The following is a 67850-nucleotide window of genomic DNA, read 5'->3' on the forward strand; positions in this document are numbered from 1 at the left end:
CAAGATCCTTCCTTACAGCTCTTGCCAACAAATTTTGGTAAAGGCTTGTCTGTGAAATGTAAGAATTCTGAGGCAACAATTAAGCACCAAACATCTTTTCGAATACCACCCTCACTGTAAGTCAAAATATTGCTAACAAATCCTGCAGGTGTCATAGCAGAACTTTTTTGTAATTGTCTTTTATAAATTTTTGGAGACCAGTCTAAAATATACCCACTATCTTTAGATACCTTATGTTGTACTGGAAAAGTATTTACACAATCTATCCATCTAGGAAAGGTGCCAATCTCAATTGTAGAACTATTAGGACAATGAGGTATTCATGGAGGTTTTGCAGAAATGACTGGTTTGATATGGGAAAGTCCCATTTTGATCACTGATCTAGTATAAGGTATTAAGTCTCCATAAATAGTATGATTAATCAGTCTAGGTCTCCCAGTCACTGTATTTTCCTCAAATGATACTCTCAGACAGCCAGCATGTTTATTGTGGGACTAACACAAAGGTAATTGGGCACTGTAGCCAGAATAATTAAATCTAGTCTCATGATTGGGAGTAATATGAGTATCTGTAAATCCTCCCATCATGAATGAGTCATTAATAAACACTGGAATAGATTCTCCAGTCCACACAGCTGGATGTACCAGGGGTGGATCTGGAAAATATGTCCAGTAAGTGTCTTCTCAAATCATCAATTGGGTCTTATTCCTTCCTAGGAGTTGAATTATTCATGAAGCGTGTGTTGTCAGCTTCTTCACATCTTCCCATGAGATCAGCTTTACAGCTAGGTCATGTTGGTTTCTCTTCATTCTTCTTCAATATCTCTTCCTTTTGAGTGGAGGCTTCTCCGGGTTGATTTTCAGTCACTTGAATCTCGGCTCTATCTCTTCCATGTCTGATTGCGCATTCAGGCACTCAGATAGGATGGAAAGCACCTTCTGGAAAAATACAAGCATGACCTCTGCCCCACATAATCACTGTATCTGGGCCTTTCCATTGTCCAGTCTGCCTAAAGAGCCTGTTGTTGTGGAAGATATATGTCTCTCAGATGCAGTGTGACCTTCTGTGTCAAAATTTAAAAATTTTAAAACAATCAAGGCATGGTTGAGGCTATTTTGGGGAGTCATAAACCTATTCCCCCTTTTTAATTTTGTAATTTCAACTTAATAGATAAATGAGCTCATTCCACAATGGCTTGATCTTGGGAGTTATAAGGAATTCCTGTTTTATGGTCAATTTGAAACTCTTGTCAAAATTGTTTTAAAGAAGAGCTTGCATTTTCTGTTCTAATCTGTAAAGGGCATCCTAACACAACAAAGGCATCTAGGCAATGAGAAATTACATGTTGAGTATTTTCCTTAGTACATGCTGTGGCAAAAATAAATCTGGAATATGTATTAACTATTACATGTACATAACATTGGTTACCAAATTGAGGAATATGAGTAACATCCATTTGCCATACTTGATTGGGTTTTAATCCATGGGAATTTACTCCTGATGGCAGAGATGGAATGTGAATAACACACTTAGGGCAGTGACTTACAATTTGATGAGCTTGTTCTCTGGTAATATTAATTTTTTTACATAAACTAGAAGCATTTTGATGATGTATAGAATGTGAGGCTTGTGCACACTCATATGGAGACATCTATTGACAAACAGCTACCAATTTATAAATTGTGTCATTACCTGATGTTAAAGATCCTGGAAGATTAGTGTGAGCTCATATGTGTCCTATGAAACATGGGTATTTTCACATTTGCACCACCTTTTGTAGATTATGAAATAATTTAAATAGCTCTTGTGATGAGGTATATCCAATAACTGAAGTTTCAATATTTTTGGTAACTCCAAGTGTATATAAGCTGTCAGAATAAATATTAATAGGTTCATTTGTAAAGTAATTTAAGGCACAAATGAGATACCTCTGTGTGAACATGGCTGTAAAAAACTGCTTTACCTGAACTTGAACCATCGGTGAACACCGATAGGAGTCCATCTATGAGCTGGCCATGTATAATCATTGGAAAAATAAGTGGTGTTATTGACTCAAATTAAATAATTTTATCATGAGGGTAATGACTTTTTATCTGAGCAGGAAAATCATCAAAGACTATTTGCCATAAACTAGAAGCTTGAAAAAGCCAATTATTTTGTTGAATAGAAAATGGAATAATTATAATATCAGGTTCAGATCCAATTAATTGTAAAACTCTCATTCTACCTTTAATTACTAATTGAGCAATAGAGTCATGAAAAGGAATTAATGTCTTTTGGGGAGAGTGGGCTAAATGAATCCACTCAATGACTCCCAATCTTTTCCATATGGCTCTTGTAGGGGCATGAGCAGTTGGAAATAATAAATATACCAGCTCTTGAGGATTAATTCTGGTAAGCTGTGCATTTTTAATTACACTTTCAACCTATTTTAAAGCTGCTCTAGCCTCTATTGTCAGCTGATGAGGAGAGGTTGGAGAAGGATCTCCTCATAATATCTGGAATAAAGGACTTAAATCAGAAGTAGTTAGTTTTAAAGATGGCCTCAGCCAATTGATATCTCCTAATAGCTTTTGAAAATCATTAAGGGTACATAACTCCTTAACTTTTATCTGTAGATTTTGAAGACAGATTGTACATCCTTGAATTATTTGACCCAAATATTGAAAGGGAGGCATCTTTTGTATCTTTTCAGGAGCAATGCACAAACCCATTGCTGTAAGTGAAGCCTCTGAGTAAAATTTTCTGAAAGTACTTCTGGATTAGCATGAGCCAATAATATATCATCCACAAAATGAATAATATATGCACCAGGAAAGTTATTTCTTATAGAGCTATCACTTGACCCACTTTTTTTTACATAAAGTAGGACTATTACGCATCCCTTGAGGCAAAACCTTCCAGCAATATCTTTTAACAGGTTCTTTAAAATTAATTGCTGGGACACTGAAAGTAAATTTTTCACAATCCTCATGATGTAACCTTATTGTGAAAAAAATAATCTTTTAGATGTATTACCATTAACCCATAATTTAAAGAAATTGCTCTGGAGGAAGGAAGTCCAGGCTGCAATGATCCCATAGGCTGAATTGCATGGTTCATTGCTCTTAAATCCTGTAGTAATCTCCAATTACCTGACTTTTTCTTAATAACAAAAATGGGGGTGTTCCACAGATTGATTCTATATGACCAGCCTGAAGTTGTTCCTCATCTAACATGGAATTATCGTAAGTTTTTCCCCTGAGATGGGCCACTGAGAAATCCATATAGGCTGGTAATAAAGATCCAGGTGATCTTTTCTGATGTTTTTTGGATGGGGGAGACACCCAGGGCCCCTAGTAAAAATTTTGGTTTGGAGTATTTACTAATCACTGTCAAGGAGACTGGTTTATAATCAGGTACTCTCCCTTATAATTTCCCTCATTATCTCCAGGAAGAAGCCCTTGATTAATTTCCTCAAATGATCTCATGGAATTTGGAGTTACTAATAATAATCCTATTTTGCTTAATATGTCTCTTCCCCATAGGTTTACTGTTAAGGACTCTAACACATAAGGTTTAAAAACTCCTCTGTTCCTATTAGGATCCACCCAACAGAGATAATTAGCACTTTGAGCAGGCTGTGAGATTTGTCCAGTTCCCTCTAAGTTAGCTGGTGCTATATGTAAGGGCCAATTTTTAGGCCAGAAGTGACTGGACAGGACTGATTTATCTGCTCCAGTGTCCACTATGCCTTTGAACTTTTTATGATTAATTTTAATTTCCAGTAGGGGGTGCTCCTGCTGAACTTATTAGACCAGTACACTCTGTCTAGTAGTTTGGAAACTGAATTTACTTTTGGATGTCCACCCGAATTACAGGGTAATAAAATTAATTGAGCAATAGTATTTTTTGGAGAAAGCCGAAGGGGATAATTTGACTTTACAGTAACATTTAATTCTCCCACAAAACAAAAATCTACCACTCCAGGTATCACCTCGTTAGCCTCTTTTAAATTGTTACGTCCCAAAATTAACACTATGCTTTCTCTAGGGAGTGGCCTGAAAATCCCAGTAGGGATTTGTTGTGGCCCTAATTCAGGATTTAATTCAATTATCATTGAGGGTGGTAAAAAAAAACTGTCTGTGAGATCTGCTCTGGTAGAAATGGTAGCTCCCCATGGTCAGCTCTGATGATGTTAAATTGTGCAACCTTTCTTCTTGTTCCCCTGTTTTTCTGGCACAGGGATGGGTCAATCAGAAGTTTTTTGACTCCCTACTAGGCGGAAGTGAAGGCCAGAATGCGGGTTGATGAGCACCATCTTGGCCTACCATGTGGTCTTCAACTCTGTAAATCTATTACCAGCAGCAGAGGGAGCCCTGGGCTTAAATTTGTGGGCATTACAATTTCGCACATAATGGCCATTCCTCCCACAATGAAAGCACCTCCCGTGGGGTCTACGTACTAATTCTTGGGGCTGGAGAGTTTGGTTTAATGCCACTGCCAGTGTAATTGTATGTAAATGGGGTGGGTTGATATCAGAACACAAACAAATAAACTCTGAAACCATACCCTTCTTTCTATGGGGTCTGAGAACATCTTGACAATATTTATTTGCATTTTCAAATGCCAACTGTTTAACAGTAAACTCACAAGCACCTAGATCTCCAATGGAGCAGTTTGCGGTCTGGTAGAGCCACCTACAAAATCAGAATAAAGTTCATTGACACCTTGCTTAACTTTAGTCAGAACTAAGCTAGATTGGACCCTGGAGGCAATTTGTCTCCAGGCACATTTAGCACATGCTGTAATCTTATGATACACCACAAATTCATAATTTAGTTGCCTTTCCAAATCAATAAATTCACCCATTCCTAAAAACATGTCCATGGGTGTTTGAAGAGCCAGCATCCAATTATTTCTGCCTGCTTGGAACAAAAGTCTGTCCAATATGACCACCAGGGTAAAAAATCCCCCCACTCAAGCAAGCTCTAGCGATAGAAATCCAATCACTAGGTGGGAGTGGCTGAGAACAAATAGTCTCAAGCAAGCTTTGCATGAATGATGAATTTGGACCGCAGGTGTTGTTTAACTCTTTAATAGTTTTAAAAGGAATTACTGCATGGACTCAAACAAGCTGGTCCTGATCATTAACCTGCTCAAAAACCGGAAAGAGTTGAAAGTCACTAGTGTCCTCCCCAGCTTCCTGGGCCTTTCTAATTCCCCGCTGGAATGGAGTAAGGAAAGTCATCGCCAGCTCAGAATATCTGTTAAAATTTGTCCTTCTAACAGAGAGCAGCCAAATTCGAATGACTGGGGCAGGTGCCATTAAACACAATCTGTTAAAAACCCTGGCAAATCCTGGACTTCATTGTATGACTCCTCTCCCTCAGACTGTGATTCCTCCATGGACTCTTCCCTGTCACCATGTTGAATCTGAGCTTGTAAGTCTTGTGAAGGAGAAGGACTTTATGTTTCTCTATGAATCTCCTCTGGATTCTCCTCTCTGGGAGAAAGACCTTCTATCCCCCTGGAGGCCTCCTTTTATGATTCTCCTCTCTATGGTCTTCCTCCAGACTACTCTGGTTTGATTCAGGCAAGACTAAGTTTTTTACTTTCAGTCTTGCCCCAAGATTTTTTTTTTTGAATATAATTTGTTTTTATTTTTAGGCAGCTTAGAGGAAAAGAGATTTCCTTAGCCTCAGGCAATTTTTCCATTTGAATAGACTTAATGGCTCTCTGAATACCATTCAATAGATCTTTAGGGGGCCACAGACTATGGCCCATGTAATCAAAAAGACAAATCTCTGATGCAGTCCAAACCTTTTGAATATTCACAAAATTCCAGGTAATTCATTAAAAAGGTAAATTTTATGTAATTTCCTTCCTAATTTGTCCAATGTATGTAAATTTGGTGAATCTTAGTCAGAAAACCAAGGGCAAAATTCACCTACAATCTCCAATAATTGCAGCAAATAGGTCTTTTTGACCTGCTTTCACTTCTGAGTAATTATTGTCTCTAAAATAGTCAAATACATGTCTTTATTGGTAGAAGTTGAATTCCCCATCATTAAAGATTTTTTAACGTCCATTTGCTCCAAAAGTGCCTGGTACTTTCGTGACCCTAAAAATAGTCAGAAATTCTGCATTTCTATAGTGTGCTTTCTAACTCAACCTAGTCGATTTAACTCATGAACCTCAATTCAGGGCGCCACTTCTGCCAAGCGACCAGCACTGGCTTCATTAAAGATGGTTCAATTCATGAGTAAAATGCTAGGGAGTTTTAAATTAAAGAGACAAGACTCTAATTACCTTTAAAACCAGCTCCAGGATGGCTTCTCCTAGCTCCTGCCTCCAGCCACCATGCAGTAGGGAGGTTTACTGAAGAGGCTGGTGAGAGAAAGGGAACACGCCAGGGAGTGGGCTTTTATTTGGGTTACAAAAAATTCCAGGGAAAATCCTATCCAATGAAGGTTAAGGGGGGCAGCATCCCAAGGTCAAGGGCAGCAACTGGGACTTCCAGGCAGTGGCCAGACATGCCTCTGCACAGACAAGCCCTCCAACCTGGAATAGGGTGGGGAAAGCTCTCACACAGCTGTGTCTAAGAACCTCCCACCCAGCCAGGGTGCAAGGATGGCCTCCCACAGTGAATTAATCCCCTGATTGGATTAACTAAATGGAAACTGAAGGTGGGTGGGTTGTGGCTGGAGGAAGTGGGACACTGGGGTCCTGTCTTGTTGGTATATATTTTATATCTGGCAAGTGGAATCTCTCTCTGCTTCTTGATTATCATGTGTGGAGCTTCTCTCCACTACACTCTTACACCATGAGGTTGTGCCTCACCTTGAGCTCTAAGGAATAGAACTTGCTGTATTTGGATTGAAACCTCTGAAACTGTGAGCCCCAGACAAGCTTTTTCTCTTCCAAAATTGTTCCTATCAGACCTTTTAGTCACAGCAGCAAAAAAAGCTAACTGAGAAGTGGGGCCTTGGCTATGACAATGTTGTTTGGAAGCATTGGGGGATTTTTGGAATTTGGGGGAGGAATTTGAGCTGTTTAGTAGTGCAGGCTGGAAATGTTTTCGATTGTTGTAAGCAGAGCTTAATGACTCATTCTGATGTGAGCTCAGAATACGAGAATGCCAATAGAACCATGGATTGTAAAGACAGGGCTCAAGAGGGTTCAGAGAAAGAGAACCATATTGGAATTTGTAGTAGAGACAATTTGTGTTATGTTCTGTCTGAGAAATTGTCTGTATTTTGCCCAAAGTCTGTGAGGCTGATTTAAAAGTTCTGGTGAAAGAAGTATCTAGAAAGCATAGAATTTCAGTGGTGGCATACATGTTGCTGGTGACTGTTAACCACATTTATGGTGATAATCAAGAGAAGAAAGCAGAGCAGAAAGATTTGAAAAACTTTGACTTGAAAGGTGGGAGTAAAACTGAGTCTATGGAAGTTGCAGTTGAGAAACACATTACCTAACTAACATGCTAAAACCTTTTCCCAGAGACAATAAGAAAGATGGCTATAGAGCATCTCGACTCAAGAAAATAAGAGTAAAAATTCTCTTGAGAAGAGACCAGTGGGGACCCCTTCTTGCAGAAGGGGACCTAGGAGTTTTTTCAACAGAGTAATATACCCAGGCACTCAGAGGCTGCCACAGCCAGGGTCCTTGGATGCTTAGCTAATGTTCAAGTTGGTGGCAGACCTTGCTGTCAACCACCTGGTTCTGCAGCAATGTAACATGGTGGAGTGTGGAGGTCAGGGAAGCCTTCATCAAGATTTCAAATTAAGGTGTGGGAGTCCAGAAAAAGTGCAGCAGCAGCATAGTTCCTGCAAGCAAGGAGGGCAATGCATAAAGATGTGAGGAAGAAGCAAAAGCTGCCAAGGCAACCCTCCAGAATAAGAAATTCCAGTACCATGGAACATCCATTGAGAAAACTGCAGCAACCGAAGTGAGTCAAACCAACAGAAAGGCCACGTGGGCTACAATCAAGAAGGCCACAGATTGGAGTTAAACAAGCCCTTTGGACAGAACATCATGCTATGTGCCCCAGATGCCAGATGTGGAACTACAGGACTTGTTTTCCTAGCTGGATTTAGACTTCCTGAACTCCCTGTACATTTATATTTTGGATGCATGTTCATTGCTTTTGAATTTTTACAGGAGCTCATGATATGAGCTTACCCTGAGTCTCAGAGGATATTTTTTTAATATAAACTTTTGGGCAGCTTGAACTGTTCAGCCTATGGGAACTCTTGGAAATGGACTAAATGTATTTTCCATAATGAGATGAACATGAGCTTTTGTGGGTCAAGTGTGGAATGTTATTGTTTAAATATTAATTGTCCCCCAGAAGCTCATGTGTAAGACACTGCAAGCATGTTTAGAGGAAAAATGATTAAGGTATGAGAGCCTCAACCCAGTTAGTGGGTTAATCCCCTGAAGTGACTATCTGAGTGAAAATGGAAACAGGTAGGGTGTGGCTTGAGGAGGTGGGTCATTGGGGGTATGCCTTTGGGGTATATATTTTGCCTGGCAAATGGAGTCTCTCTCTGCTTACTGATTATCATGTGAACTGCTTCCCTCCATAACACTCTTTCACCATGATGTTCTGCTTCACATGGAGCCCTGAGAACCAGACCTTGCTGTCTATGGATTGAGACCTCTAAAACTATGAGTCCTAAATAAACTTTTCCTCTTCTACAATTGATCTTGTCAAGTCTTTTATTCACAGCAGCAAAAAAGTAACTAAAACATCAATAGAACAGAATAGAAGATATAAAGACAAAACCGCATAGATATATAGCGATCTGATACTCAAAAAGGTGCTAAAAACACAGGTTGGAGAAATGATGATCTTTTTAATAAATGTTGCTAATGAAAACTGTATATTCATATGTACAAGAATGAAAGTAGATGCTGATTTTTCACCCTGACAAAAGTCAACTCAAAGCGGATCTGATACCTAGGAATTAGACCAGAAAATGCAACTGTTGGAGGAAAACATAAAGTCACCACTCCAATGTATTGGAGCAGGCACCAACTTCCTTAGCAAAACCCTAAAGCTCAAAAAATCCAAGAATGAATAAGTGGGATGGCATCAAATTAAAAATCGTATGCACAATAAAGGGAACAATTAAGCGAATGAAAAGAAAGCCTATAGAAATCTTTGCCAGCTACTCCTCATAGAGGGATTAATGTCCAGAATATATTTAAAAAAACTCAAAATACTTAACAAAAAGGAAAAACACAGTCTTCAAGTGGGAAGAAGAACTAAACAGATATTTCTCAAAAGAAAAAATATAAAAATCAACAAATACATGAAAAAATACTCAATATTTCTAGCAATCACAGAAATGGACATCAAAGTAATACTGAGACTTTATCTCACTCAATTTAGAATGTCAATCATGGAGAATGCAAAGAAAAATAAATGCTGGCAAGAATGGTACACTCAAACATTTTTGGTGGCACTGAAAACTAGTACAACCATTTTGGAATGTAGTTTGTAGATTTCTTCAAAGCCCAGGAATGGATCAACCCTATGACCCAGCTATCCTGTTTCTTGTTGGACATGAAAAATAAATAAATAAATAGATAGATAGATAAATAAATAAATAAATAAGGCCATTACAGTGAAACAAGAACATCACATCAATATTTATAGCAGTGCCATTCACTAATAACCAAGTTATGGGACCAGCCCAGATACTCATTAATAAATGAATGAAAAAATAGGATATGCCATATATACACAATGGAGTTTTACTGAACCATGAAGAAGACTGAGATAATGGCATTTGCTGGGAAATGAATTGAACTGGAGAACATAACACTAAATGAAATAAGTTAGACTCATAAAGTCAAAGGTTGAATATTTTCCTTCACATGCAGAAGCTAAAGCAAAATAAGAGAAAAAGATAGGTGGAGGGCAGTTACTTGAAAATAAAAAGCAAGAGAGTGGAGTAGTATAAAAGGATAGAAGTGAAAGGAAAAGAGAGAAAAAGTAAGAGACTGTGGAATAAAATTGACCACATTATTCTATGTATCTAAATTTGAATACAACACAGTGGCTGATCATGGTGGCACACCCCTGTAATCCCAGAAACTCAGGAAGCTGAAGAAAAAGGGTTGAGTGTCCAAAGCCAACTCAGTGATACTCTGTCTCTAAATAAAATATTTTAGAAAGGGCTGGAATTGTGGCTCAGTGTTTAAATACCTCTGGGTCCAATCCTCAGTACCCCCCCCCAAAAAAAATTAATACAACACAGTAGAGTTTTCTTTTATTATATCTATAAAACATCCATTAAGAACAATAAATTAATCAAAGAAAGACCAGTAGAACAAAGAAAGGGGAATATGGGACAGTGGAAAAAAAGAAAAGAGGTGGTAGTAGGGACTGAAAAGGAGCAAATTATTTTCTATGCATCTATGGTTGTGTGAAAATGAATTCCACTATTATATGTAAGTATAATGCACTAATAAAAACATTTTTATTAATTGAAAAGAGAAGCCATATGATCCAGCAATTCTATTACTGAGAATATACCCAAAGAACATGAAGTCAGTGTGGAATAAGATACCTGGGTGCTCATGTTCATTGCAGCCCTATTCACAATAGCTAAGAAGTGTAAACAAGCTAGGACTTCATAGATGAATGAATATATAAAGAAAATATATATTCATATATATACATATATATTCATAAAGAAGAATGAGAAGGAGGAGGAGTTGCAAGGTGGGGGAGGGGAGGCAATGGAATGTGGAGTAATGGGGATTGAAATGGAGCAAATTACATTTCATGCATGTATGAATATGTCACAATAAACTCCACTACAATGTATAAGTATAAGGCACTTAAAATTTTGAATTTTTTAAATGAAAGAGCCTAGAAGCTAGTGGAATGAAAAAAAAACAGAAACAAAATCCTGTCATTTGCAACAACATGGATGGATCTGGAGGTCTATATGTCAAGTGAAATAAAACAGTCTCAAGTATTGCATATCATACCAATGTAGAATCTTAGAAATTCAGAGTATAATTATGTTGCCAAAAGGTTGGGAGAATATAGTGGACAGATGGCAAAAGTTTGATCAATGTGTATAAAATGACAGTTGGGTGGGAGCATAAAATATTGGTGTGCTATTTTACAGTGAGGAGACTATAGCTCACAATAATGTACTGTACATTTTTAAAAGTTATAATAATAATTTTGATAGTTTTCACCATGAAAGAAATGATAAGGGATGGAGCTCTGGCTTAGTGGTAGAGCACATGTCTAGCAAGTGTGAGGCACTGGGGTTGATTCCCAGTACCACATTAAAAAAACCTACATAAACAAAAAGTATTGTGTCCACCACAACTAAAAATATTTTATTTTTTTTTAATTTTTATTATTAGTTGTTCAAAACATTACACAGTTCTTGACATATCATATTTCATACATTCGATTCAAGTGGGTTATGAACTCCCATTTTTACCCCATATACAGATTGCAAAATCACATCAGTTACACATCCACTTTTTTACATATTGCCATACTAGTGTCTGTTGTGTTCTGTTGCCTATCCTATCCTCTATTATCCCCCCTCCACTCCCCTCCCCTCCCATCTTCTCTCTCTACCCCATCTACTGTAATACATTTCTCTCCCTTGTTTTTTTTTTACCTTTCCCCTCACTTTCTCTTATATGTAATTTTGTATAACAATGAGGGTCTCCTTCCATTTCCACGCAATTTCCCTTCTCTCTCCCTTTCCCTTCCATCTCTTGTCCCTGTTTAATGTTAATCCTCTTCTCATGCTCTTCCTCCCTGCTCTGTTCTTAGTTGCTCTCCTTATATCAAAGAAGACATTTGGCATTTGTTTTTTAGGGATTGGCTAGCTTTACTTAGCACAATCTGCTCTAATGCCATCCATTTCCCTCCTCCAGTTGGGGTGGTCTGTCTACTGCACAGGCTGGCGCTGGGCTCCTCCTCCAGTTGGGATGGTCTGTCTACCATGCAGGTGGGCCACTGGGCCCCTCCTCCAGTTGGGGTGGTCTAACTACTGTGCAGGTGGGCCACTTGGCCCCTTCTCTGGGTCGCGTGGTCTGCCTACCTCGCAGGCGGCAGCTGGGTCCCTCCTCCAGTTGGGGTGTTCTGTCTACTGCGCAGGCGGGCTGCTGGGCCCCTTCTCCAGGTCGGGCAGGCATCTGCTGGGCCCCTCTTCCTGTTGGGGTGGTCTGTCTACCAAGCAGGTTGGCCGCTGGGCCTAAAAATATTCTAAATTAAATAAATGGTAAATGTTTAAGAAAACTGATGTTTGGCCATATTAAAATAATATACAATGTATAATGTGTCAAAACATAAAAGGGTACCCAAAATATGTACATTTTAATGCTTTTATGTATGACTTAAAAACATTTCATTTAAATTCTCAAAAAGTCTTTTCCTGAAAAAAATTGTGCATCCTGGACAGAAATCTGCATTTTAAGATGTTGCACAGGTGATGGGTTTAAAGTTAAAGAATAAAAACCCTCTAGTTTGCATAATTAATTCCAGATATTCTGTTTGGTTGCTTGTTTTGGTTTTGTTCAACCAGTCCAACTTCTTTCATTATTACTCTGCATGTTCTTTGGAATATTCTGCAAATATAGGTATGTCAAACCTTTTTATATAATTAGTTACTTATAATTATGTACTTTCTTGTTCAGAAACTGTCCTTTTAATCATTTATTGACTCAGGAATTCTTCTTCACAAGTTCAAAGTTCTACTTCTAGAGGGATGACTCTCCTGTCCCATTCTACCAAGGAATAATTAAACATTTTCTGTAAAATAGTTTATGTGTCTATCTCTCACTAACCAGAACATAAGACAATATAACAGCAAACTCATATACTATTTCCAAATTTGTAATTAAGTACACAAATATATTGATATAAAAGGCCAAAATGCTATTTGAATAAATTAATAAATCTAATAAAATAAACTATGGCATAAAAGTTCTGTTTCCTTTCTCCCTGTTCCTAATACTTGTTTCCATATTTCAAAAACTTTAAAATCACTGTCACTATTTAAACTGAAACAGAATTTCAGTTACCAACAGTCAGAGTTTACATTCAATATCTCATTTTCCTTTATTTTAACCAAGAATATTTATCAGTAACTTCTAGTGAAAATTCAGTCCTAACAAAGAAAAGCCATGCTCTGTTCTTTACACAGTAATATCAGAAAGCTTTTTACTTTTGAGGTTCCAACATTCCTTTTCTAAAAAGGACAGATCATTGAAAGGTATATTTCGGGTCATGTGGAGATTACACCCGCTGAAAGTCCACTGTTGACTTCTCAGAAAGCTCAAAGGTCAGAATCATTCACAGAGTAATCTTTTAAGCAGGCTCAGTTGTCAGCAAGTAGAAGTCTTTTTGACAAATATTTCTGTAACTTTATTGAAATTATCTGCCTGTCTAAACCCATTATTCTGCAGCAGTGAGTCACAGCCCATCAAGGAGAAAGTTGAATGAGGATCAACATATTACAGGCCTTGGAAAAGAAAGCATTTTCTCTTTCTGAATTTGCCTTCATAAAGTGATTCCTTCAGGTGATCCCCTGTTCAGCCTCAATGTCTTTTGATGAGCTCCTGGATCAAGCTGGAGGCCTGGGGAGATTCCAAATATTTCAGCTAGTTCTCTTTTGTGTCATCAACATCCTAACATACCCACATATTGTACTGGAGAACTTCACTGCTGCAATTCCTGATCATCGCTGCTGGGTCCAGATTCTGGACAATGACACTGTCTCTGGTAATGTCACCAGAACTCTCAGCCAAGATGCCCTCCTGAGGATCTCCATTCCCCTGGACTCAAACCTAAAACCAGAGAAGTGTCATCGCTTCATCCATCCCCAGTGGCATCTTCTTCACCTGAATGAAACTGTTGCCAACAAAACTGAGCCAGACACAGAGCCCTGTGTGGATGGCTGGGTATATGACAGAAGCTACTTCCCCTCCACCATCATAACTGAGGTAAGGTGCCTCATCCAAATATACTGTTTGTATGATCAAAGAGTTTGGAGGTAATACCAAGAAGGGTCTTCCTTTAAACATTTAGTCCTTCTGCAGGTAGCAATTGCTTATCTACTTACTCTATGATGCTGGGGAGAATTACAGTATTGGAGTTAATGAACTGAACAAACAAAACATATACCTATAATTATCATTTAATTTAGTGAGAAAAAATCTTTAATTTTAAAAGTGATCAAATGTTATACTAAGTCAGTGGTTCTCAGTGCTGAAAAACTGACCCTGAGAGCAAATAAATCTGAATCTCTGGGCATAGAATACAAACACTAGTGTTTTTGATGTCCTTTAAGTGATTCAATGTGTGGCCAAGGATGAGAGATACTGTAGTAGTTGAAGTATGGACTGCTAAGAAAAGTCAAAGGCAGGGTCCTTATACCACTTACATGATGAGAAAAAAAGTTATAGTTTTAAAATTTTTGGTAACTGTGTTTTTATATGTTTTAATTGTAGTAGCTAAAGAATCTGTATAAGTTAATGGAATAAAGAGAGTTGGTGACCTGAAGGTAAAAATGAATAAAGTCATGCAGACTATAGGTGAAGCTGGAGATTGGGGCAGGATCCACAAAGCAGAGATCATATGTGGGAGTTTGCACTCTGTTTTCACTGACTGAAAAGATGTTAAAGGCTCAAAATCTTCTAAAACTCCACTGTGCTTTTTTTATTTTCCTCCAGTGGGACCTGGTTTGTGAATCCCAGTCATTAAAATCAGTGGTTCAAACTCTGTTTATGACTGGGTCACTGTTGGGAAGTCTGATATATAGCCTTCTTTCAGACAGGTGAGTGTCACCTCACTTTCTTTTGGACTGTTGGTAAAATTAAGTATTCAGCACATACTTATTTCTTTATTTAAGAAATCTTGACAAGGTCTCTGTGCTTTGCACTGAACTGTGTACTGGACTCACTTTCTGACTCTAGGAAACTAAGTATTAGCACTTAATACATATACTCTGGAAGTTAAAACTTGTTGTGAAAAATTCATTGTTCTGCATTAAGGAGGACAGAAAAGGGTATGTCAATCATTAGTTTCAGGGAGCAATTTGCAGAGCAAATCCAGAATGTGAGGTGTATGAGTAACAGTTCAACAAAGGGAAAGAAAGGAGAGTTGAGGGAGAAGGCACTTCCATGATTAAAAGTATGTTCCTGGTCTTGGCAATATTCTGAACCATCTAGACCCTGTAAGATAAATGAGCATAGATAATTTTATACTGGTCATCATTTCACACATGCAGTGTAGGCACACATACAGAGGTAATCATCATTATAAAATCTGAATCTGAGGATTGAGTAGCACTGTGTCCCTGATGGGATGGTAAGTCACTGGACCTGTAACCTTGATGCTGGTCCTTGTGAAATGACTTTAATAGGTAACATTTGTAACCAGAAAAGGTAATTATTAAGAAGTTAGAAGGATGAAACTTGGAGGTGAGAAGTTTGTAGCTTCTAGCACCCTGGCAGAGCTACAGAAGGCAGTCAACCATGGCTCTCATCCACACATGTCTCCCACAAGAACACTAATGGGAGTGCTGATTCTGAAAGCCACCTAGTATTCTCAGTTCAAAATTGTGACTTTGAGCATACAACAGATAATTGGTGCCTATATGGATTTCTAGATCAGAGAGTTCATTTCCCTCTAGTTTTCAGGTCTCTATACTACCAATTTGTACTGGAGAATGAATTATCAAAACAGTTAAATGAAAATATGAATAATTAAGTTTTCTTTGAGCATAGATTCAGGTTACTATCCATAAATACTAGAATAAAAATGTATTATATTCATATAAATTTCTATTGAGCCACAAGAAAGAACAAACTACTGCCACATGCAATAACAGGGGCAACATTACATAACCCAGGACTATATAATACATGATTTCTAGTTCCATGAAGATTAAAGCATACTGGCTAATATATGGTATTAAAATTCATGATCTTAGATATCTTTGGTGAGAATGGTGTCCAGGAGAATGTCTGAGAACAACTTCTTCATGAGACTGATGTTCTATTGATTTAGAACTGGTTAAATAGAGTGGTCTTGTGAAAATAATTAAACTTGTAAATGAAATGCTTAATAAGGGATGTAACAATGGTAGGGATGTGTCTATTGAATTAGGAGTATAATTTGATAGAAGGCAATATTAGCAGCTAGGAGATCAGTCGTAAAAAGATTAACTACAATACTCATGACAGAGATTTGTAAGATGGCCCTTTCAGATCTAAAGTAGTAAATGATTGAAAGCAGTAAAGAAACTTACTTTAGTAATTATTTTATTTCACATATTTATGGAGTACATTAATTTGGTGTATTTATATACATTAAATACGTACAAACAGTGTGTAATTACCAAGACAATGTGGTTAATATTTCCATCACCTTAAACATTTAAAAATGTCTATAAACACATAATAATTGTATTATGAAATACTATGTGATATTTCATTTTATGTATACCTTATATAGCAATAAAATCTGGGTAATAAGCATTTCTGTCTCCTTATGATTATTTTGGTTTGCAGCTTTGAAGCTCCTCTCTTCTAGTGATTCATAAAATATTCTATAGGTTATGTGAACTATAGTTGCCTGCTTTGCTGTAGAACTTAGAATTTATTACTGCCATCCACTTGTGCTTTGGTGCCAATAATTCAACTTTCTTCTACTCCCCCCTCACCTCCCCCTGCTTCTAGTACCAGAAGTTATGGAGTTCAACCCCCCTATCAAATGAAGGGACCTCTGCATTCCTGACAAATAACCACCCAGTTTCTTAGAACACTTTAGAGTATGTGTAGCTCACATTTGCAGCTAGAATTTGACATGCATTAATAATCCATATTTCATCCACACACTATGTTGACCTGTGTCTTCTCAAGCTTGAAAATTTTCTGCCTTTCTTATCCAGGTAATAGCCAGCGATTTTCTGTCATACATAGAATAAAACTCTGAGTTTCTTATCAAGTCTTGCCATTCTGTCATATGGCCCCAGCCTCCCTTCCTCACTTTATCTACCCACTTCTCCATTCTCTGCTAGTCTTCAGAACATCTAGCTGGATTCTACCACATGGCATTTGCATTTTCTATTTATTCTGCCTATAATGCTTTTCCCTGTACACTGTTCAGCCCAACTTCTAGGTTCTCAGATTCAAACCTTACCTTCTGAAAAGTCTCTTCCCTGATTCCCTATTTAGTGGTACCTCTATCCAAGTTATTCTTGTGGCAATTCGTAGCCTTTAAATTTAATGGGTGTGTGGGCTCTCTCTTGTCCAGCAAGGAGGTCCACAAAAGGGGGAAAAGGAGTGTGTGGCTGTGGTGTCACTAAACAAGATCTCCAGAGACCAAGCAGGAAGCAGGTCTGATTTTATTGCACAGTTACCATGTATTTATACTCGGGCAATAGCTAAGCAGATCACAGGTAGCCACCAATGCAATTTCTGATAACTGTCCTTACAGCAACCAATTGAGGAGTGGGCCGTGGAGCAAGCACAGGCCTCACAACCATGGCCTCACACCCAGAGCTGTGCTTACAGGGTAAGCAGTCTGCCACTCACATGCCTAGCACGAGGGGAGTGGCCTGCCACTCAGATGCCCTTAATTTATGCCATATATGCAGTACTCCATGCACTTGTCCCCACAAATGGGAATTTTATAACTTTGCCTTTTAAATGCCTTATTTCTGCACTGAGTGGTAACAAAGACCATCTGTCAGCCTATTGAAGTAGCCCAGAAGAAAAATGATAGGAGTCTAAAGGAAGTAGATATCATGGAGATGGAAAGATGGAGCTAGATTTGGGGAATGTTTTAGAAGTAGAGACATCAAGACCTTCTGGAGATTAAGATTATTTTCCACTATTGTAGAGCTGCTAGTAAGATAAATGGAAGTATCAAAGAGGATATAAGCTTCTGGCCTGAGAAAATGACTAGACTCTAGACTTAATGCCACTATAGAAGATGGAAGAGAATTAGAGAAGTTGAGAAATGTTGGTGGAGAAAATCAAGAAATCTGTTTGGACTTGCTGAGTGGGAGCTATTTGGCATTGTTTCAGTCCGCTTTTTTGGTACTGTGACTAAAAGAGCCAACAAAAGTGAGTTTAGAGGATAAATGTTTAACTTGGGGCTCACAGTTTCAGAAGTCTCAGTGCATAGGTGGCTGACTCTATTCCTTGAAGTATCATGGTCAAATAATATGGTGGAGGAAAGTATTAGCCAGGAACATGGCACAAAAGGGTTGGAGAGATAAAAAGAGAGAGAGAGAGAGAGAGAGAGAGAGAGAGAGAGAGAGAGAGAGAGATCTCCTTATCAAGACAAAATATAAAAAGGCATACCACCAGTGACCTACCTCTTCTAACCACATGCCTCAACTATAGTTACCACTCAGTTAATCCATTCAACTGGATTTATGCACTAATTGGTCAATACTCTCATAATCCAATCACTTCACCTCTGAACTTTCTTGAATTGTCTCACACAAATCAACTTTTTGGGAACAGCTCACATCTGTTCACATCTAAACCACAATGGACATATATATATGGAGATTCAGGTATCTAATTGTACACATACATTTGGGCCATAGAAAAGTTCAAGGCTGTGAATATCTTGAAATTTGCTATCATACAAATATTTGTATAATTAGAGGAGTGAGGATAGGAAAAAAACATCAGTAAGCACAGTGATACAAAGTAGTTTAAACCTGCCTAAAGCAATAACTCCCCATGTGCACCATTCTACTTCACTGTAACTTAACAGGTGTTGTTGCCTCACATGATCAGGAGAGTTTTCCAGTCATGGCATCTTTCTTCTTCAGATTTCAAATGCACACAAATTTATTTATTATGTACAATTCAGTATCCATCTATACCTTTCTTCCTTTTACTTGAGGATAATGTCATTCTTCTCATTTACAATGTTCTTATTGGTTTCGGCAAAAATCATTTTCCTTGTGTATTCCCATTCATGTCCATGAATTCCCATTAATCTCAATTCCCATCCATCACAACAGAGAAATGTCTCACATGCTTACTATTTCTCTTTCTACATGCTATGAAATATGTGATGTTTTTTAGTATGATAGTTTTCAAATCTATATAAGATGTATCTTTTTGTCTAATCTCTTTATTACATTTATCATTCAACACTAAGTTCTTTTAGGTCTACTTATATTTTCATGTATGTAGTCTTTTGTTTCAAAGTAACCCAGAGCTCTCATGATAAGCCCCCAACACTTTCCCTATTATATTTTCCAGTGTTGGTTTCTTTGATTCCCACAGCATCCCTAAAACCACACCTATCTATTGAAACAGGGTTTTCTTCAGGTGAGGCTGACCTTAAACTTGTGATTCTACCTCAGCCTCCTGAATCACCACCATGCCTGGCAATAAGCTTTAAATTTTTGCATCAGTTTTAGGTTTACAGAAATATTGTGTCCAACGTACAGAGAGTTCCCAATACCCCCTCCCACAAACAACCTCACATATTCTTAGCAACCTACATTAGTGTAATGAGTTTATTATATGTCATAGACCAATATTTATATGGTATTGACTAAAGACCATGGTTTACAACAGGACACAATCTTGGTGTTACATGGTTTTAGGGGTTTTGGCAAAAGTATAAAGCCATGTAGCCACCAACAGAGTTTTAAAATATCCTGTCCTCTACCTATTCATCCCTTCCACTCAAGCTCTGTATCCATTATCACAAGAATTTATTTGTTGTACTGATTTTATTTTCATTTCTCAATTTTCCAGGGATTGTTTCATCCTCAATCATGGCTCATAAAAAGACAGTTCTATCTTGAATTCTCTCATTCAAGTTTAGTAACACAATGTATGTGGCAAGAATCTACATTTTGTTACAGAAGGTAACATAATTCATAAGACTTTTAATGACTTAGTCTGCTAAAGTAACAAAAGTTACAGGTAAAATGTTCAAAACTAAAATTTTGTCCAGACAGTAATGTCCTAGTCAGCTTTTTCACTGCTGGGAGTAAAGGACCCAATCAGAACAACTGTAGAGGAAGAAAAGTTTATTTGAGAGCTCATCGTTTTAGAGGTCCTTAGACCATAGAAAGACAGCTCCATTCCTTGAAGCTGGAGACAAGGCAGAATATGATGGTGGAAGAGTGTGGCAGAGGGAAGCATCTCTCATGGTAACCAGGAAGCAGAGAGAGACTGCTGTCACCAGATGCAAATATATTCATCATAACTGTGTCTCCAATAAACCACTTCCTCCAGCCACACTCCACCTGCCTCCATTTACCACTCAGTTAATCCCACCATGGATTAACTCACTGATCAGTTTAATTAGGTCATTTCTTCTCCAAACCTTCTTGCATTGTTTCACATGTGAGATTTTGGAAGACACCACATCTAAACAATAAAAATTAACATTACTGAAAACTTTGTATCAGCTCATGGAACTTTGTCCAAGTTGAATGAGACAAGTTGAACTTTGTCCAGAATGAGACCCTTCCCTGGAGCTCCATGACACAAATATTTCCCTGTTCTTTTTTGTGTGATATGTCCTTCTGCTTCTTATTCTCTGTCTCTCCTCTGTGGACCTCCTATGAGTTCCTGTGCTAAAGGGAACAGTTGCCAGGTCATCTTCTAAAACAAACTTCCCAAAGCCCTTGAACACTGACATGGTCCAGAGTATTGATTATGTCATCTATCTGCAACTTTGATGTATTGTCTTCCCACACTTCCTTTTGAATCCTTCAGCATTTACCTATAGATTGCAAACATCCAACTATGGATCTCTTGATTTCACTCCTCAGCACTCTGAACATGACACACAAATCCACTTTCCTAAATGAACGTTTTTAAAACAAACATTTGTTATGACCTCCCCTATTTCTTCCTCTTGATATGGCTCCACATGGCATCAAGATCTTCTTACGCCATGTGCTTTTCTGTGCATTCTGGCATCATTCTAAGATTAGCAGGGATGCTTACATCTGTGATTTTCTTTGTTGACTAGTATTATGATTCCACTAGACCACAAGTACAATGTCCTACTTGTTAAACATTTTACCCTAAATCTCAAGTTATTTATCTTTTCTTGTTTTCCACATATTATTTTTTTCTGAAATAAGCTTACCTGTTCCAATCTTTCTTAGGTTTGGGCGGAAGGTGGTCTACCTGTGGTGCTTACTCCAGCTGGGCATCGTTGACACCGCAGCAGCCTTCGCCCCCACCTTCCTCATTTACTGCATATTACGCTTCTGGGCTGGGTTGAGTGTCATGACTATTATGATAAATGCTTTTTGTCTCAGTAAGTCAATAATTTGAGACTTTCATTTTCTCCATGCCTGAATTGACTGTGAAATTATCCTTTGCCCGGAATGACAATTATGTACATATTTTATCCCAGTGTCAGAATGGACAACATCCAAAAGGAAGTCTGTGGGAATAGTCCTGATGATGTCTTCCTACAGTATTGGGCAGATGTTCCTTGGAGGACTGGCTTTTGCCATTAGAAGCTGGCACACACTGCATCTGGCTATGTCTGTACCCTTGCTTATCCTCCTCTTGCCTTCCAGGTATGAAAAATATACATGTTATTTACAAGAGAGGCCTAGGTGATAACAGAAGAGCTATGTCACTGGGTATGTTTTGGGATCCAATATTGGTCCCTATTAACACCCTTTGTGCCATCCAAGGTGCAAGAGATGAAATAGGATGGCAATTTGAATGGTGGTTGGCACTATGCATCACCATTTTTGTATAATAGGAAGAAAATTGTCATGAAATAATTGTAATACCAAAAATAAAACATTTTATTATACTTTTATGAGTGCAGTATAATAATACATAATAGTGGAGTTCATTGTGACATACTCATAAATGCACATAATATAATTTCCTATATCTCATTTTCCCTTACCTCCCTTTTCTCTGCCCTCTCACTCCCTCTGATTGTCTTCCTTATGGTCTCTCTTCTACATGTTTATTTTCTTAATTGGCTCACTATTATCATATATAAACATGGAGCTCATTGTGATTTGTTTATACATGCACATATCACACTTTGATTGATTTCAATGTCCAGCATCTCTCCTTGGCATCCCTCATCCTTGCCTGTCTTACTCTGCTATACTGTTCTCCCTTCTATTCTCATGAGCTCCTTTTATTTTTCCCTTTTTTTCCTCTTTACCTCTCACCTATGAAAGGAAACATTCAATCTTTGGCTTTCTGAGTCTGGCTTATTTCACTTAGCATTATGCTTTTCAGTTCCATTTATTTACCAGCAAATAACATAATTTCATTCTTCTTTATGGCTGAATAAAAGTCTATGTGTGTATATACCATATTTTCTTTATCTGTTCATCTGTTGATGGACACTAGCAATGGTTTTATAACTTGGCTGTTGTGAATTGCACTCCTACAAACATTGAAATTCATGTATCACTAGAGTATACTGACTTGGGGGTTTTGGCATAAATTTCCTAAGTGTGGAACAGCTGAGTCATGTGGTGGTCCCATTCCTAGTCTTTTGAGAAATCTCCAACTGGTTTCTAAAGTAATTTTACCAATTTGCAGTCCTACCAATGATAAATGTTATTTTATTCAGTTTTTTTTGCCACTGTGATTTAAAGACCAACCAACAATTGTAATTATCTTTTCACATTGTTCATTATTAGTGTATATGAATACAACTGACCTTCTATGTTGACTTTGTATTATGTTATTTGGCTGCATTTTCTATTCATTAGCTAAAATATCTTTTTTTCTGGAATCTTCAGGAGTTTTTACACGGAAGACCATATCATCTGAAAATAGATAATTTTACTTTCTCCTTTTTCATATAGATGGCTTTTATTTCTTTTTCTTGCCTAATTAATCCATCTATAATTTTTAGTTCTATGTTGAAAATAAGTGGTGAAAGTGGGCATGCTTGCCTTATTTCTGATCTCTGAGAAAAATCTTTTAGTCTTTCACCATTGAGTATGATGTTCACTGACTTGGGTCCTACAAAAACATTATGATATGTGAATTATAGATAAAAATTATATATCAAAAAATTGGAATGCAAATGGATGATTTATACCATTTGATCTTTGTTTACTGATCTCTATAATTATTTTCACACATTAATGGACAGATATGTCCCTGATCTTAGTGAAAGACAATTCCAGTGGAAAAGGAAGATTTGGTTAAAAATTACACAGCCACAATAATAAAGTATGTATAAATGGAAAGGCAAATGAATCTCAAGGTTGTGTGAAAATTAAGTAGTTGAATATTTACTGTACCTTTCTTGTCTTCTTTAATCAGGAAGCTGGTGGAGTCCTTCCGGTGGCTGATTGTCACAAATCAGCTAGAAAAGGGTGTAAAGGAACTTAGAAGAGTTGCACACATAAATGGAAAAAAGAATGCTGAAGAGACCCTGACCATAGAGGTGATCTGGAAGGGGGACTGGGATGAAATGACATGACCTCATAATCACACTAGGCTATGTTCCTGGGTCTCTGGGGGTGACTAAAGGGTCTGAATGAGAATGATGAATGAGCTCTTACATCCCTGTCCTGGTTCTCCATGGATTCATTGTAGAGAGGGGACCTTGAAAAAATGTATCAGGTATTTGGACATAGATGTTGCAATTCATTCATGGAAGTACACAAATTGTACCCTAATTCATTTCTCACTATTTAAATAAATCATAGTCCCTTATAAAGAAAATCAGAAAGCTAGTAAGACAAAGAGTAATTGACCATGAAAAAAGATAGCATTAAAATTATTTTTAATTCTATCCATTTATTTATCAATTCAACAAATATTTATTGTGCAACAAATGAATCACATACTCTTCTACACAATATAAACATGACAGTAAAATATATAAAATTCCTTTCCTACTTCTTTTGACATTTAACATTGTTCTCACTAGAGAGTAATAAAATTGAACCTCTGTGAAAAATCTTTGGACAAATCTTTTTTTCTTTTTTTCTCCCTGAAGTTCCCTCCTCATGGGAGCCAGATTCTGATGTGGCTTATTCCAAAAATACTCTCATTAACACATTTAAAAATACTTATGCATCTACTGTGTGCCAGCAGGTTAATATATATTAATAAGCAAATAAATCAGATTCTATGCTTTTAAGGAACTTACATTTTAATTTGGGACAAAAATTAAGAGACAATTACAAAAAGAGTGATATGACAAGTCACGTGAAAATAATTTTTGAGAGAACACATCTTTAATGGACCAAAAAGTATTGGGGGTTAACTGATAAAAAGGAAGCTAAAATGCACTTCAGGCATCACACAAAGTGCTTGGTGGAGGGACAACTAATAGACTTCCCCACATTAACCCTGAAAGAGAGCAAATGCCCTAGACTAGAAAATGTTAATAAAGGAAAACACAAAGGATAGATTCTATGGCTACAAAATTATTCTATCCTTCTGACTCATTAAATAAATTGACACATTCTCAATTTCCCCCAAAGTCTTATTTTTATAGCATGTTCTTGAAGTCCAGAATATTTTTTAATTGCCATCACTTGAACTAAAGACTTCACTCTTGATAGAAGAGCACTCTAACACTGAGATACACCCTGACCCCCAGAACCAAAACACTTCAATGAGGTCCAAATGTGGATAAGACTTCTTATGTGTTGTTCTTTAATCATAAACCTGTATTTGTAAATCCACGAAACTAAAGAGACAAAACACATGTCTGAAACATATCCAACATATACTGATGATATAAGTTTAGAATAACTACTGGAGACATTCCCATTCAAAAAGGAGATTTGAGATACAGAGTCTATAGCAATTATGAAATTAAGAAAGGCAAAGTTTAGAAATTTTGCGAGTAGGTTTAAAGGTTTGGAAAATTGAAGCAATTTGGCTCTCACAACCTCTTGTCCCTTGGCTCCAACTTCTGAATTTCTTCCCTCTCATAAAATGCATAAACATATTTTCATCTAAAAGGTGTTTTAAGTTAGCTTATCAGTGTAGCATTTTGGGGAGCCTTTCTCATTTGGTACTATTTCTGTTCCCTTCAGTCAAGTTGAAAATGTTTATTGTGACAAATATTTCTCAAAAACATTGTGGAGCTCCTATGAACTTTCTTGGGGTTTACAAAAAATTGTAACACTCTACCAAATATCTTCTCAGCTTTGGGTGCCTGAAATGGCTGAAAGAAAACACATCTAATTATCTAATAAGTTCTATTGTTTGTTTGAGATCTGATCCCCCTGAGATCTTGAGAAACATTGTACAGGAGGTGATGTATATGCTAATTACATATTGATTCGTGAATGTTAAGACATCCTTGCAAGATTGGCATAAAAATCAACTTGGTATTGGTGTGTAATCTTCTCAATATATGATTGAATATGATTAGCTAATATTTTATTAAGAATTTTTCCATCTTAGTTCATCAGGGTAATTGGCCTGTAATTTTCTTTCCTTGATATGTCTTTATCTGGTTGTAGTATGAGGATGATAGTGGCTTTATAGAATAAATTTGGAACTGTTCCATCCCTTTCTATTTTGTGGAGTAATTTGAGGACCATTAACATTATTTCTTCTTTGAAATTCTGGTAGAATTCAGATAAGAATCCATCTGACTCTGGGCTATTCTTTGTTTGAAGACTTTTCATTACTTCTTCTATCTCATTGGTAGTTATTATTCTGTTCAGGCTGTCATTCAAAGCTGTGAACAATTATTTCCATATGAAAAATAAACTCCCCCTTTATTCAAGTTTATATTCTGGCCATCTTGATCGTTTTTCTTTTTCTTTTATTGGTTCTGTTTTAGATATGCAAGACAGTAGAATTTACTTTGGTATATTTATACAAGCATGGTTTTTATCTCTTTCTAATTAGGATCTCAGTCTTGCAGATGTACACAATTGTGAGTTTCACTGTGTTCTATACATATGTGAACATATGAAATAATGCCAGATTCATTCCACTGTCTTTTCTATTTCTATCCCCCTCCAATCCCTTCATTCCTCTTTGTCTAATGCACTGAACTTCTATTCTTCTCCTCCTCCCACCTTATTTTGTATTAACATCCATGTAACAGATAAAAATCTAACCTTTCGTCTTTTGGGATTGGTTTATTTCCCTTATCATGACAGTCTCCATATCCATTCACTTTCTGGAAAATATCATAAATTCATTCGTTTTATAGTTGATTCATATTCCATTGAGTATAGTATATATGCCACAGGTTCTTTATCCATTCATCTGTTGATAGGCATCTAGTTTTGTTCCATAAGTCTGCTACTGTGAATTGTTCTGTTGTAAACATTGATGTGGCTGCATCACTATAGTATGCTGATTTTAAATCCTTTGGATATATACTGAGGAGTGGAATAACTGGTGTTTCCATTCCAATTTTTGAGGAATCTTCATACCACTTTCCAGAGTGGTTGCACTATTTTGCAGTCCCACCAGCAATGTCTGAGTGTTTCCTTTTCCCTACATCCTCATTAACACTTGTTGTTCCTTGTATTCTTGATAATTGCTATTCAGACTGAAATCAAATGAAATATCATTGTAGTTTTAACATGCATTTCTCTAATTTCTACAGATATTGAACCTTTTTTCATATATTTGTTGGCCATTCCTATTTCTTTTTTTGATATGTGTCTTTTTAGTTTCTTGTCCCATTTATTGACTGGTTTTGGGTGAAGGTGATTATTGTAGTGGTGGTGGTTGTGGTATTGTTGTTAAGCTTTTTGAGTTCTTTTTATATCTTGGAAATTAATCCCCTATCTGAAGTGTGGGTAGCAAAGATCTTCTCCCATTCTGAAAGCTCTCTCTTCACACTCTTGATTGTTTCCTCTTCTGGAAATAAGCTTTTTAGTTTTATACCAACCAGTCTGTTGATTTTTTTTTTATTTTACTTCTTGTACTTTAGGAATTTTGTTAAAGAAGTCTGATCTTAAGCCAACATGGAGTGTTGTGCCTAAATTTTTTTTTCTATCAGGTGCAGTGTTTCTATCTAATATCTAGCTGACCACCTTAATCTTAGAATCTTTTCTTTCATAGGGAGAGTTAATATTGATAAAATCACCATATGACCCAACATGATCTACACATTCAATGCAATACCCATCAACATATCAATGACACTCTTCACAGATCTAAAAAAAAAAAAAAAGAAAAGAAAAGAAAAGGAGTCCTAGAATTCAAATGGAAAGACAGAAGACCCATAGTAGCCAAAACAATTTTTAACAAAGAAAATATATCACTGGAAATATCACAATATCTGATTTAGAATTATACAACAGAGTTGCATTAAGAAAAATTACAATAAATACTGGTGAAGATGCTGGGGGATTGGAACTCTGATATTTAAACTCTGTAAGAATGTAAATTACTACAGTCACTATGGAAATCAGAATAGAGATTCCTTAAAACTAGAAATAGAACCACCATATGACCAGGTATAAGAGTGAGTAATTTAGTATTTATCCAAAAGACTTAATATCATCATACTCTAGAGAGCCATTCACACAAATGTCTATGGCAGAACAAATCACAAGAGCCAACTTATGGAGCAGGTATTCATCAACAGATTAAGGGATAAAGACAGTGCTATATTTATACACAACAGTGTTGTATTCAGCCATAAAGAAGAATGAAATTTTGTCATTTGCCAAAAAATAGATGGAATGTGAGATCATTATGTTAAGTGAAATAATCCAGACTCATAAATTCAAGGTCATATGTTTTCTCTCATATGTGGAAGCTGGATAGAAAAAAGGAAAAAATGAGAATCTCATGAAAATTGAATAATACTGTCAGAGTAAAGAAAATTATCAGGGGGACAAAATAGAGTTTAATGGGGTGTTACTTGGAAAAGAAATTAACCAAATTATGTTATGTGCATATAGGAATCAGCCACAATGAAACCCACTATTTTGTGTAATTGATATTTGCACCAATAAAATTTTGAAATCAAAAAATTATTCCCCATATGTGCTCTCAAGCTGATGGTTTCAGCCTGCTACTTGAGCACTTTGAGCATACAGGCACATCTCCCAAGCAGAGTATATTTTTCTTTTCATCATCTGGTAGGAGGAAAATAGTAACAAATTATGACAGGGAAATTATGCATTTTCTTGCAATCATAAACCTCTGCACTATCTTTAAACCAGACAGTAGCACTAGATTTTAGCAGGGAGGAGGGGTCAATATTTTTCCATGCCAAGTAGTACTAGGGAATGAAGGGATTCAAAAGGATCAAATGCCTCAACTCAGGTATAACCATCCCCAAATAAGTCCTATTTCTCAATTAAGGCCAGGTCCTTCCACAAAGAAACAATAAAAGGTTCATATCTTCAAGTTTTATTGACATTATTTTTAAAATTGAGTCCTGGGACTTGGACTTCAGATTTTTCTGCCCTCTACCTGTGGAAGATGAGGGTCTCCTTACACTCTGATCTTTACATACATCTTCTGATTTTCACATTCCACTTTAGATTGGTAGCCAATCACTACTAGTCTTCCATTGTCTTTTTTAAATGCATTCGTAGTACTTTACAAGAGTTATAAATATCAGCATACTCTAGAGATACATTCTAAAGTCCTAACAATTATTCCTTTTTTAAAAAACTTTTGAAATTCTGGGATTATAACCAACCCATCCCAGTTTACCACCAGTGAAAATTTTAATACCTGAATTACAACTGCATGCACCAGCTAACACCACTATGGGATATTCATTGGATAATCTAGTTCTCGATTCTTATTATAGCATTAATTTATTTGACTACTACCATACAATTACAAGTATTATAGATCTATTTTCCTAGAAACTGGAAAATCTGAGATTTGTGTGCAGAAGGTTTATTGAGGTGTTCTTTCAAAACATTATCTGTGAGGAAAAAATGGAATTATGCAGAAATAAGTGTCAGAGTATAATGTAGTTCTAACAGAGGACACAGCACATCTTGCAAGAAACACTGGACCTAGGATTGCCCACAAGAATTCCTCTGCCTTGAAGCAAGGAAACATGATTCTAATATGCTTGAATTCTTCAGTTATTGGATAAGGACAAGGGTCTGGCATTGGTTGAGGAGATTTTCTTTATCTAAGTGCAATGCCCAGTGGGGGCCACAACAACCAGCCATCAACACTCACAGAAGCTGGAGAAGTGAATAAAACATGTGAGTAGGATACAACAGCATCCACTAACCAGAGATTAGGAAACTCTTTCCAGAATAACGCCTGTTTTTGTAAATAAAATATTATTGAAACATAGCCAAACCCAGTTGATTTTGCATTATGAATGACTGTTTCGTGCTACAGCATCATAATTAAGCAGTTGCAATAAAAATCATTGCCTGTATGGCCTAAAATATTTATTTACTGGAGCTCAGGGGAAAAAAATTGTCTGTGGCGTCCTGTGCTAAGTCACTATAGGTTTTTGTTGTTGTTGTTGTTGTTGTTGTTGTGGGGTGGTGATTGTTTTGTTTGTTTGATTGTTTTTGTTTTGTTTTGTTTTGGTCTGCTTTGGGAGAGTTGATTTGTTTGTTCTGCACCAGAGATTGAAGCCAGGGTGCTTAACCACTGAGCCACATTCCAGGCCCTTTATATATTTTATTTTGAGAAAGAGTCTAGATAAGTTGCTTATTGTCTCACTAAGTTGCTGAGGCTGACATTGAACTTGCAATTCTCCTGCCATACCCTCTTGATCTGCTGGGATTACAGGCATGTGCCACCATGCACAGCTCACTGTATTTTTATTATCAGAAATAACTTATTACTATTTTGAAAATTATTAAGTGCCTTCTCTTGTGCTGAATACATATGATATTTATATCATGATACTGAGTATCTTGAAAGAGTTATATTTAATAACTCCAGTAAGAATGTGAGGGGCTACTTTCACTTTTTAACTGATGCATGATAAATTTACATACTTGGTGATATTATGTGACATTCTGATGCATGGATACATTGTGTAATGTTCAACTTGGAGTAAGGATATCTATCATCTCGAATATTTATTATTTGTACTGAGAACATTCAAAATTCTTTATTCTAGCATTTCTTGAAATGCAGAATATGTTATCATTATCAATATACACCCTGTTGTACCATAGAACACCAGAACAGAACACTTATGTACCTATTGACCAACCTTCTCAAAATATAAAGTAACAGTAGTGTCAGGCCTAAAAGTTCTAACCCTGAAACCAAATGTTTTTGCTCACTTGGAATTTAACCAAATTTCATCTGCTATAACATCTGGCCTGAGTGCAAATCATACTCTAACAATAGATACCCTAATTTTTACACTTCTTTAACTCTGTACACTCCAATCATGAGTGGAGGCAGCATGCCTACGATACCTAGCAATGGTCTACTTGGAACCAAATCATAAAGTGGACTAGATTTTATAAAATCCATTGATTTTCAGAGATAAACTCTAATTCTAACAATGAGGGGAAATTCTCATTTCCAGTGAATAGGAAAGAAAGTTCAAATCCTTAAACAAGTACCTTTTCATTGTTTTCAATTTACAGTGCAAATCTTTTGGTTAATCCTTTTTTCCTCTCATAAACTAAGTACGGGCTTTATTCATAGATAGTTTTCATTCTCCCCAATCCCTTTGTACATGAAGTAGATCATTTAGCATCCATATTCCCAACGAGTCAGAGGTTTCAAAGATAGTGAAACCTCTATACCACTATACCACTATACATGTCCATTATTGACATACTATAAATGCCTGTTGTTTTGTTGTTTAAGTTTGTGAAATCCACCATACAGAAGGAGTTGGATGCAGTCCAGGTCAAACCATCTATTTTTCAATTGTTCCATGCACCCAAAGTGATTATGAGAACCTGCTGCTTGTGCCTTTTCAGGTAAGTTCCATCTGATGTTTAGTAACTTCAAAATGTTTAAGATGCAACCACATTCCTCCTTTCAAAAAATATTAGCCATGAGGGACAAATATGGTAGAGTAGAGAAAGGTTGCACCTCCCAGTTTCTCTATGGCTTTGAATTGAATCAATGGGAATACTGTTTCTCAGTGAGGTAGATGTTTAAGGGAATTCACTAAAATTCAATACTGGACAGTCAGAGATTTGGAGAGGTCCATAAGTACTGATATTTCAAATGGAGGATATGAAAGAGTATATCAGTGCCAAGACATTTTGGCAACACCACACAGGGGAGGGGTGTGACAAAAAGATTTTAAAAAAACAGAAAAATTGGCATGGAGATACCCAGAGGACAGAAAGACAGCCTGAAATTAGCTCACTCTGAGTCTACACTAGGAGTTGGTGATTCAAAATTGCTCAGTATTTCGCAGCTTGGGAGGAGAGAGCCAAAGTGGGAAGCCAACTCATGGAAGTCATACTAGATGTGGGGAACACCTTTGATACAGGAACCAATAGAAAAGATTGGATGATATCTACCATAAGGTCTGGAATACATGCTGTTGAAACAGGCACACAGAAGAATTCAGTTCAGGGATATACAGAGGAGTGCAACTTACTTTCCCATGGAGTCTGGCGACTCATTTAATCAGCTGAAGATATTTAGGAAGCCAAACAGGCAGGCATGATTACATTCAAGGACTGTAAACCTTGGAAGGTCATAGTCCTGGATGGTGAAGTGTGACCTGCTGTGCCCCCTCCACCCAGGAAACTTGGTTACCTTCTGAGTGAAATTTATCAAGAAGTGTCTGGGATTGGGACAACCAGAATAGATTGCCATCTACCTGATCTTATTGGTTTCTTTTACTAATATCTCCAGAATATGACAGAGAATATGACAAATAATGGATAGATCCCAACTGTGGGAACTTTCCATTTAGATCTTTGCCTCATCTCTGCCCTAAGCATACATTGACCTAGTCTTTCTAGACAATATTCCAACAGATGGTATTTCTCATACATACTACTTTGTACTGATGAACTGAAAACCTAAGAGTCATTTCAATGAGCATTGAGTCCGACCACTCCATATTTGGTTCTAGGTATATCAATTAAGGAAAAGGAAAAAGGGCTAATAATCCCCAAATCTTTGCTATAAGATGCACATACGCCAGGAAGAAATGGAAGGAAGAGCAGTCTGGCATTTGTAGTAAATATGCATCCTTGGTCAGTTTCAACCACCACAATGAAGACAATTCTTTCATCCATTGTTGACAAATTTTTTGTTCTTCCAGTTGTATTTGCAGTTTGGTTTATATGTATACATAAATATGTGTGAATGTATGTATGTATATACATTTTCTTTTTCATATTTTACCAGATTTTTATTTATTTTTTTAGGGTTAGTGAGGTTTTTTCTTTTTTCTTTAATTTTCTTCTTCTTCTTTTCTTTTTTTTCTTTTTTTTTTTTTTGCTATTGTGACTCTCTGTCCTATATTCTCCTTCAAATACCAAAATTTTTCTGTTCTCTCTCTCTCTTTCTCTCTCTCTCTCTCTCTCTCTCTCTCTCTCTCTCTCTCTCTCTCTCTGTCTCTCTCACTCTCCACCCCCATCTCTCTCTCTCTTTCCACTTTATTTCATTTTTTAAAAAAAATTTCCTCGGTTTTTTGGGGGCTTTATGCCTCTCTTCTGTTTTATTTCTGTTCTTTATCATATTCCAATCTTTATTTTCACTTTTTCCATATTTTCTCTTAATGAACCAAAATTTTCCCATATTTTAACACTATTTTATGTAATTTATGCCCACACCATTTATATTGTTACAGTTATTATCATTTTGGAAGTCATAGTTGAAACCTGGTATTTCCTTTAGTGAAAAATCTAGTTGCTAGATTGTAATTTTTGCTGTTGCTAACTTTTGACCCCACCATTCCTGTTTTGTGGCTATTAGTGCTGAAAATGTCATAGTTACCAATTCATTTTAATGCTATGTGTTGTTTGCTACTATTGTTGCTGTTATTTATTTTTCTTTTTCTGTGAGATGCTAGAGATCTGGTATAACACTTTAACTTCATTGGGTAGATATTATGCATCTGAGCCAAACACTCTACCCATTTAGGAGACAACAAATTTTCCTCCATATATTACCTAACTCACTCAAACTTCAGCAACACAATATCACAAAGAGTAGGAGAGAACCCCCCAAACTGACAACCAGGAAAGACTATGGGGACTCAGTGCTCACTCATAAACATATTTTTTCATATAAAAAGCAAAGAGAAATAACACAAAGACTGTGAATACCACATCTATAAAGCGTTTCAAAATAGATTGCTCCTATACCCCTTTAATATATACAGAATTATCAAGTCTAGAAAAGCAATCACAGAGGGTATACTCCTTATGCCCTTCTATATATAACACAATTTCCTGACTTGCCAGAAGGACCTCCCTCTTTTGGGATCTCATAGAAAGTGGAATTCTCCAGCTCCAATGCAATAAACACTATTGGAGTATACTAAGCTTGATATATGTTGTTCCCAAAATCTTCTAGCTTTCAAGGTTTGTGTTGAAAAATCTGCCATTATCCTAATTGGTTTCTCCCTATATGTAATCTAATTCCTTCCTCTTGTGGCTTTTAAAAGTCTCTTATTATTCTGTATGTTGGGCATTTTTATTGTAATTTGACTTATTGTGGATCTGTTGTGATTTTGTACATTCAGCATCCTGTAGGCTTTTTGAATTTGGACTTCCAATTCATTCTACATGTTTGGAAAGTTTTCTAATATTATTTCACTGAATAGATTGTTAATTCCTTTGGTTTGTACCTCTATGCCTTCCTGTGTCTTAATAACTCTTAAATTTGGTCTTTTTATGCTATCCCATATTTCTTGAATTTCTGTTCATGGTTTCTTACCATTATCACTGTGTGGTCTATGTTCTTTTCAACTTTATATATTTTATCCTCATTATCTAATGTCCTATCTTTCAAGTGGTCTACTCTGCTGGTGATGCTTTCATTTGAGCTTTTAATTTGGTTTATTGTTTCTTTCATTTCAAGGATTTCTGTTCTTTTTTTTTTTTTCGAACCTCTGTTACCTATTGAGGTAATTTTTGCTTCCTGTATTTGTCAAAGTGATCTTTCACTGCCTGTATTTGCTCTCTTATATCTTCCTTGAGTTCACAGAACATTTTAACCATGCCAATCCTAAACTCCTTCTCTGTAATTTCTTCTGCTGTGGCTGCCAATGATTCTAATGATATGATGTCTTCATTTGTTTGGGGCACTTTCTTTCCTTGTCTTTTCATGTTGCTCTTGTGTCTTTTTTTCCAGCTCTGAGGGTCTGATGTGTTGTTGTTTTTACCCTATAGGTTTATATTGCTCTTGTAGGGTTCCAAGACCTCTCCTTTGTGGGAAAGGACAATGTTAACAGATCCCAATATCAACTATATAACACTTTTGAACAATTTGTTGTTATTAAGACATTTAAAGTTTAGTCTCAATGTCCGGAATTGTTGCATTCAATTATTATCTAAAATATAATCAGTAGTTTTGTAAAAAGATTTCCAGTTTCTGATGGTGGACAATGAACTGGGGGTGGGGCATAGGACGATATGCTGAGGAGGAAGGATGTGAGGATAAAGAGCTAGTATCTTAGGAAGTGCAAAAAAGAAATCTAAGAAGAGGGTTAGTATCAAGGGAAGAGACAGGAAGTAATTTAGGGTAGACAAATACGTGGGAAGACAGTGGAGTACATAAAATACACACATATGTATTCAGAAAAATACAGATGTTAAAATAGAAAAACTAGAAGGGGGAAAGAAAAGTGAAAGAAGAAAAAGAAAAAAGAAAGCATATTTAACATCTCTATATTATATTATTCAGATGACTCAGTCTTCAAATCCTATTTCATGCAAAGGTCTTAGTTTCACATATGTTGGGGATGTGAGCGCCAGAGAATAGAGGGGTAGAAGCAAAAAAATTGAAGGAAGAAACCAGGTTTGTTGCTAGCTTTAGAGATCTGTATCTTTCCTGTTTCTCTTCTCATCCAATAGGTGAGGTTGTTTGTTGTAAGCTGGTGTCTCTGCCCTCAAAATGGTGGAGGTAACCTGGGTGGGAAGACTGGTCCTGGTGCAGGGCACCTGGAAAGGGGAGTGGCATCCACCAGTCTCTGCAGAGAGACTGCACCTCACCTTTTGGGACTCCTTGTATGACCTGAGTGCCCAGTCCTATCTTCCTATCTTGCCTGGAGATTTCCCAGTTCCTGGTCTCTCTGTTAGGCTCCAAACATTAGCCCCATATCCCTCTCCCTTATCAGTTCACAATTGAGGAAACTCATCCCAGAGTTCCCATAGGTGGGCCCTGGTCACACTGCACACCTGTGTTGGGCAGCTACTGTGTTGGGTTACCTCCACTGGGGAAGAGGGGAAGTACTAAAATACATTGCAAAAGAAGTACCAGGAAACTTATACTATTAAACACACCTGGAAATATATTCAACAATTTACAACACCCTGATATCCAAAAACACTTCACTAAGAAAAGATTGTACCCTACACAGCTGTTCACATAAAATTGGAAGATAAATCCATCTCAACAGATGCACTAACCTCAAAACTGAAAATATGAAAAATTGTGGTAAAGTGAAATCTCCAAAGGTAAAACTCACAAGCAATGACTCCAAAGATATGGAATCATATAAAATGCTGGATAAATAATTCAAAATAATAACTATTTAAAAATAGGATTGAATACCAAGAAAATTCAGGAAAACTGAATAAATTAAGGAAGGAACTACAGAATATGAAGGAGAAATTCAACCAAAAAAAGATAGAGATCTTGAAAAAAACTGAGAAGAAATCTTGAAAAAAAGGCAAGTAAATCAAATAAAAAATACAGCTGAAATTAAAATGTTTTTAATATGTTAGAGCAGGTAGAAGATATAATCTCAAACCTTAGAGGTAATGTCATCATTCAGACAGTATTTAAGAAAAAATGAAACTACAATAACAATATACAATATCTCTATGACATTATGAGAGTGAATTGAAGGCCCATAGATATTGAGTAATGAGAAGAGATAGAGTCTAATAGAATTAATAACCTACTCAGTGACATAATAAAAGAAAATGTTTGAAATTTTGGGTATGAGATGAATATCCAGATATTGGAGGCATGTAGAGACCAAAATAGACAAGATCAGAAAAAATCTCTCTATGATATAAGTTAAAAACTAAAAAATAGAGACAAAAGAAAGAATTTAAAAGCTGCCAGAAAATAATGTTGAGTCACATTTAGAGGTAAACCAATAAGGATAATTATGATTTAGCTCAGACCCTATAATCCAGGAGGGCTTGGCATTAAATAATACAAACTCTGAAATAAAATATTGCCAATCAAGATTGCTATAGCCAACAAAGCAATCAGTCACAATGGAAGGAAAAGTAAAAACTTCCCAAGATAATGATAAAATAAAAGAATTCATTCTGTAACCCAGCACTACAGGAAATACTTAAAGAAGTACTACACAAGGATACAAGTTGGCAGGCCAGACAGAGGAAGCATTCTGTGTTGCTCCATGACCTGTGATTCAAGAAATGAGAATACTGCTTCTCTTGAGCAACATTCCTGCTTTTGCACAGGAATCATGGTACTATGTCATGCAGGGCTTCAGGCCTCTACATCAGAGTAGGTTTCCCAAATACTCACCCATGCAGGACTACCAGGTGTCTGAGAGTAACCATAGGCATCAGCACCCACATAAAATTTCATCCACCCACCTGAGCAGAAATCCCACATGCAGCTCCCACACAGGACACCTGACAGCTACCCAAACACTGTCTCTTGCCTCAGCCTCCCAAGCAGCTGTGATTATAGACATGTGCCACCACCCCATCTGGGTAATAATTTGAATGGACTAACTAGGTGGTTCTTACAGGCAGATGGGATATGGCTGGAGAAAATAGGTCTCTGAGGGTGTGACCTTGAAAACTATATCTGGATTTCCTGGCCCCTCTTTGTCTCTCTGTGTTTCCTGACCACCACAATATGAACAATATTCCTCTTTCATAATGTTCATTCTGCCTTATCTTGGGCCCAGAGCAATGGAGACAGCTGACCATGGACTGAACCTCTGAAACTACGAGACTAAGTAAACTTTTATTCCTCTAAATTTTTCTAGTCAAGTATTTTGCTTACACCAACAAAAACAACAAACACAACACTTCTGATCTAAATAATACCATAAATCAAATGCACACAACAGAAAAGTATAGGCTATTTCATCCAATAACAAGCAAATTCACTTTCTTCTCAATAGCTCGTAGAACATTCTCCAAAATAGATCATATTTTAAGTCACAAAACAAGTGTTTGAAAATACAAAATAATCAATATAATTACTTTTACCTTATCAGATCATAATGAAATTAAATTAGAAATAAACACAAAATTACATAAGCACATGGGGAATAAAAATTCTCTTTTGAAAAGAAATAGGTCTTTGATGAAATGATAAGAGAAAGTTTAAAAATTTCTAGATGGGGTAGAGAGAGAAGATGGGAGGGGAGGGGTGGGGAGGGGAGATAGTAGAGGATAGGAAGGGCAGCAGAATACAACATACACTGGTATGGCAATATGTAAAAATGTGGATATGTAACCGATGTGATTCTGCAATCTGTATACCGGGTAAAAATGGGAGTTCATAATCCACTTGAATCAAATGTATGAAATATGATATGTCAAGAGCTTTGTAAAATTTTGAACAACAAATAATAAAAAAATCTAGAATCAAACAAAAATAGTGATACAACATTAAAAAGTTCTGGGTCATTATGCAGAGTTATTGCTAAGAGGAATTTTATACAAGTAGATGATTATATTAGAAAAAGAGAAACAAATCCTAAATAAACAATCTAATGTTATATCTTAATGTGCCATAAAAGCATGAACAAACTAACCCCAAAATGAGAAAGAGAAGTTCAGAGCAAAAATAAATGAAATAGTGTGGGGTGGGGTGAGTATCAATGTAACAAATAGTTCATTCCTTGAAAAGTTCAAAGATTGATAAAACCTTAGCCAAACTAGCCAAAAGAAAGAGTTTAGAGACCCAAATCAATACAACTAGTGATGAGAAAGGCAATATCACTACAAACATTTTTTAAATCAAGAGGATCATTAGGGACTACTTTAAAAATTTGTATTCCAATAAACTGGAAAATCTAGAAGATAATGACAATTACTAGACATCTATGACTTATCCATACTGAGAAAAGAGAATATAGAAAACCTGAACAGAACATTATCAGGGAATGAGATTGAAGACATAAAAGAAGCTTTCAACAAAGACAACTAATGTCAATCATCATCAAATCATATCATAAAATAGAAAGGGAGGTAACACTTCCAAATTAATTCCTTGAAACCAGTATCAGTATTATCCTGAGGAAAATATATGGACCAACATCTCTGATGAATATAAACACAAAAATCTTTACTAAAAATATTAGGAAAACGAATTTGAAAACACATTAAGGGATTGTACACTGTGATCAAGTTGAATTAATCCCAGGGATTCAAGTTAGTTGCAGCATATACAAATCAATAAATGTAATTCTCTCACTAAGTTGCCCAAGGTGGCCTTGAACTTACAATGCTCCTGTTTTCGTCTCCTGAGTCACTGGTATTGCTAGGTTGACACCACTGCACCTGATTAGGTCATTATACTCTTAAAACCAGGAAACATGGAAAATTCTCCCTAGTGCCCTGCAACCTTACTTACTAGGATTAAGGTGAAAAAAGACTCCACACCAGGGATCAAAGAAAAGAGACTCACTGTTGCAAAGAAACAATTTACCTAATTTCCAATATCTAACCCTATCTATGTTCATTCCTTTATCCCCTTAAATTGAACAGTGAGCTCAGATTTCAAATTACCTTTTTTGCATAAAATTAAGCAGTTAAAAATTAACTTTTACTGGAATATGTGTATATCTGCTATATATTTTGTGGTCTCAGTAAAAATTTTAGCAATAAAGAGCCCATGGTAATTTTATGGTAATTTAAGATCACTGCCTTAAAAACAATTGTTCTATTATTCCATTCTATAATTATCATTGAACACTTACCGTCTTGGGCCAATATAATCATCAGTTGTAGGAGTCTCCTTCAAAATCTTAGGGAATGTTCCTTAGGCTCTAAATGTAATTAGATGTCTCTTCTCCTTTCACTTCAGATTTTCACATGCTGTATCCTTTTATGGCCTCATCCTCAACCTGCAGCACCTGGGGAGCAATATCTTCCTGTTCCAGGTTCTCTTTGGAGCCATCACGCTCACAGCCAGATTTGTTTCCCTTTGGACTCTGAAATACATGGGTCGACGGACAAACCAGACACTGTTCTCATTCCTGGCCGGAGTCTCCATTCTGGTAAACACATTTTTGCCTCAAGGTGAGAGAGACAAAGGTTTGGGAAAAGAAAGTGTTTTCCTCATTCCTTAGGAATTACATCATCTTACCTGTCTGATACCACAAAAATGTCATTAAAAGCCAAAGGATTTTTTGCAGTTAATATAAAGGGTTGAAACAGATTATGGCAAGCACTTGGCAGGACTTAGGCTCCAACTGTGCCTATGTCCTTAAAGTATGGTTCAGAAACAAAGCTGTCCTGACCACATCCAAGATGAACCTGAATAGCAGTTGCAAGGGTTCAAACAGTGTCTTTAGAAGAGGAGCTAACCACATGCCTCTGGCTAATGACACTTTTCATAACAATCCTGGAGGGGGTAGGCCATGCAATTGCATCTCCAAATGGGAATGTGATACTCTCCCTGGGACTATTCCTGATTTTTAAGGCCTCCCTAACTCAATACATTTTTAGGAAAGGCTTCTTGAATTTAGTGAAATAAAAGTCCCTTGTCTTCAGACAGAAAGCAAGAGCACAGCAGGAGTAAGGGAATAATTTAATCTTAATATGTCTTCTAATCGGCTTTGTAATTTGGCCTTAGAGAAGAAAAGAATAATGACTTCTACTTTATGTGTAATTATAATGAACCAATTAAAAACAATAAATAAATGAAAGGAAGATCAGTAGAATAGAGGAAGGAGATCAGGGAGATGGAGGAAGAGAGTGAAAGGGGTTGAAATGGAACAAATTATGTCATATGCACTTATGAATGTATCAAAATTATCCCCACTATTATATATAGCAATAATGCCCTAGGAAAAACACTAGAAACAAATTAAGAATATAACCCAACCTATTTTACTAACTTACCCAAATGATCTCATTAATGATTTGGGAATTTCAGTGGTCACCATATTCCACCATGTTCCCAGAGCAGGAAAATATTTTGTAGGATTTCAGACTGGAAGTCTCCATTCTTCTCTCCAACAGAAGTTTCCTGCCTTTCAGGAGAAATGTCTGTATTCTTTTGCAGTCCTATTTTGGTTATTTTAGTGAATTTAAAATAATCTGTTTAACCTCTGTAAATTCAGTAATTAAAAAGTATGTGATTAATACCCAGTATGACATTATTCACTTCTGAATAGACTTTCTAATGTCAGGCTTTTAAAATCCTGAATTATTGCCTAGAACTTGCCTCTCTTCAGATTGTCCAATCCTTTTGTCACTATGTGGAGGAGGACTTTCCCCACATCACACATTGTTACCATACTCTTAGTTCTAAGCTGTTCAAGACATGGGTCATACAATCCTCAGTTTTTGTTCACATATAGTTCTAGGCCCTTCAGAAAATGCCCTGAAAAATTGACAAAATTAATAAAACAAATATTTCCTGATTTCTCTATTCCCACCATTATGAGCAATACTCAAATGTGCAGAGAAAATTGAAGCAAGAGATTTAGATCCTTTGGTTCAGTGTTTCAGCCCAGCATTCAGCAGCTCATCAACCCCTCCGTCATCTCTGAGGGGTTGCATTTTGTCTGTCATTTGTTTCTCACCTGCAAACCCTACAACAGAATCACCTCACAATTAGTGAAAGACAGATTTCTTCAGCCAAGATTTTTTTATTCTCCCTGGTGTCTTCTCACCAGAAATGCAGACTCTGCGCGTGTCTTTAGCAACCTTGGGAGTTGGATCTGTTTCTGCTGCCGGCACTGGTTTTACTCTCCACCAAATTGAGCTCCTCCCCACTGTATTCAGGTACAAGAGCTAAACGACCTTCTGTCTGATTTCCAAAAAAGACTTTCTGAACTAATTAACACTTACTGCAGGGATAAAATTGAGGTTTTTCATGTTTCCAAGACATGAATTGTAATATAAATTTTAAAAGCAACTAATAATCCACAATTATTTAAAACAGACTTTATGCCTTGCAGTGTGCCAAGCCTTTTACTGCAGTTTTTCACTTAATCTGAAGAGCCACTCTACGGGATTGGTGCTATGAATATTCTTATTTTAATTATGATGAAACTGATTAATTATAAATCAATAGTGCTCAATGTCACAATTAAGAGCTGGTTGTCAAAGCCCATGCGTTCAATAACTTTCCTGTATTGTCTCCCAAAATGCAATGGAGTTGACAAGTGACAACATATATACAGATTTGTTCAAGATTTTCTTTTCTTTTCTTTTTTTTCCATCCTAAGGTCCACACTTGCAGGCATTGTTTCAGGATTCCAGAGAACAGGGGCAATACTGGCTCCTCTCCTGATGACCTTACTGGGGTATTCTCTCCATCTGCCCTGGATCATCTATGGAGTCATCATCCTCTTTGCTGGCCTTGTTATCTTGCCCCTTCCAGAAACCAGGAATCAGCCTCTTGTTAACACCCTCCAGGATGTGGAAAATAAGTAAGCAGATGCCATGATCATCACCTGAGTAGGAAGTGGCTATGTTCTATATAGCTCTGTGATGAAGAAGAAAATGACCATTTGCAGCCATCTGTCCTACACACAGGCTCAGATCTGAGCTATTTCTGCTTGACCCATGTCTTTTATTCAGTAGCAGCTCTCCTCTACCCACAAAGCTGTATGACTCCTCTTGAGACTAGATCACATAGACCATGTTGCACCAGTCCTTTAATAGTGAAAAGGTCAAAATTAGTCCTACTGTGAAGGGCACACACTCTCTGCCCTTAAGGAAAGCCCACTTCTGGTGTTTTCTTGTAAATATGTGAAGACTCAAATACTTAATTCTCATACTTGTAGTATTATCAGGCATCAGTCCAATGAGTGCTCAATATATTATGGGGAGGAAATGAGCATGCCTCAAAGATACAAACTTGATTACTGCATCATTCAGGAAGGATTGTGGGACTAAAACAGAGCAACCTTACTTACAAAGATAACACTATATCTAAAGGAAGTGGATTCTATAAGATTTAATCCAATTTAATGCCATATATAGTGAAAATTTTAAGGAGAGAGAGAAACTGAAGATATGGGCTGACAGAATTTGAAATGAGGAAAAATGAAAAAGTGCCCTCAGAAATTTTTAATTTCCCTTTGATATTTTTCCCCAAAAAATGTCATTGACCAAATGTCTAAATTGACAAGGGTAAGAGTAGCAATACTCAAATCTGTCTTCCCAGGCATTCCTAGATATCAAGGCCTTTCCCAGCACAATGGTGTCTAGGGAGTCTTGAGATAAAACAATATCATGTAGAACTTGATACAAAGCTCATCATCTAGCATGGAGGATATGTACACTTATTCTACATCTTTTCTTCTTTTTTTCTTCTTCTTCCCAGCACAAAATATTCAAGAAAAGTAAAGCAGGAAGATACTTCCACAAAAGTAACACAGTTTTAACAACTTTCCAAGAGTTGATCCAGGGAAGAAAAAAATAAGGAATTAAAAAGTCAAGATTCTTCTTTAGGCCAATAAAACTAGTCAAAAATTTAATGGACAAATAGATGCTACCTAAAATCACTCAATATGTAAATTTTCTCAAAATAATTTATGAGTTTATGTAATTTCACCAAACAATTGTTGGTTTAAAGGAAGACATTGCAAAAACAGTTTGAAGTTCATCTTGAAATTAATAATAGAAAAAGAAGCCTTTTTTCCATGATCCATCAATCCCATTACTTGGTATACATCCAAAAGAGAGTTTATATGCCAAAGAGATACCTGCACTTCCATGTTAATTGTAGCACACCTCAGTGTCCTTCAAAGGATGAATAGTTTAAGAAAGTGTATTATATTACATGAAACGGAACACTACTCAACCACATAAATGAAGAACATTCTGACATTTGCAATAACACAAGTGGACTGGGAGGAGATTATGTTAAGGGATGTAGGAAGTACAAACAGACAATGACAAATACCACATAACTCACTCATGTGTGAAACCTGAAAATGTTGATCTCAAAATGCAGTAGGATTGTGATTTCTAGAGACTGGGGCACTGGGGTAGGGGGAGTGTTCAAAAGATACAAAATTACAATTAGTTAGGAGAAGTAAGTGAAAGAGATCTATTGGGCAAAATATTGACTATAGTTAATGACAGCATATTGTATTCTTGAAAAAAGCTGAAAGGATGGCTGAGTGCTATCACCACAAAGAAATGAGGTAATGCATGGTTAATAAGTTACATTTCATCATTACAAAATGCACATGTACTGCAAAACATCATGTTGCAAAAATAAATACATATAATTTTGTATGTCACTTTGAATAGATAAAATTTGAAAGCAAGAAAAGGAAAAGGAGTAACAAAGAGGCTGGCTCATATATTATGAAACATGTACTACATTTTATCAAATTACAGGAATCCAAACAGTAATAGTAAATGCCACCACAAATCATAATAATTCCAAAAAACATACTCTTATATAAATAAACACAATATATGAAAGTTTTGGCACCAAAAAAACACTTATAAATTGAAATATTCTGTAGTAAATAATATTAATTAGCTATCTGGGAATAAATTTACAAAAATATTTGCAATGATTCTATTTGTGATAATATTTTATTGTTTTTCCCCTGGATTCTTTCTGGCTTCACACTTTAAACAAATAATATGAATCACTTTAAAATATTATACATATTATCAGATACTAAAAAACTATTGATATGATTGATGACTTCAACATATACATATGTATATTTATTTAATATATAATTAGGAATAATATTATACTTCAATGCAAAAGTGGCAAAACAAGAGCAAATAATTCTCAGAGGGAAAAAGCCACTTCAAAACAAGTATAAGAAAATATTTCTAAATTTGTGATCAAATAAATACACACTAAAATTAAATACCAACTTTTACTTGCCAAAATAACAAAAAATTCTTATACGTATTCTTTATTCTGCTAGTAGTTTTGGTATAGTAAAATAAAAACTCATACAACACATTATCTCAATACAAATTGCAAAGCCATAGTGATCAAAAGAATATGGTACTGGTATAAAAAGAAGCACACACAGCAGTGGAACAGAACAGAAAATCCAGAAATTAATTCTCATATTTATAGACATCTAATATTTTACAAAGGCACCAAGAACATACCTTAAAGAAAAGATCATAAAACACTTCAAGACATTGAAATTGAAAAAAAAAATTGGATAGATCCTCCCAATGCACCAAGAGTGAAAGCAAAACTAGACAAGATAATATCAAACCAAGAAGTTTCTGTGCAGCAAAGGAATCAGTCAACAGAGTCAAGGCAACCTACAAAATGGGAGAAAATATTTATAAACTACTCATCAAAAAAGTGGTGATTGAAAGGTGAGTGACTCACCCAAGACAGAGATTCAATCAAGAGATTTATTGGGGGTCTGTCTGAAGGGGAAGAAAAGGGGAGTCAGAGAGCTGAGAGAGGAGAGGAGGAGGTCAGAGAAGAATAGAGCAGAGAGAGAGAAAGAGTAAAGAGAGGAGAGAAAGAAGACAAAGAGGGCAGAGAGTGTGAGCTTGCAAACTTCAGCTTAAGAAGGGTTGCATAGGTGACATGGTGGGTGCTGATTGGCAAGGTGACTCAGGAACTGCTAGCAGACGCTGTGTCTCATGGGGATTGGATGAGAAAATATTTGAATTTGATGCTCTTCAGCTTTGCACCCTTTAGAGAGGAGGGGAGAGGTAAGGGATTATGCAAGACTGAAACTTAACTTCAGTGGGGAGTCTCTCACACACCCAACAGTGATGATTGGGTGATAAGCACTCAATAACATAGAAAAACTGACTTTAAAATAGGCAAATGGTCTGAATAGATGTTTCTCAAATGGTCAACACTAGTCATTAAGGAAATGCAAATCAAAACTACAATAAGGTGTCATTTCACCTAGTTAAAATGGATATTATCAAAAAGACAAAAATTACAAATGCTAGCCAAGATCCAGAGAAGGGTTAAGTTTCATACCCCTGTGATGGGAATATTAACTGGTATAGCCATTGTGAAAAATGGCATGGTGAGTGCTCAAAAAACTAAAAGTAGAATTATACCATGATCCAGTAATCTCACCAATAGGTTTATATATATATATATATATATATATATATATATATATATATATATATATATACACAAAGGTAAGGATATCATTATATCAATGAGATATCTGCATGCTTATGTTTACTACAACACTATTCACAAAGACAAGTTATGAACTTAGCAAGATGTCAAAGATAATCATTTGAATGGAATTTTAAATGAAGGGATCTGGGGGAGTGTGGTGGTCTATGGGGCTCACTGCTTACAATGTAGCAGTAATCTCCCTGAGTCAAATGAAGCCACAGATGGGGCCTGGCCAGCAGCATCGTGGCCTAGGCTTGTGCCTCCCTCCAGTTCCCTAGAAGCAGGTGGCACCCAGCACTGAAGCAGAAAACCAGAGGTGTCTCTTCCTGAACCTCAGCCTGGGCCAGAGGAAGACAGGCAACTCAGGTGGCTGGAGAGGGTCCACTGCCCAAGAATAGGAATTCTATTCACTCCGACATGGAGATGATTTAATTGCCTCCACAGTTATCATTGTTGAGTTGGATAATGCAGAGAAAACCAACATTCTTTACAAATTTTCTTTTAATTAAGTTGTAAATATTATCATAAAAGGTAATGTAGAAGAGAGGATGGTGAAAATACACATTACCAATGTTGGATATTGATGGCCAGAAGGTTAATTAGTTTTCCCTGGAACACTTATTATGCTAACATAGAGTTTGTAATAGCTGTTGTGGACATAAAGAGGGCTTCTGTAGCTAGAGAAAAACTCTGTAAAAATGTTCAGTTCATCAGAACCTAAAAATAACTAGAATTATTAATTTTGTTAATAATCAAGATGTTAAAGAATTCATGGCTGTAGCAAAAATCTCTCACTTTTTGAAAAAAAAAAGTGAGGTTAACTTTTCTTCCTTTTGAAAAGGTTTAGGTCAGTTTATGATAAATATATCTAAACCATTAATTTTTGCAGCCCTTTGGTAAAGCCCAGCCTTTTATTGATAAAGAGCCTATGGAAAGGGCTGGGTATATAACTTAGCTGGTAGAGTGCTTCCCTTGCATGCACAAGCCCTGGATTCAATCCCCAGCACCACAAAAAAAGGTCATTGTATATAGGACAGTAGAGATCTTCTCATCTTTGTATGTGATATCATCCATTCAAGAATCACCATGTCAATGGAAACTCTTATTAGAGGTTGATGGATATATATAGATGAATAGTTTAGATATATTTATCTGGGTTCGGGATATAGCTCAGTTGGTAGAGTGCTTGCCCCCCATGCACAAGGCTTTCGGTTCAGTCCCCACCAACAAACAAAATTAAATATATTTATCTAATGGTTTAGGTATATTTATCACAATCTGAATTATACTTTTTTGATACATATACTTATTATAAGTTGATTTATATTTTTTGATAGGAAGAAAAATCAACATCATTTATTTGAAAACAAAGATGTATTCTTACCTTCCAAGTTGTTTTCTTGTTATTTCCTTCCAAAGTAAGATAATAAAGCTGTGATTGACATTTTTCCCATAATGAATCTACTCAGGACATGGTGTAGTCTGTGGCAAATAAAAATGGAGAGGAATATATTTTTTACTTTAAGAGATTTACTATTAGTACAACCCTCTGTAGTTGAAGGTTGAACCCTTTTTGTTCCATTCAGTCAAAATAAATCTTAGCACAGATATTGTTTCCAGTACTTGGAAATGTAATAACTATTTATATAAAGTATTTCACACCCTAATGTGTATGTATTGTGTATACACCTCAAATTCAAGCTAATGGTTTTGATTTATGTTCTAAAGAAAGGTAGATAACAAAAAATTAATAACTTTCTTAGTTATAACCCTAAAAAGATAGGAACTGGCACTGGTGGGAAGTGCCATTTTGTTCTTTTCCTCAGGCTTTCCATAATATACCAATCAAAACCCAATATCACTCAGTGACTCTTAAAATAGAAGGAAACAAAAAGAGAAAAACTTGAGAAAAAGATGCACATACACACAATGAAATATAATTAAGCCACAAAAAGAATAAACTCCTGTCATTTGCAGCAACTAGATAAAATGATATTATATGAAATAAGTAAGGCAATTACTGGAATAAGAAAGACATTAGTTAATGTTTTCATTCATTTATGGAAGCCAAAAATAGTTAATCACATAGCAGTAGAGAGTATAGAAGTCACTAAAGGTTAGGAAGGGGGAAGTTGTTCATCTTTCTGTCATTATGAAAATATATCTGAGAAAATCAACTTAAGGGGGTAAAATATCTATTTTGGCTCACAATTTTACCATGGTTGCTTGTTCCTGTTGCTTTGTCAGCAAGGCAGTTCACCATGGCAGGGATTGCTTGGTAGAGCAAAGCTGCTCATCTCTTGGTGACTGTGAGCAGAAAGTGATAGAAATGAGTTGGGTTCCCAATATCTACTTTAGGAGCACAGTCCCAGTGACCTAATAGCTTTCAACTAGGTTCCACCTCCTAAAGTCATCATCCCAATAGCCACCTCTCCACCCCTCCATCTTCTAGAGTGCAAGTCTTCAACACATGAGCTGTGGGGGAACAACTAAGTTATGAACTATACTGGGGGAGTAGCTCTAATGTCCTGTAGTGTGATAGGACAACTACTGTCTATGCAGTCTATGGCAATTAGGTACATATTCCAATATAGCTAGAGAACAAAAATTTGAATATCCCAATACATAAATACGACAATATTCAAAGCGATGGAAATGCTAACTGCCTGATTTGATTGTTATACAGTCTCTCTCTCTCTCTCTCTCTCTCTCTCTCTCTATATATATATATATATATATATATATATATATATATATAAAATAAAGTATTATATATACTTTATATATACTTTTTGATAGATATATTTATTCTAAGTTGATTTAAATTTTTTGACAGGAAGAAAAATCAACATCACTTATTTGAAAACAAAGATAAAATCTTACCTTCCAATTTATGTTCCACTTAAGTATACATTCCAATATAACTAGAGGATAAGAATTTGGAGGTACCAACACATAAATATGACAATATTCAAAGTGATGGAAATGCTAACTGCCTGATTTTTGTTATATGGTATATATATATATATATATATATATATATATATATAGATAGATAGATAGATAGATATAGATATAGATATAGATATTTACAATGCTGTATACCATAGATGAGCACAAATGCATGCCAATTAGAAAAAATAAATTATTTTTTTTTAAAAGATGCCATAATTTGCCAGATCTATTGAGATGATCTGTTTTCTTTCTTTTACTCTCCAAGTATGGAAAAGTACATTGATGGCTTTTCAAATGTTAAAGCACCCTTGTAATTCTACAATAACACAATCTTGGTCATGATATGTTGGGATATTTGCTGTTGTTGTTTTGTTTTTGATAGAATTCTGCCACTGTAATTTTTTATTTTATTTTCATTTGTCTTTTTTTAAAAGGTGGAATTAATATTGTTTTACCTACAAACTTCATTTTTAGTAGATATATGAGGCTATTAATATTGTCTACTTTTCCATAGTGATTTTTGTCTTCATTTAAGAATTTTAAGAGGACTCAACATGGCAGTGGGCAGGGGAGGCAGCGCTTTCAGTACCTCCTCAGCCAAGCAGACAGTGAGATGCATCAGAAAGTTTAGATTTCACCTGCTGAGTAACTCCCAGCAAAATTCCGCTGAAGTGAGACCTAGCTGGGAAATTTGGGATTATTTGAGGTGATAGCTTGCCCCGGATGGGTGAATCTCGGCCACCCTGCACAGAGGTCTGAGCCACCGCTGCCTAGCAACCAGAGGCAACCGACGTGGAGGCTTTTCAGCACTGCGGGATACCATGTGCGGCGTAGAGACTCTATGAAGAGGTTGCTAACCAAGCCTTCATGAAACAGCAGAATAGAAGTGAAACCAATTCTGGGACAGACCAGAGACAGGCAAGACCCACCCAACCCATCGGACACTCCGGCAAGAAGTCTGGGGCTGGCCATAGCAGAGAACTGACGTCACCAGAGTTGGCGCATGGGATCCCTTTCCAGCTGTATCGGCTTTAGCAGGTGTGTAACTCCCATCCCCACCATATACATACAGCTGGGAAACCTCAAAAATCTTGCCCCAGAGCTCCATAGGCATGACTGTAGGGACCGAGGGAAGCAGAGGGGACTCCCGAACCCCAAATCCCCCTACCACCAGTGGTGACACCCAAGGCCTTAGCCACCAGTTCCCAGGGGCATGGCCACTGAAGAGGTCCAGACAAATTAAACTGATGGTGTGAGTGGGGCCTGGCTGGCTGGCAGGAGAAAGGGGGGAGGGGCCAGAGAAGAGAAATGGCTCTGGACTAACAGGATTGGAGAGACGCCCAATAGGGGAAGAGGAGCAGACTTACAAGGATTGCTGCCAGCACACAGAGAGCAGAAGCTCAGCTCGGATGGCACAGCTCCACCTACTGGAAAAGAAGAAAATAGAACTCTAAGACTTCATTTATCTTTCTTTTTCTTCCCTTTTCAATTTTTATTCTTCTTTCCATTCTCCTTTATTCTACCTATTTTTCTCTCCCTCTTTATCTTTAAGGACTCATTCTTTCCCCTTCCCCCTAACTTTCATTCCAAGCATTATGACTTTCATTACATGTAATTTTCTAAATGCAAATAGGTGAATGTTCCAAGGCTATCGATAGGGCTCCTAAGTACCTAGCTATTACCAAATACCCTGATCCATTTGCCTGTTAATATCCCCCTTCAGTAGAGCAATCTTCCAAAGCAGCCAAGACATACTAACCTTCATACCATCATAGCACCCAAACTAAACATAAAATCCTAAGACCAAACAACAGATAACTATATGTCTACAGAATCCATAAGCCTTTTATGAATCAAATGAAGCAGCTTTAAATTACAATAAAGCCCAACATCTCTAGATGTAGTCTCCCACCACAAAGGAGAGACCACAGAGATATACAAAACCAAAACAAATTTATAGGAGAAAACAGAAACACAGCAGTTAAACAGAGTTGGAAAGTAACATGAACACTATGAAAAAACAAGGGAAAAGGATTACAAACAATGCAGGAAAACTTAAATATACAGGAGAAACTAGAGGCACCAGGAAAATGGACAGAGAAAGAACTCAAGGCATACCTGACTCAGATGGAATGGAATCTTAAAGAAGTCATTAGACAGCAAGTCCAAACAATGAAAGAATACTTTGAAAATGAATTACATAAGCAGATTCAAGAAGCAAAAAATGAACTCTACCAGGAGATAGAGAAATTTTTAAAAAATCAAACAGTAATCCTAGAAATGCAGGAAACCATAAACCAAATCAAAAACTCAAATGAGAATATTACAAATAGACTAGATCAAATAGAAGTCAGAACATCAGATAATGAAGACAAATTTTACCAACTTGAAAAGAATGTAGTCAGTACAGAAAGGCTGGTAAGAAACCATGAGCAGGGGTCAGGCCCAGCAACCAGCCAAGTGACAGAGCAGCTACACGCGCCTGCGGGGAACGCGGACCGGACCCACTAGGACAGGTCCGGCGGCCGGCTGAGGGCGAGGTCCATCCCCTCCCCCAGTGTCTGCAAGGTAGGAGGGAGTGTGAACACCAGCAGATGGGGCCCAAAGCCTGCTGAGGGGCGGAACCGGCCCCTCGCCCAGTGCCTGGAAGCTAGGCAAACCTGCAACCCACGGGCGGGTGGGTCAGGCCCAGCAACCAGCCAAGTGACAGAGCAGCTACATGCGCCTGCGGGGAACGCGGACCGGACCCACTAGGACAGGTCCGGCGGCCGGCTGAGGGCCAGGCCCGTCCCCTCCCCCACTGTCTGCAAGGTAAGTGGGACTGTGAACACCGGCAGATCGGGCCCAGCGGCCCGCTGAGGGACGGAACCGGCCCCTCCCTCAGTGCCTGCAAGCTAGGGGAACCTGCAACCCATCGGGAGGTTAGGCCCAGCAACCTACGGAGTGACACAGGTGCCCCTGGCGCCTGCTGGGTAGGCGGACCTTTGACCGACCAGCAGAGCAGACCTAGGGCCTGCCAGCATGGTAGACGGATCACACTAATTGGAGGAGGATCACAGCCACTACCTGCCCTGCAAGGGTGATTTTTCAACTATACAAGAGCAATATAAATAAATAGAGGGAAAATTTCAAAGACACAACAATTTCACCAAGCAGAAAGAAACGCCAGCAGTATGAAAAGACAAGGAAAGAAAGGACCACAGGCAATGCAGGTCAACTCAACTTTAGAAGAGGTAATAGCTGCAACAGATGGAATGTCAGATAGAGAGCTCAGGACATACATGCTTCAGATGATCTGGAGTCTCAAGGAAGACATGAGACAGCAAAATCAGACAATGAAAGATCACATTGACAAACAAATCCAGGAAGTAAAAGATCAATTTCACAGGGAGATAGAGGTAATAAAAAACAAACAAATAGAAATCCTAGAAATGCAGGAAACAATAAACCAACTTAAAAACTCAATTGAGAATACTACCAGCAGAGTGGATCACTTAGAAGATAGAACATCAGACAATGAAGACAGAGTATTTCAACTTGAAAAGAACATAGATAGCTCAGCAAGTCTACTAAGAAACCATGAGCAGAACATTCAAGAACTATGGGATAATATCAAAAGACCAAACTTAAGAGTCATTGGGATACAGGAAGGCACAGAGCTCCAAACCAAAGGATTAAGCAATCTATTCAGTGAAATAATACAAGAAAACTTCCCAGACTTGAAGAATGAGACAAAATCCCAAATCCTAGAAGCCTACAGGATGCCGAATGTGCAAAATCATAAGAGATCCACACCTAGACACATTATAATGAAGATGTCCAACATACAAAATAAGGAGAGAATTTTAAAAGCTACAAGAGAAAGGAAGCAGATTACATTTAGGGGTAAACCAATCAGGATAACAGCTGATCTCTCAACACAGACTCTAAAACCTAGAATATCCTGGAATAACATATTTCAATCGCTAAAAGAAAATGGGTTCCAACCAAGAATCGGGTATCCCGTGAAATTAAGCTTCAGGATGGAAGATTAAATTAAAACATTCCACGACAAACAAAAGTTAAAAGAATTAGCAGCTAGAAAACCATCTCTTCAAAAAATCCTTGGCAAAACACTACAGGAAGAGGAAATGGAAAACAACAATGAAAACCAACAGTGGGAGGTAGGACAGTAAAGGGGGAAAATAATCAAAGAGGAAAACAAATCAGGTTTAATAGCATTAATAAACAAACTATGGCTGGAAAAACAAACCATATCTCAATAATAACCCTAAATGTTAATGGCTTAAACTCACCAATTAAGAGACACAAGCTAGTTGAATGGATCACAAAACAAGACCCAACAATATGCTGCCTGCAGGAGACACATTTGATAGGAAAAGATATACATAGACTGAAGGTGAAAGGTTGGGGAAAAATCATATCACTCATATGGACTGAGGAAACAAGCAGGAGTGTCCATACTCATATCTAATAAAATAGATTTCAAGCCAAAGTTAATCAAAAGGGATAAAGAGGGACACTACATACTGCTCAAGGGAACCATACACCAACAAGACATAACAATCATAAATATATATGCCCCAAACAACAGGGCTGCTATGTTCATCAAGCAAACTCTTCTCAAGTTCAAGACTCTAATAGACCACCATACAATAATCAAGGGAGACTTTAACAAACCTCTCTCACCACTGGACAGATCTTCCAAACAAAAGCTGAATAAGGAAACTATAGAACTCAATAATACAATTAACAACCTAGACTTAAATGACACATATAGAATATACCACCCAACATCAAGCAGCTACACTTTTTTCTCAGCAGCACATGGATCCTTCTCAAAAATAGATCATATATTATGTCACAGGGAAACTCTTAGTCAATATAAAGGAGTAGAGATAATACCATGCATCTTATCTGATCACAATGGAATGAAACTGAAAATCAATGAAAAAAGAAGGAAGGAAAAATCATGCATCACTTGGAGAATGAACAATAGGTTACTGGGAATGATCAATGGGTTTTAGAAGACATCAAGGAGGAAATTAAAAAATTCTTAGAGTTAAATGAAAACACAGACACAACATACCAGAATCTATGGGACACACTGAAAGCAGTTCTAAGAGGAAAATTCATTGCTTGGAGTGCATTCCTTAAAAAAAGAAAAAAAAACAACAAATAAATGATCTCATACTTCATCTCAAAATCCTAGAAAAAGAAGAGCAAAACAACAGCAAAAGAAGTAGAAGGCAAGAAATAATTAAAATCAGAGCTGAAATTAATGAAATCAAAACAAAAGAAACAATTGAAAAAATTGACAAAACTAAAACCTGGTTCTTTGAAAAAATAAATAAAATTGACAGACCCTTAGCCATGCTAACGAAGAGAAGAAGAGAGAGAACTCAAATTACCAGCATACGGGATGAACGAGGCAATATCACAACAGACACTTCAGAAATACAGAAGATAATCAGAAATTATTTTGAATCCTTATACTCCAATAAAATAGAAGATAGTGAAGGCATCGATAAATTTCTTAAGTCATATAATCTGCCCAGATTGAGTCAAGAGGATATACACAACCTAAACAGTCCAATATCAATTGAGGAAATAGAAGAAACCATCAAACTACTACCATCTAAGAAAAGCCCAGGACCGGACGGGTATGCAGCAGAGTTTTACCTTTAAAGAGGAACTAATACCAATACTTTTCAAGCTATTTCAGGAAATAGAAAAAGAGGGAGAACTACCAAATTCATTCTACGAGGCTAACATCACCCTGATTCCGAAACCAGACAAAGACACTTCAAAGAAAGAAAACTACAGACCAATATCTCTAATGAACCTAGATGCAAAAATCCTCAATAAAATTCTGGCGAATCGGATACAAAAACATATCAAAAAAATTGTGTACCATGATCAAGTAGGATTCATCCCTGGTATGCAAGGTTGGTTCAATATACGGAAATCAATAAATGTTATTCACCACATCAATAGACTTAAAAATAAGAACCATATGATCATCTCGATAGATGCGGAAAAAGCATTCCACAAAGTACAGCATCCCTTTATGTTCAAAACTCTTGAAAAACTAGGGATAACAGGAACATACCTCAACATTGTAAAAGCAATTTATGCTAAGCCTCAGGCTAGCATCATTCTGAATGGAGAAAAATTGAAGGCATTGCCTCTAAGATCTGGAACAAGACAGGGATGCCCTCTTTCACGACTTCTGTTCAACATAGTTCTCGAAACACTGGCCAGAGCAATTAGACAGACGAAAGAAATTAAAGGCATAAAAATAGGAAAAGAAGAACTTAAATTATCACTACTTGCAGATGACATGATTCTATACCTAGCAGACCCAAAAGGGTCTACAAAGAAACTATTAGAGATAATAAATGAATTCAGCAAAGTGGCAGGTTATAAAATCAACATGCATAAATCAAAGGCATTCCTATATATCAGCGACAAATCCTCTGAAATGGAAACAAGGACAACCACGTCGTTCACAATATCCTCAAAAAGAATAAAATACTTGGGAATCAACCTAACAAAAGAGGTGAAAGACTTATACAATGAAAACTACAGAACCCTAAAAAGAGAAATTGAAGAAGACCTTAGAAGATGGAAAAATATACCCTGTTCATGGATAGGCAGAACTAACATCATCAAAATGGCGATATTACCAAAAGTTCTCTATAGGTTTAATGCAATGCCAATCAAAATCCCAACGGCATTTCTTGTAGAAATGGAGAAAGCAATCATGAAATTCATATGGAAGAATAAAAGACCCAGAATAGCAAAAACAATACTAAGCAGGAAGTGTGAATCAGGTGGTATAGCGATTCCAGATCTCAAACTATACTACAGAGCAATAGTAACAAAAACAGCATGGTACTGGTACCAAAACAGGCGGGTGGACCAATGGTACAGAATAGAGGACACAGAAACCAACCCACAAAACTACAACTTTCTTATATTTGATAAAGGGGCTAAAAGCATGCAAAGGAGGAAGGATAGCATCTTCAACAAATGGTGCTGGGAAAACTGGAAATCCATATGCAACAAAATGAATCTGAATCCCTTTCTCTCACCAAGCACAAAAGTTAACTCAAAATGGATCAAGGAGCTTGATATCAAATCAGAGACACGGCATCTGATAGAAGAAAAAGTTGGCTACGACCTACATGCTGTGGGTTCGGGCTCCAAATTCCTCAATAGGACACCCATAGCACAAGAGTTAACATCTAGAATCAACAAATGGGACTTACTTAAACTAAAAAGTTTTTTCTCAGCAAAAGAAACAATAAGAGAGGTAAATAGGGAGCCTACATCATGGGAACAAATCTTTACTCCTCACACTTCAGATAGAGCCCTAATATCCAGAATATATAAAGAACTCAGAAAATTAGACAATAAGATAACAAATAACCCAATCAACAAATGGGCCAAGGACTTGAATAGACACTTCTCAGAGGAGGACATACAATCAATCAACAAGTACATGAAAAAATGCTCACCATCTCTAGCAATCAGAGAAATGCAAATCAAAACCACCCTAAGATACCATCTCACTCCAGTAATATTGGCAGCCATTATGAAGTCGAACAACAATAAGTGCTGGCGAGGTTGTGGGGAAAAGGGTACACTTGTACATTGTTGGTGGGACTGCAAATTGGTGCAGCCAATTTGGAAAGCAGTATGGAGATTTCTTGGAAAGCTGGGAATGGAACCACCATTTGACCCAGCCATTCCCCTTCTCGGTCTATTCCCTAAAGACCTAAAAAGAGCATGCTACAGGGACACTGCTACATCGATGTTCATAGCAGCACAATTCACAATAGCAAGACTGTGGAATCAACCTAGATGCCCTTCAATAGACGAATGGATAAAAAAAATGTGGCATTTATACACAATGGAGTATTACTCTGCAGTAAAAAATGACAAAATCATAGAATTTGGTGGGAAATGGATGGCATTAGAGCAGATTATGCTAAGCGAAGCTAGCCAAGCCCTAAAAAACAAATGCCAAATGTCTCCTTTGATATAAGGAGAGTAACTAAGAACAGACTAGGGAAGAAGAGCATGAGAAGAAGACCAACATTAAACAAGGATGAGAGGTGGGAGGGAAAGGGAGAGAGAAGGGAAATTGCATGGAAATGGAAGGAGACCCTCAGGGTTATACAAAATTACACACAACGGGAAGTGAGGGGAAAGGGAAAAACAGTACAAGGGGGAGGAATGAATTACAGTAGTGGGGGTAGAGAGAGAAGAGGGGAGGGGAGGGGAGGGGAGGGGAGGGGAGATAGTAGAGGATAGGAAAGGCAGCTGAATACAACAGACATGAGTATACCAATATGTAAAGCAATGAAGTGTAACTGATGCGTTTCTGCAAGCTGTATACGGGGTAAAATGGGAGTTCATAACCCGCTTGAATCAAAATGTGAAATATGATATATCAAGAACTATGTAATGTTTTGAACAACCAACATTAAAAAAATAAATAAAAAAAAAGAAACCATGAGCAAAACATCCAAGAGATATGGGATGTCATTAAAAAAAAAAAACTTAAGAGTCATTGGGATAGAAGAAAGCATAGAGGTCCAAATCAAAGGAAAAATGAAATGGATTGCCAAATTCTGGAAGCCTACAGGACTCCAAACATACAAAACCATAATAGACCAACTCCAAGACACATTATTATGAAGATATCCAACATACAGAACAAGGAGAGAATATTAAAAGCTACAAGAGAAAGGAGGCAGATTACATTCAGGATTAAACCAGTTAGGTTAACAGCTGATTTTTCATCATAGATGTTGAAAGCGAAAAGATTCTGAAACAACGTATTTCAAATGCTGAAAGATAATGCATTCCAACCAAGAATATTGTATCCAGCAAAATTAAGCTTCAGGTTTGACAATGAAATTAAAATATTTCATGATAAACAAAAGTTAAAAGAATTTGCAGCCAGAAAACCAGCACTGCAAAGCATTTTGAGCAAAACACTACAAGAAGAGGAAATGAAAACAGCACCCAAATCTAACAGTGGGAGGTAACTCAGTAAAGGGGGGTGGGAATAACAAAAGAGGAAAAACAAGCCAAATTAAAATAAGTAAATAAATAAATAAACAAACAAACAAACATGACTGGAAGGACAAACCATATGTCAATAGTAACCCTAAAAGTTAATCCCCACATCCCCGCCAGCACTTGTTGTTATTTGACTTCATAATGGCTGCCAATCTTACTGGGGTGAGATGGTATCTTAGGGTGGTTTTGACTTGCATTTCTCTGACTGCTAGAGATGGTGAGCATTTTTTCATGTACTTGTTGATTGATTGTATGTCCTCCTCTGAGAAGTGTCTGTTCAGGTCCTTGGCCCATTTGTTGATTGGGTTATTTGTTTTCTTATTATTTAATTATTTGAGTTCTTTGTATACTCTGGTAATAGGGCTCTATCTGAAGTGTGAGGAGTAAAACCTTGTTCCCATGATGTAGGCTCCCTATTTACCTCTCTTATTGTTTCTCTTGCTGAGGAAAAAAAATTAGTTTGAGTAAGTCCCATTTGTTGATTCTAGTTATTAACTCCTGAGCTATGGGTGTCCTATTAAGGAATTTGGAGCCCAACCCCACAATATGTAGATCGGAACCAACTTTTTCTACTATCAGACACAGAGACTATGATTTGATATCAAGCTCTTTTATCCATTTTGAGTTAACTTTTGTGCATGTCAAGAGAAAGATTCTGTTTCATTCTGTTGCAAATGGATTTCCAGTTTTCCCAGCACCATTTGATGAAGATGCTATCCTTCCTCCTTTGCATGCTGTTAGCCCATTAATCAAATATAAGATAATTGTAATTTTGTGGGTTAGTCTCTGTGTCCTCTATACTGTACCATTGGTCCACCTGCCTGTTTTGGTACCAGTACCATGCTGCTTTTCTTACTATTGCTCTGTAGTATAGTTTGAAGTCTCGTATCGCTATACTGCCTGATTCACACTTCCTGCTTAGAGTTGTTTTTATTATTCTGGGTCTTTTATTTTTCCAGATTAATTTCATGATTGCTTTATCTACTTCTACAAAAATGCCATTGAGATTTTGATTGGCATTGCATTAAACCTATAGAGAACTTTTGGTAATATCGCCATTTTGATGATGTTATTTTTGCCTATCCATGAACAGAGTATATTTTTCCATCTTCTAAGATTTACTTCTATTTCTCTCTTTAGGGTTCTGTAGTTTTCATTGTATAAGTCTTTCACCTCTTTTGTTAGGTTGATTCCCAAGTATTTTATTTTTTTAAGGATATTGTGAATGGAGTGTTTTTCCTCAGTTCCAGTTCAGAAGTTTTGTCGCTGATATACAGGAATGCCTTTGATTTATGTGTGTTGATTTTATATCCTGCCACTTTGCTGAATTCATTTATTAGCTCTAGTAGTTTCTTTGTAGACCCTGTTGTGTCTGCTAGGTATAGGATCACGTCACCTACAAATAGTGAAAATTTAAGTCCTTCTTTTCCTATTTTTATGCCTTTAATTTCTTTCATCTAATTGCTCTGGCCAGTGTTTCGAGAACTATGTTGAACAGAAGTGGTGAGAGAGGGCATTTCTTTCTTGTTCCAGATTTTAGAGGGAATGCCTTCAATTTTTCTCCATTCAGAATGATGCTAGCCTGAGGCTTAGCATAGATGGCTTTTACAATATTGAGGTATGTTCCTGTTACCCTCATTTTTCTAGAGTTTTGAACATAAAGGGATGCTGTACTTTGTCAAATGCTTTTTTTGCATCTATCTAGATGCTCATATGGTTCTTATCTTTAAGTCTTTTGATGTGATGAATAACATTTATTGATTTCCGTATATTGAAGCAGCCTTGCATCCCAGGGATGAATCCTATTTGATCATGATGCACAATCTTTTTGATATGTTTCTGTATCTGATTTGCCAGAATTTTATTGAGGGTTTTTGCATCTATGTTCATTAGAGATATTGGTCTGTAGTTTTCTTTCTTTGAAGTGTCTTTGTCTGGTTTAGGAATCAGGATGATGTTGGCCTCATAGAATGAATTTGGAAGTTCTCCCTCTTTTTCTATTTCCTGAAATAGCTTGAAAAGTATTGGTATTAGTTCCTCTTTAAAGGTTTTGTAAAACTCCACTGTATACCCATCCAGTCCTGGGCTTTTCTTAGATGGTAGTAGTTTGATGGTTTCTTCTATTTCCTCAATTGATATTGGTCTGTTTAGGTTGTGTATATCCTCTTGACTCAATCTGGGCAGGTCATATTACTTAAGAAATTTATGGATGCCTTCACTATCTTCTATTTTATTGGAGTATAAGTATTCAAACTAATTTCTAATTATCTTCTGTATTTCTGAAGTGTCTGTTGTGATATTGCCTTTTTCATCCCGTATGCTAGTAATTTGAGTTCTGTCTCTTCTTCTCTTCGTTAGCATGGCTAAGGGTCTGTCAATCTTATTTATTTTTTCAAAGAAAAAACTTTTAGTTTTGTCAATTTTTTAAATTGTTTCTTTTGTTTTGATTTCATTGATGTCATCTCTGATTTTAATCATTTCTTGCCTTCTACTACTTTTGCTGTTGTTTTGCTCTTCTTTTTCTACGGTTTTGAGATGAAGTGTGAGATCATTTATTTGGTGATTTTTTTCTTTTTTTAAGGAATGAACTCCAAGCAATGTATTTTCCTCTTAGAACTGCTTTCATTGTGTCCCATAGATTCCGATATGTTGTGTCTGTGTTTTCATTTAACTCTAAGAATTTTTTAATTTCCTCCTTGATGTCTTCTATAACCCATTGATCATTCAGTAACCTATTGTTCATTCTCCAAGTGATGCATGATTTTTCCTTCCTTCTTTTATTGTTGATTTCCAGTTTCATTCCATTATGATCAGATAGGATGCATGGTATTATCTCTACTACTTAACAATTTCTAAGTGTTGCCCTGTGACATAATATATGATCTATTTTTGAGAAGGACCCATGTGTTGCTGAGAAAAAAATTATAACTGCTTGATGTTTGGTGGTATATTCTATATATGTAAATTAAGTCTAAGTTATTAATTGTATTATTGAGTTCTATAGTTTCTTCATTCAACTTTTGTTTGGAAGATCTGTCCAGTGGTGAGAGAGGCGTGTTGAAGTGTCCCATAATTATTGTATGGTGCTCTATTATACTCTTGAACTTGAGAAGAGTTTGTTTGATAAACATAGCTGCACCATTATCTGGGGCATATATATTTATGATTGTTATGTCTTTTTGGTGTATGGTTCCCTTGAGCAGTATGTAGTGTTCCTCTTTATCCCTTTTGATTAACTTTGGCTTGAAATATATTTTATTTGATATGAGTATGCTTGTTTCCTCAGTCCATATGAGTGATATGATTTTTCCCAACCTTTCACCTTCAGTCTATGTATGTCTTTTCCTATCAAATGCATCTCCTGTAGGCAGCATATTGTTGGATCTTTTTTTTTTTTTTTTGCTGCATTCTACTAGCCTGTGTCTCTTAATTGTTGAGTTTAAGCCATTAACATTTAGGTTTATTATTGAGATATGGATTGTTCTTCCAGCCATATTTGTTCATTTATGTTACTTAACATGTTTTTTTTTCCCTCTTTGATTGTTTTTTTCCCTTTACTGTACTACCTCCCACTGTTGGTTTTCATTGTTATTTTCTATTTCCCCTTCCTGTAATGTTTTGCCGATGATGTTTTGAAGAGCTGGTTTTCTGGCTATAAATCTTTTAACTTTTGTTTATCATGGAAGTTTTTAATTTCATCTTCCATCCTGAAGCTTAATTTCTCTGGATACACAATTCTTGGTTGGAACCCATTTTCTTACAGCATTTGAAATATGTTGTTCCAGGATCTTCTAGCTTTCAGAGTCTGTGTTGAAAGATCAGCTGTTATCCTGATTGGTTTACCCCTAAATGTAATCTGCTTCCTTTCTCTTGTAGCTTTTAAAATTCTCTCCTTATTCTGTATGTTGGGCATCTTCATTATAATGTGTCTAGGTGTGGATCTCTTATGATTTTGCAGATTTGGCATCCTGTAGGCTTCTAGGATTTGGGATTCTGTTTCATTCTTCAAGTCTAGGAAGTTTCTCGTATTATTTCATTGAACAGATTGCTCATTCCTTTGGTTTGGACCTCTATACCTTCCTGTATCCCAATAACTCTTAAGTTTGATCTCTTTATGTTATCCCATATTTCTTGGATGTTCTGCTCATGATTTCTTAACAGTCTCGCTGAGCTGTCTATGTTCTTTTCAAGTTGAATTACTCTGTCTTCATTGTCTGATGTTCTAACTTCTAAGTGTTCTATTCTGGTGGTAGTACTCTCATTTGAGTTTTTAATTTGGTTTATTGCTTCCTTCATTTCTAGGATTTCTGTTTGTTTGTTTTTTATAACCTCTATCTCTCTGTATAGTTAATCTTTTGCTTCTTGGATTTGTTTATGTAATTCATTGTCGAAGTGATCTTTCATTGTCTGATTTTGCTGTCTAATGTTTTCCTTGAGACTCCAGATCATCTGAAGCATGTATATCCTGAATTCTTTATTTGACATTCCATCTGCTGCAAATATTTACCTCTTCTAAAGTTGAGTTGACCTTAATTGTTTGTGGTCCTTTCTTTCCTTGTCTTTTCATACTGCTCCCTTTTCTTTCTGCTTTGTGAAAATGGTGTGTTATTGATTCCCCCCCCCATATATTTATATTGCTCTTGTATAGTTGCAAAGTCTCCCTTTTTTGGAGAAAGACAATGTTAACAGTTCTCAATATCAAGTGTACATCATTTAAGCATACGTTTTCCTTATTACTACATTTATAGCTAGACTCTATGTCTTCAAATGTCGGTTTCGATTATTGTTTACAAATATAGTCATCAATTTCATGAAAGGCATACTGTTTCTGGTAGCTTGAAGAAAACTGAATTTCAGGTGTAGGATGTTATATTTATGGGGAAAGGAGTGAGGGTATGGGGTTAATCTAACTTAGTAACTTTGGAAAACTCTAACCAATAGATGTGTAATTTATGGAAGAATGTATAAATTCCATTTCCTATCTGTATTTATAAGATTATCCTACTTATGAATAGTAAAATTTAGGGGGTTGCAAGTGGGATAGAGAGAGTAAGAGGGAGGAAAACAAATAACAAGGAAAGGAAGAGAAGAAAAGAGAGTGGGAAAAAGAAAATACTAGAAAAAAGAAAAGAAATAAAAAGGGGGAGGGAGGTGGGGCATATGCAATTCCTCTATAGTATATTATTCTGGTGATTTAGATGCTAAAGACCTTTTTGTGCACAATTTTTGGTTTCACATATGTTGAGGTTGCGAGGACCAGAGGGGGAAGGGTAGAAGAGACTGAGTGAATGGCTGAAGAGAGAGAGAAGAGAGAGAAAAAGAAAGAAAAAAATGTCTCTGAGAACTCTGTTTTCATTTATTCCAGTTGGTGGCATTGTCTATTCCTAGCTTGAGTCTCTGGGTTCAGGATGGTGGTGGTAGTCAGTGTGAGAGAACTTGAGCTTCCACCTGTGGCCTCTCTACTCTTATTCTCTGAGATGTAAACCAGGTGCCTGATCCACTGCAGAACTGCACTGGTAGCCAGGCCAACCAGTAGGTGGGTTTTAAGGGTTGGTGGGATTTTCCTAGATGAGTTCCATTAGTTTTTCTCATAAGGTGTTTGATGAGGTAGGGGTGTCGGGGAAACCTTATGTTTGTCAAGAGCTCGGTCAGGTGACTGCATGGGCGGGCGGCAGGGCCCCTCCTCCAGTTGGAGCTGTCTGTCTACAGCACCAGTGGGAGGCTGGGCTCCTCCAACTGGGGAGGTCTGTCTACCACGCAGGCAGGCCGCTGAGCCCCTTCTCTGTGTTGCGTGGTCTGCCTACCACGCAGGCGCAGGTGGCGGCTGGGCCCCTCCTCCAACTGGGGTGGTCTGTCTACTGCACCGGCGGTTCGCTGGGCCCCTTCTCCAGGTCGCGTGGTTGGCTTACCGTGCAGGCACAGGTGGTGGCTGGGCCCCTCCTCCAATTGGGATTCTGAGCTCTTCTTTATTCCATTGATCAATGTCTGTGCTTATGCAAATAATATGCTGCTTTGCAATCAAGGAGCTTCTGTGTAACCTAATATCTAAAGAACACTCTACTAGAATTCTCTAAGTGACTTCATGCAATAGATATGCTCATGAATTAATATCAGTTTTTAGTAGTACCTACCAATGTGAAAAGACAATTGCAAAGATTAAATATGCACAAGTTCATCATGGATCATCATTAAAACATGAATATGTACAATTGGCTTTGAGAGGTAGCACTAACTTTGAACTCAAATAAATAAAATGGCTCAAAAAATAATTTAATTCTCATTGGCAGGATTTCATTACAAAAATTCATACTCAATTGTTGTTATAGTTTAGTCTTGTCAAAAAACTAATTAGGGAGGAATCACAACTGCCATTTTGTTCAGGTCTCTAGGTCTCAGTGTCAGTGCAGGACTACCAGCTACTAGTCTACAGAGGACCTCTGGTTACTGAGTAGGACCACCTGCATTAGCACCCACACAGGACACCTGGCCACAGCCCATGGGCAGGAACTCTGGCCACCACTCCTGTGTGGACCCCCATCTACTAATTGTGGAATCCCCCAGTTGCCTCCATCTTGGGATACTGCAACCAGAGTTTTTGTCTGGAGACAGCAGCCAGTCAGAATACTGCCACAGAGCTGCATCTGTGAACATGCTGCTCAGTGCCACTGCCCAGCCCCACCTGACCTGACACCCATTGCTGAAAGCAGCCACTTGCATCTTGGGACACCTTCATCACCATATTTACCTGGGTAAACTCCCAGCTTGGAACACTGGCTAAGGCTTAGAAGCAATATCAAGGTACTAAAAGTCCCCAACTCCCCTGTCCTTGGCAGCTGCTAATCTGGCACAGTGCTTGCAGCTATGAGGCTTATCTGTCCTCGGTCCTGAAATGCCCAATATAAACCATCTCTCCTTAACATGTGTGCAGCCCCCAGAACACAGACCTATGGAGAGAAATGTTCATGATTAGGAAGTAGAAAGGGCAAGGGTGAGAGAGATACAGTTTAGAGACATAATTAGACACCAGGAATTGTGAAGTCTACAGGCAATATAAGGAGATAAGACCAGATGCCTACATCACAAGACTGGTCCTAAAGGAGATACTTGGGATGCAGTCTTCTATCGGGGATGGGCAAGTCCTATATCCTACCTCCAGGAACCATGACCCCCAAAGCAATCTTCACACCCTAATAACCTTCACCATCCTGAGGGTGGAGAAACCAGGAAGCAACAGACAACTCCACCTATTGGATGAGAAGGGAAGCTGGAAAGATACTGGTCTTCAACAGAAACAATCTTTGTATCTTCTTTTGAGAATTTTTTCTCTTTTCTCCTGCTCTCATATCCTCAAAATTTCTGAAACCAAATACTTTTCATGAATTAGGCTACTGAGAACTGGGATGTCCAAATAGTATATTGCAATGATGTTGTATATTCTTTTATCTCCTATTTTTACATTTTTAAATGTTTCTTAATATTTATGTTATTTTAGTTTTAGTAATCTACTGTCTTCCCACTTACTTTTTTCCCCAAAATTAATTTTTCTATCTTCTCCTGCTACTACCCAATATCTTTTGTGCTAGAAAGGAAGACACAAGAACAATACAAAAAAAAAAAAACAAGGGAAGATAGTGCTCCCTAAAAACAAAGATATCCAAGGCCAGCACAATAGAAGAAATGACAGAGAAGAAGAGTACTCCAATAGAAGATAGAGGTTCTGAAAATAAAATCAAACAGAAATTCGTGAAATGAAAAAAACCCCAATAAACCAAATTAAAAGCTCAACAGAAAGCATCACCAACACATTAGATTATTTGGAAGGCAGGACCTAAGACAATGAAGACAAAATACATAATCTTTCATGCTTTCTAAGATCTAATAATTTTATATCCTTACCTCTTACCTCCTCAACATCTCATCCTACACCTCAACCATGATTCTTTGTCCACCATCAGAATCTGTAGGTCCTTTTGCCAACCTACTGTTTTTATTATAGATAATAATTGAACTTATCATTTCTGTTTATTGTGACAAAACTGTAAATGTCTTAATAGCAGCTATCTGCTTTAAGGCTGTGTATTTTTATATTGGGGTCTGTTTACATTGTTCCCTCATCAAACTTTTGTGTCCCCTGAAGAGACACTATAAGCCTATTAACTCTTCAGATCCACAGTGTCACAAGGGAAGACACAAAAACATGATGAGTGAACAAGGGAAGAGAGTGCCCTAAACAAACCAAGATATTACATTATCAGAATCCAAGAGCAGCACAACAGAAAAAAAATGACAGAGAAGTAGTTCAGGATATACATAATTAAAATGTTCTCTGAATTAAATGTGATGTAAGAGAATAAATACAGAAAAAAAAGATTATTTCAATAAACATCTACATAAGCCAAGATAGAAAGCAAAAGATTTCTTCAATAAGAGATAGAGGTTCTGAAAATAAAAACAAACAGAAATTCTTGAAATGAAAGAAACAATAAACCAAATTAAAATCTCAACAGAAAACACCACTAACACATTAGATCACTTGGAAGACAGGATCTTAGACAATAAAGACAAAAAATATAATCTTGAAAAGAATGTTGACAACACAGTGAAAATAGTAAGACACAATGAGCAGAACATTCAAGAATTATGGGATGACATAAAAAGACCAAATTCAGGAATTATTGGGATAGGGAAGGCATATATTTCCAAACCAAAGGAATCAACAATCTGTTCAATAAAATAATATCAGAAAATTTTCCAAAATTGGAGAAAGAATTGGAAAATCAAATACAAGAGGATTACAGGACACCAAATGTACAAAACCACAACAGATCCACACCAAGGCACATTATAATGAAAATGAGTAGCATACAGAACAAGAAGAGAATTTTAAAAGGCACAAGAAAAACGAACCAGATTACATATAGGGGAAAACCAATTAGGATATCTGCAGATTTGTCAATCCAGATGTGGAAAGCTAGAAGATCCTGGAACAACACATACCAAGCTCTGAAAGAAAATGAATGCCAACCAAGAATCTGCTATCTAGCAAAATGAAGATTTAGATTTGATAATGAGATAAAAACCTTTTGTGATAAACAAAAGTTAAAAGAATTTACAACTAGAAAGCATACACCACAGAACATTCTTCACAAAATATTCCATAAGGAGGAAATGAAAAACAACAATGAAAATCAGCAAAGGTATGTATTACACCAAAGGAAATACTAATCAAAGGAGAAACTAAGTCAACTTAAATACCCCCAGTGAACAAATATGTCCAGAAATACAAATCATGTTTCAATAATAACCCTGAATGTTAATGGCCTAAATTCAATAATCAAAAGGTATAGACTGGCAGGCTGGATTTTTAAAAAGACCCAAGAATATGCTGCCTTCAAGAGACTGATTTCATAGGAAAAAATTTCCACAAACTGAAGGTGAAAGGTTGGAACAAAAAACATCCCACTCATGAAGACTCTGGAAATAAGCCAGGTTTTCCATCCTCATATTAAATAAAGTAGACTTCAAGCCAAAGTTAATCAAAAGGGATAAAGAAGGACATTCACACTGCTTAAAGGAACCATTCATCAACAAGACAGAACAATCTTAAATATATATGCCCCAAACAATGGAGCATCTATATTAATCAAAAAAACTCTTCTCAAGTCCAAGAGTCAGATAGACCACCACACAATAATTCTGGGTGATTTTAACACACCTCTTTCACTACTGGATTGATCTTTCAAACAAAAGCTAAACAAATAAATGTTAAAAATCAATAATACAATCAATAATTTAGACTTAAGAGACATATATAGAAAATTCCATTCATCCACAAATGAATACTCTTTTTTCTCAGCAGCACATGAATTCATGTCTAAAATAGACCATATTTTATGCCACAAATTTACTCCTAGCAAATACAAGAAAATAGAGTTACTGTACAATCATTTCTGTATGATCATCTCAATAGTTGCAGAAAAGCATTTGACAAAATACAGCACCCCTTCATGTTCAAAACACTAGAAAAACTAGAGATAACAGGAATATATCTCAATGCTATAAAAGCTATCTATGATAAGGCCAAGGCCATCATCATTCTAAATGGAAAAAAAATGCAAGTGTTCCCTCTAAAAACTGGAACAAGACAAATAGAACAATGTGTTGCAAAAGACATCAAAGAGGAGATTAAAAATTCCTAAAGGTAAATGAGGACACTGAGCAATTAGACAGATTAAAAAATAAAAAACTTAAATGGACACAGATCAGAAAAGAAGAATTCAAACTATCACTATTTTCTAACGATATAATTCTATACCTAGAAGATCCAAAAAGTTCCACCAGAAAACCTCTAGAACTGTTAATTGAATGCAGCAAAGTATCAGGATATAATATCAACACCCATAAATCAAAGGCATTTCTGTACATCAATAACAAAC

The 67850-nt window shown here is 36.8% G+C and overlaps 1 protein-coding gene across 1 annotated transcript; it reads left to right on the forward strand.

Moving 5' to 3' along the window:
• The first annotated feature begins 13578 nt into the window (after nt 1-13578).
• Nucleotides 13579-42673, forward strand: LOC144254472 (steroid transmembrane transporter SLC22A24-like). Its single transcript, XM_077797665.1, has 10 exons — nt 13579-13980; nt 14710-14813; nt 21147-21301; nt 21401-21569; nt 23305-23428; nt 30748-30863; nt 39112-39326; nt 40931-41039; nt 41486-41689; nt 42589-42673. The coding sequence occupies exons 1-10, from the start codon at nt 13579-13581 to the stop codon at nt 42647-42649; spliced, it is 1659 nt and encodes a 552-aa protein (XP_077653791.1). The 3' UTR covers nt 42650-42673.
• The last annotated feature ends 25177 nt before the right edge of the window (nt 42674-67850 follow it).

This window comes from Urocitellus parryii, chromosome 4 (assembly GCF_045843805.1).
Source record: "Urocitellus parryii isolate mUroPar1 chromosome 4, mUroPar1.hap1, whole genome shotgun sequence".
Taxonomy (NCBI): Eukaryota; Metazoa; Chordata; class Mammalia; order Rodentia; family Sciuridae; genus Urocitellus; species Urocitellus parryii.

Bases quoted from the DNA above. Each gene is read 5' to 3' on its own strand.
- LOC144254472 (XM_077797665.1), top strand. From the start codon at position 13,579: ATGTCTTTTGATGAGCTCCTGGATCAAGCTGGAGGCCTGGGGAGATTC. The intron at 21,302-21,400 runs GTAAGTCAATAA...ATTTTATCCCAG, and splicing joins GATAAATGCTTTTTGTCTCA to TGTCAGAATGGACAACATCC. The intron at 39,327-40,930 runs GTGAGAGAGACA...TCTTCTCACCAG, and splicing joins AAACACATTTTTGCCTCAAG to AAATGCAGACTCTGCGCGTG.